At 35.3% G+C, this 53039-nt stretch overlaps 5 protein-coding genes across 8 annotated transcripts; 2 read left to right on the forward strand and 3 right to left on the reverse strand.

Moving 5' to 3' along the window:
* The first annotated feature begins 6613 nt into the window (after window positions 1-6613).
* Window positions 6614-8194, forward strand: LOC141585804 (uncharacterized). The gene is made up of 3 exons (XM_074406847.1): window positions 6614-6811; window positions 7531-7663; window positions 7788-8194. The coding sequence occupies exons 1-3, from the start codon at window positions 6648-6650 to the stop codon at window positions 7842-7844; spliced, it is 354 nt and encodes a 117-aa protein (XP_074262948.1). The 5' UTR covers window positions 6614-6647; the 3' UTR covers window positions 7845-8194.
* A 525-nt stretch (window positions 8195-8719) lies between these two features.
* On the reverse strand, window positions 8720-13600 carry LOC141587375 (BTB/POZ domain-containing protein POB1-like). The gene is made up of 6 exons (XM_074408848.1): window positions 13143-13600; window positions 12176-12304; window positions 11391-11512; window positions 11058-11121; window positions 10472-10751; window positions 8720-9829 (listed from the first exon to the last, which is right to left on the reverse strand). The coding sequence occupies exons 1-6, from the start codon at window positions 13393-13395 to the stop codon at window positions 9004-9006; spliced, it is 1674 nt and encodes a 557-aa protein (XP_074264949.1). The 5' UTR covers window positions 13396-13600; the 3' UTR covers window positions 8720-9003.
* Window positions 13601-15143: 1543 nt separating this feature from the next.
* LOC141587376 (6-phosphogluconate dehydrogenase, decarboxylating 2, chloroplastic) lies at window positions 15144-19555 on the reverse strand. Its single transcript, XM_074408849.1, has 3 exons — window positions 18952-19555; window positions 16516-16948; window positions 15144-15948 (listed from the first exon to the last, which is right to left on the reverse strand). The coding sequence occupies exons 1-3, from the start codon at window positions 19391-19393 to the stop codon at window positions 15357-15359; spliced, it is 1467 nt and encodes a 488-aa protein (XP_074264950.1). The 5' UTR covers window positions 19394-19555; the 3' UTR covers window positions 15144-15356.
* Window positions 19556-23555: 4000 nt separating this feature from the next.
* Window positions 23556-32962, reverse strand: LOC141587377 (V-type proton ATPase subunit E). Its single transcript, XM_074408850.1, has 6 exons — window positions 32703-32962; window positions 32480-32580; window positions 25598-25754; window positions 25121-25314; window positions 24917-25016; window positions 23556-23925 (listed from the first exon to the last, which is right to left on the reverse strand). Exons 1-6 carry the CDS (start codon window positions 32802-32804, stop codon window positions 23890-23892), a joined length of 690 nt encoding a protein of 229 aa, XP_074264951.1. The 5' UTR covers window positions 32805-32962; the 3' UTR covers window positions 23556-23889.
* Window positions 32963-35177: 2215 nt separating this feature from the next.
* On the forward strand, window positions 35178-45527 carry LOC141587378 (putative glucose-6-phosphate 1-epimerase). Of its 4 annotated transcripts, none has more exons than XM_074408852.1 (9): window positions 35178-35213; window positions 42840-42973; window positions 43140-43214; window positions 43590-43646; window positions 43809-43972; window positions 44064-44198; window positions 44343-44445; window positions 44558-44654; window positions 44997-45527. In XM_074408852.1, exons 2-9 carry the CDS (start codon window positions 42854-42856, stop codon window positions 45164-45166), a joined length of 921 nt encoding a protein of 306 aa, XP_074264953.1. In that variant the 5' UTR covers window positions 35178-35213; window positions 42840-42853; the 3' UTR covers window positions 45167-45527. The 4 variants fall into 4 exon arrangements, with proteins under 4 accessions (XP_074264953.1, XP_074264955.1, XP_074264954.1 ...); XM_074408854.1 differs by lacking the exon at window positions 35178-35213 and adding an exon at window positions 38652-38711; XM_074408853.1 differs by lacking the exon at window positions 35178-35213 and adding an exon at window positions 42302-42457.
* The last annotated feature ends 7512 nt before the right edge of the window (window positions 45528-53039 follow it).

A 53039-nucleotide genomic window follows, 5' to 3' on the forward strand; every position in this document is an offset into this window, starting at 1 on the left:
ATTCCGTTTATGCAATTTCTTTTACTTCTGCCGATTATCTATTTATTTCATTAACTATGTAATTCAGTCCGATTATATGTAATTACTTTCATTTATTCCGATTTGTGATTCATTCCGTTTATATGCAATTTCTTTTACTTCTACCGATTATTTATTTATTTCATTAACTATGTAATTCAGTCCGATTATATGTAATTATTTTCATTTATTTCGATTTTTAATTCATTAGTTTATATGCAATTACTTTTACTTCTGCCAATTATCTATTTATTTCATAAAATATTTTCTATGACATAATTTGTCGAATGTTTGTCAGAGACGATTTAAAGAAATAAACTCTTTCCACGTAAACGGGACCTACCATTACCTGAATTTCCCCAAAAAAAAAAAAAATTGGGTGAATGACGTGGCGCATCCTGTGTTGAGCATTGTCTTTTACATTAATATAGATAAAATTACATTAAAAATGCTGAACCAATTTAAAAAAAGAATCATCTTCACAGTAAAGTAATTTTCTCCTCCTCTCGTCATTGCTACTCTTTCAATTTGCTACCAAAAAAACACATACCCCAAATTCTCCATTTGTGTTATTGACACTATTCATTCAAGAATGAATAGAATCTTCAGAATTCTTTATTATATAAAAAATTAATTATAATTATTTGGAATTTTGTTTGATACATCTTTATAAGTGCAGTAAAAAATTTAAATGGTTACAATTTATTTTAATCCCCCTACTACTAAGAGAATAAAAATTCTCTTAGTTTTCCCTCCAAAATGCATTTATCTAACTAAGGAAACAAGTAAAACTTTTTTCATTAAACTATTATCTTTTCATTAAAATATAATCTTATAATTAACTATAATATTTTGCTTAAATGCAAAATTATAATTTTGTTCAATAAAATAAAATAAAATTGGTGTTAAACAATAAAATATAATTTGGTAATTTTCGTTAATGCAATAATTATAACTTTAGAGAATTTAACGCATTCTTACTATTAGTTTCGTGAAGAAAAAAATTATTAAAATAGTTGGAGAAAATTTATAAAATGATTCTTAGTTTTATGGTAAAATAAAAATATTTTCATAAAAATACACATTTCATAGTTTTACAATTCTCTTTGATTAATTTTCCATTGCAATTTTTTTTGTTTCATATCAAACTACAATGGAGTGAAAAAATAAATATTAATAAGGTACCTATATATTTAAAATGTATAAATAATACCCCTGGAAATACAAACTCTATTTATACTGCGCATGCATTGCGCGGGATCTATACTAGTGTGTGATTAAACATATTAACATTGAAATATATACATGGGCCTATGTAAAAAAAATGGGAAATTTGTACTTAAATGGAGAAAGTATTGCCTATGTGCACAAATACTACTTTACAACTTGTTGTATAAGAGCATTGTACAATCATAATAAATCTAACCGAGCTTATGTGTATTTTTCGAGCTTTTATAATTTTTGATTTATATTTAATTTTTTGATGTCAAAATTAAAATCTAACTGAACTTATATATATTATTCTTGAGTTTCATTATAATCTTTTAAAACCAATCTTTTTATAATAATGGAACTTATACTCTTTCAAATAATGCTTGTAATGTATAAGTCTAAGTTCAAATAATTCATTATAAAGCTCAAATTATTTTCTATACAACTTGTTGTAAGTTGTATAGTCTACTTACTCGCCTATCCGCCTATGTGGCTATGCTCAAATTGCAAGCTCGCCAAGTCACCATTACCCTTAAAATTCACACATGGCTATTACTGTTTGTGAGCTATTGACATGAAGCATTATTTATTTTCGAAATAAAAAATCGAAAATGATTTAGCCTAATGATTAAAACTAAAGTAAATTCCCCCTCAAAAAAAAAAACTAAAGTAAATTAACTATAAATCACGAATTCGAATTCCCTCCCCTTTAAACTGTGTTGGCCTAATGCCTCGTTTAACCAAAATATGCACGGAGATAAAATGCTATTACGTTGACTTCAAAAATTTGTCAAAAGTAAATGTTTTTATCCCATATCGCTACTACGGAGTACAGTACATAACAACTTGTATTTCGATATATTTTCCAAATTGTCAAAACTTATTGATCCGATCAACAAAGAAGTCACCAAAGACATGATCATAATTCATAACCAAGATCATTTCAGCAATTAAAGAGAAGTGGCCAATGGTTGCATTAAGGGACATTATCCTACACCAAGACAATGCTAAACCCCAATATTAATGAAACCGAAACTTCACAAAGCACAATTTTACCACCGATGAAATGCCAATATTTCCGGTGCTAACTTCCCATTGAGCAATTATCGTCTCAATTGTTTGTTTATAGTCGATTAAAATATTAATCACAAAAAATAAAAATAAAAAGGTATATATATGATTGAAATAGAGGGACTACTATTAAAAAATAATTTTCATTTAAGAAAACTTTAGTGCTTGTTAGTGTTGTCACCAAAAAAAAGAAAAAAAAAAACTTTAGTGCTTGTATAGATTCGCCTATTTGTGTCCAACAATAGTGGGGTATAACCTATAATTATAAGGCATAGGAATTAGGAGTTCTTGAAATTGAAAGCAAAGCACACTACAATTGAGTATTTGGGCGGAAAGACTAATTTGAGTATTATTGTTGTTGAGGCTTCGTTATTGGTCATTTGTCATTAGCAATAGTGGTTAGAGAAAAGTAAATATAACGTTGTATGGATATACTAATATGAACTCACTAGTATTGGTGCCCGGCTTCGCCCGGGCTACCTCTACTTACCATTAATTTTTTTTTCAATAAATAAAATTACTTAAAGTTGCATAATCCATAAATTTATGATTAATATATTTTTATAACACATCCTAAAATTATGATGAAATAAATTTTGAGACAAATTCACTACTCACGCTATTAATATTTTACTCTTATTAATGAAACAATAGTAATAACATTTCAAAACTAATCATTGTTACTTTCACTACTCCCGCCGTAATTATTGTTACTGTCACTATTGCCGCATTAATATTGATAATTTCACTACTCCCGTCGTAATTATTGTTACTTTCACTATTGTCGTATTAATATTGATTATTTCACTACTTGCGTGGTTGTTTCTACCACTCTCACTAATCTCGTTGATAATGTTGTTATTTTTACTATTCAAATGAGTGATTACTATCATATAACTATATCCAATGTTACTACAATTCTTTTCTTTACTGACGAAATTACTTTTACTACTTAGTCATGTCATTTTAAGAGGATTATATATTTATATAAATATATTACATATATGCATTAAATCAAATCGAAAGAATTATGCAATATTATATACTATGGAATTTAACTTGAATTATTTATAACCTACTTATTATATTTTTGTATGTTAAATAATTAACATCTCTATACATCTAATAAATTATAAAGTTCAATAAAATTGAATATTAAATTTAATATATAAATTTTATGATGATAATAATTAATACCATAAGTGTGCATGTTTATATTAATTAATTATTTTATTTTAAGGAAATTGACCATCTTAATTAATTATTTTATTTTAAGGAAATTGTCCATGTTTAGGAAAATTACCAAGTTTCTATATAATTTAATTTTAACCCAAACTATATAATATTTGCATTGAGATCCCTTAATCGGGTCCATCACATGGTGCTATTGATTTAAAACTATATAATATAATTAATTTGTATAACTTTCTTTAATTACATTGAAGTCCCTTGGTTTCTGGATTTAATATATAGTACTAGTATTGGTGCCCGGCTTCGCCCGGGCTACCTCTACTTACTATTAATTTTTTTTTCATTAAATAAAATTTCTTAAAGTTGCATAACGACGCATAAATTTACGATGAAATAAATTTTAAGACAAATTCAATACTCCCGCTATTAATATTTTACTCTTATTAATGAAACAATAGTAATAACATTTCACTACTTGCCCGTAATCATTGCTACTTTCACTATTCCCGCCGTAATTATTGTTACTGTCACTACTGCCGCATTAATATTGATAATTTCACTACTCCCGCCGTAATTATTGTTACTTTCCCTATTATCGCATTAATACTGATTATTTCATTACTCCCGTTGTTGTTTCTACCACTTTCACTAATCTCGCTGATAATATTGTTACTTTTACTATTCAAATGAGTGATTACTATCATATATATATATCCAATGTTACTACAATTCTTTTCTTTACTCAGTAAATTTACTACTTAGGCATGCAATTTTAAGAGGATTATATATTTATATAAATATATTACATATATGCATTAAATCAAATCGAAAGAATTATGCAATATTATATACGAAGTATTATGGAATCTAACTTGAATTATTTATAACCTACTTATTATATTTTTGTATGTTAAATAATTAACATCTCTATACATCTAATAAACAATAAAGTTTAATAAAATTGCATAGTTTTTAAATTTAATATATAATTTTATGATGATAATAATTAATACCATAAGTGTGCATGTTTATACTAATTAATAATTTAATTTTAAGAAAATTGACCATCTTCTAATCTTCTATAAATATTTAGGAAAATTACCAAGCATCTTCTTTCTTTTAATCTTCTTAAAATTGACCATCTTAATTAATTATTTTATTTTAAGGAAATTGACCATCTTAATTAATTATTTTATTTTAAGGAAAATGGCCATGTTTTAGTTTCTTACAAATGTTTAGGAAAATTACTAAGCTTCTATATATTTTAATTTTAACCCAAATTATATAATATTTACATTGAGATCCCTTAATCGGGTCCATCACACGGTGCTATTGATTTAAAACTATATAGTATAATTAATTTGTATAACTTTCTTTAATTACATTGAAGTCCCTTGGTTTCTGGAATTAATATATAGTATTGATTGATTACCTCTTATTAAGTTAATTATGTTACTTCCTCCGTCTCAATCATTTATCTACGATTAATTAAAACATTTTTATATTCCTTAACAATAAATATGGAGTAAAAGATAAACAAATAAATAAGACGGAAAGCACGTATTAGCCGCGTAAGTATTGTAATTGTGTTAGGTTATTAATTCATTAATTGATCCGAGCTCACTAGCGTCTAGCGATCATTAGACTGACTATAGGTTTCCTAATGCACACCATTGAGGCATTGATCATATTTACCTATTCTATTCTACACCAATTTTTATTTAAGACGGGTCAAATACGTATCAAATAATATAGCAAATTGTCTAGTAATGTCAAAATTTTTATCTTTATTTAACCCGTTTTAAGATATAAGACGAATACTACATCTTAAGCAAGACTTACTGTTTAATCTAAGGCTAAATCTTTTATGAAGCACAATTCAATATTAGTGGAGCAGTTGATAATGTGTTTACTTGTTATATTCTGCAATTAATTGTTATATTGTGAAACATATACTTTCTCCATCTCGGTCATTTGTTTACCTTTTATTCGGCAAAAAAAAATCAAGAAGAAGAGAGGGAAGAACCATGTATGGTTGTTGTAAGTGGATGTCAAGTGGATCATAATGAATATATATGATCAAATTAACCATAGAAAACCTTCCAAATATAGAAAGACAAACAAAGGAATAAGCGAGCTTAGCCTTGCTCGGGTTGTGCTCCTAAAGCAAAACTCGAGCTCGAGCTTAGCCGAGCTTCAAAAAATTGTGTTTGTTATCAAGCTTGCAAGTTTTAACGCGAGCTCGAGCTCAAATCGAGCCTATATATAATTGTTAAATTTTTTTTTCTTCTTTTGATATTTTTAATAACAAAGCTTGAAGGTTATATATACAAATATTTGAAAAATAAATGAGACATTTGGTAAATGTGATATAAATATATAATCATGACCAAATATTTTTATAAAATATGAGCAATATATTACCTAATTACACAAGTTCAAGCTCCTCGCGAGCTTTCCGAGCTGAGCCAGCGTTAGCTCGGCTTAACTCGTTAAGCTCTCGAGCCGAGCTCACACTAGCCGAGCCAGCGTTAGCTCGGCTTCACTCGTTAAGCTCTCGAGTCGAGCCCGAGTCGAGCTTTGATCGATCTGAGCTCGAGCTGCTCTCAATCTGTCTCATCTCATTATCACCCCTAAGGTAAACAAATGACTGAGACGGAGGAAGCATCTATTATTGCTAAACTTGAACAATGTGCGTACAAATGATAATTCATCTTTTCCAAGATTTCCCAATTCCGCATTTGGCTTATGTATTCTCCTAATTTAGCAGATAAATTATTCTCTTATAAGACTGTTTTATGCTATTGTTAATATATTGTTTTAACATAAAATGACAAATTACCTATTCAAAATTGTCCCCTTATGAAATGATGATAATTTAACTCGAACCGAACCTAACCTGATTTGTCCCCTTATGATGACCCGTCATGAATTGTAGCCACCCCAAACCCGACATTGACCTTAAACAACTCGAACTCGATACAACCGACCCGCTTTGACGAGACTCATAATCGACCCCAATAACCCGATTGCCACCTCTGCCCCAAAGGCACACCCTGGGCCACTAGTAAAACAAAGCCCAATAAACCACCAAAAATTAAGAAGAAAGAAAAACAAACATTGTTGGAGGAGAATACAAGGGAGGAGAGAGAGAGATGGCGGGCGCAAGGTTGAATTGGATAGTGCAACTTCACAAAGACGTTCCAAAAGCTGTGGAATTCTATAGAAATGGTTTAGATTTCACTCTTCATCTTTCCTCTCTTCGTTGGGCCCACCTTCAATCCGGTCCTCTTCATCTCGCCCTTCTCCAACCCTCCTGGTATTCTACTCTATTACATTCTGATTTGCTGATAGATTCAAAAATATAATACGTCCTCCATCCTCGTCATTTGTTTACCTTTTATATTAAAAAAGGTGAACAATTGACTTCGACGGAAGGGGTGAATAGTAAGAAAATCAAATTTAGTTGTGGAAATTGAATCTCAATTGGGTTACTCTTGATTGTAAATTGGAAATTTGGATTTGAAGCATAGAACTGAAACCAATGACTATGAAAATAATGTTATGAGTGGTATAGTTTGAAACTGATGTCGATTGTGTTAGAATATGCCTTGAATCTGTTAAGTTACCGATCGAATGATCCTACATGGTGGACGTAGCTAACACATAGTTAATGAACAACCTTTAAATGTTCTACTATAAAGTTTAGCTAGGACAGGAGTAGTAGAACCATTGAGTGGTAGACCAGTAGCGAATTAGCAATCAAGTATCTGCTACTCCCCTGTCCCGATCAATTGTTGTCCTTTGGTTTTGGCACAAAGACTAAGGAAACAGCAGGGGGGCAATTACTAAATGACAAGTAGAATAAATTGAGTATGGATAATCAAATTGCTCATTAAGTTCATTCTTAAAATAGAAAGGACAACGATTGACTAGTCACCCAAAAATGGAAAAGACGACAAATAACCGGGACAAAGGGAGTATTTCTTTAGCTTGGAAGTGTCAAAAAGAAAGCTGAGTTCATGTTTTGATTTCCAGTGATGCAGCTATGCAGAAAGGATACTCTTCACTCTTGTCATTTACGGTCCCTGACCTTCATGGCACAGTTAGAAAATTAATGACCTTAGGAGCGGAGCTGGATGGGCCAATCAAGAACGAAGTCCATGGAAAGGTTAGCTACATTGCCCCGTCCCTGAAAAGCGACTAAAATTCTAAAAGTTGTGAATTAATCCAATCATTCATTAATATAGCTAAAAAAAAAAGAAGTAATGTTGTGCTCTTTTCCCTGCTATCAGGTTGCAGCAATGAGATGCTTGGATGGTCACCTTATCGGCCTTTATGAACCTTTTTGAGGCATCATGCCTCGATTTTCTTAGCAGCTTGTGTTGATTGCCAAAGACACTTTCCCAGTTCGCCATATGGAATATGAACCTTCTATGATATGTGGAATACCGTAGTGCACAATGTGTACTATGCCTGCCCTGAAAATGAGATCATAAGAACCGAAAGTTGTAGACTGTTGAGTAAGAAAAAGGCGGTGTACTCAGACGACTTAGTACCTGTCATGTAGGCTGCGAATATTTTTGTTGTCTGTGATCTTCTGCAGTGATAAGAGAGAGGTCTTGTGATTCCTTTGGCAATTCCCATCGTGTACCTATGAAATGATCAGTTTGACTGAATGAAGGGTTATTTTGGTTTTAAATGTTCATTCCATTGTTTTTTTACCTATTGAACCTGATTATGATGATATGTTTGCAAAAAGAAAATGTTTTTTGAATCAGTTTCATGATTTCGCAGTTTTGTTCATTTTGTAGAGGAAAGAAAACATATTTCATCGAAACGATGAAATATGAGTGAAAATCTATGTCTATGTCTATCAACCCAGCTCAATAAATCGGCAACATCACAGGCCGAAAACAATTTATAGCTAATCTCTTCTTTCATGTCATAGCACGAAAAAGTGACAATCGTGTATTCGTGTGTCTAGTACATCTTGTTTTTGTGCCACAATGGCGCTTTCTCTAAAGCAAGAGAAATAGCCAAAAGACTACCAACTCGGCAGCACGCTTTAGTTTCGGGAAATGACAGTTTAGGAAGATCTACTTGCTACGGTTCTCACTAATCAAGACACCATTTCCTGACGGACATCTCTTGAAAAGTCTGAAAAAATTCTGAAGTTATACGTCCGCGTTACTTTTATAAATTTTGACAGAATTTTGACAGAACATTTGAGAAATTGAATGACATAAATTTAACCCGAAGAGCAGGAGTAACCAAAGAGGTGAATTTTTCCGATACAAAACCTGGACAGTTGACAAGCAAAGAACTCGTTTTTAATATTTACCAAATTCTCAGCTTGCATCATCCTATCCCCAGATTCGCTAAACGGCTAAAAGACTACACTCATTGAAATCTTACTGATCAAATCAGGCTAATAACTTTAAGCAGCTACAATTAGTCGACTACTCGTAGTAACTAATCAACTAGAGCCTGCAATGAAAGAGGGCATAACTACTGCTTAATAGTGAGTTCGGCCCTAAGATGCAATACATCATTGACGAAAAAGGGGCTATCATCTGCCATGAACGAGGTCCATGGAACTCCAAACAAGTTTCGGTACCCGACTGCCTTTCCGCCCATGAAAGTATAGTTTCCTCGATATCGGCTCATATAATCGTCTGATGTCTTCTGCCGCGCCCCAAATTCATATTCCACAGTAAACGTAACGGAACCCTTTTCTTGCATCCCCAAGAAAAGCCCAAAGCAATGGAAAGAGCTTTGTTGGTCCATATTGCAGTGGGCTGAGAGGAAGAAGCCCTGACCGCCAAGGTGGAAAGCCTGCGAGTATACGCGGCCTGATGGGTGCAGATTCTGACATTCTTCTTTCTTTAGATCCAAGTACACGACGCACTGCTGACGTGGTGTTTCAAACTCTACCACCTTCACGGGACGGTACTTGTACGCCCGCTCGATATAACGGCAGAAGTTGACATTGGTGCTTGTGTTGGCGACGTCAGCAAGCAAGGCCCGTTGACGGTAAGGTGGCTCCGCCTTGAAGAAAAGTGCTTCCATTACTAACCTGGAGGCAAGGTCGGTTTCTATATCATTGCAAGTTAGGACTTTCTTTAATTTCCTACATGTCATGTAAGGGAAACGGATAAGTTTGCATAGGCGAGTGCCGAGAACTTCTCGGCGCTGCTCCAAGTCGGGGTAATGGGTCCTAGCCCACTTGACAGCAAAATCATATACTGCATCTTCTGAAGCAACCTGGAGCTGATCACTGCATAATACTGCCTCAATTCCCGCAAGAGGAAGATTCATCACCTCTTCATGATATCTGGTAATGAAGCATTATCGCAAAATCAGCTATTATTCTGACACATACAAACGGGGAGGAAAAAATAAAAACAGCCCCAGAGATAATCTGGGATGGACTCATAATAAGATCATCATGAAACCTCCCTATATTATAGCATAGTTTTTTTTGTTGATTTCATTTTTTAGGTGGTTAATGGGGTTTATGTGTGAGTGAGGACTCTGTAAAATTGAGTTGGTCTCACATTATATTGATATGAGACCGTCTTACAAGAAATGTACTGAATAAATAAACAAATATCGCCGACGCATGCATTTGGAATGCACTTAGAACAGAAACAGGTAACAGAGCTACAAGTCTACAACATTTGCTGAAGATCACAGCAGCCAACTTCTCGGTCACAGTGAGTCTTGTATGGGTTCATGAGTTATTCTCACAAGTAAGATCGTCTCATATAAGCTTCTGTTTTTCAGTCAGTAGAATCTTACTAAGGAACACCAATAGGATATATTCCCATTATTAGTCTTGCCTTTTAACGATTTTAACTAATTCAGGGACAACAGACGAAGCTAATTCTAAGAAAGAAGAGCTACAACTCTCGTTCTACATCTATAATTTATACTTTATGCATATAAGAGAGATTGGAGTTTTTAGTAAGCTTACTTAGCCATGTCCTTGAACCTTAGAGCAAGAAACTTCTTGGCTTCATCTGTTAATGGCTTTACTGCTTCAGCCATCAGGACACTTGAAGGAAGATCCAAGTACAACAAAGCAGACTCGGAAGTCATGGTGAATTTCCGTAACATATGGCTGCAATATCTCATGCACGAGGCAACCTCGAATTTGTCAGCAGCCATGAGCACATCTAAAACACCAGTTGGTGTGTTTGTTTGCAAAGTTCCACTGTATATAAAATTAAGAAGATCCATGAGGGCAGCTTCCTCTGTTCCAATGCAAATTGACATAACATGAGTTAGAAGTGCAATGAAATCAAAACAGAAAAGCTATAAAGTTGATAGATGTTCAAGTAGTGAAAGAATTAACTTAATATGTGACATATGGACTAGAATGGAACAAGATAATTATACTCTGTAAATACTCTAGGCGAGAGATTACGACAGATTTACAGGGAAAAAGACAAAGTTGTCATTAGAAAATCCCAACTAAACCAGTTGCTTTTCTGACCGTATTCCAAACCTCACAGATGTCAAAAGGATAAAAAATCCAAGCGAAATCTAAGTGTACTAACCTGAGGCATGGATACGCAAAGTGACTTGCCGCTGATCAGACTCTCGCATCCCATTTGAAAATAGCTAAACCAGGAGGAAAAGACAAGTCAAATGAATGTTCCAAGTAAAGAGTACTGCATTTAAACCTTTTTAGACAAGTAGACAAAGATGAGTGCAATGATATAGAAGTTACAACAACAACAACATCAGAGCCTCAATCCCAAAATGATTTGGGGTCGACTGACATGAATCATCCTTTAGAACCGTTCACGGGTGAACGCACACCTCAAAAATGCAAAAAAATAGAAAAGAAAAAGTGAAAAAAAGGGGAGTGAAAAAAAAAAAGAAGTTACCTTGTAAAAAAAAGGGCTCTTAGCAGCTAATATTGGAGAGCTTATGTGGACAGTCCTGACTCTTAGGACAGCAGGAGAATCAATTTTCAATGGAGATTCATTGTCTTGTACAGCCTCGTTGCCTACAAGACCCAACAGATGTCATTATCACAATGCAGAGATTGAAGCTTAAACAATTTCGCGTATAACAAAATTGTGATAGAACGACAAACTCGGGTCACAAATTAGGTAAGATACATGTAACTGGAATCAATTTTCTACCTCACAGGGCTCACACTACAAACCAAATAAGACTTGGGACTCACTTAGATTGGAATTAATAATTACAGTATGTGGGCAATGGAAGTCAAAGCATAGAAGAAATTATGGAAATAATGGCAGTGAAGTGGAGATAAAGAGTGCTGAGTGGATGATGAAGGAAGGGTGGTGGGAAAAATGTAAAATAGTACTCACATGTAATGAGTAATATATTACCTAAAGAGGAGTTGGGTAACTAACTAACTATTACCCCCTTCTTGAGGTCGTTATTAAGTATTCTCCATCTCCATTTTCATCTATCGACTAGACCACAACCACTACCTCCTAATTTCCTGTGTACTTCTTCCACTACCCCTAACAATTACCGTAATTTCCTGTGTACAATTCTTCCACTACCCCTAACAATTACCGCCTTTAATAGAGTGAAAATCAAATGCAAGGTAGATAAGTGGACCAAATAAAAAAAAAGATAGCAAGGAAGTTCATCAATTATACGACATAAGCAACAAACATAGTCAAGTTCTTACCGTCCATCAGCGGTGACTCTTCAATCATGGCAACTGCATCCCCGTCTAGAGTCTCATACGCAACGTCATCAGAGTCTGCCAAGCTATAGTTTGAGAGTTGGTCACTGGATTGTACAAAGATATAGCCACCTACACAACGATGCCACCCATACTATTAGCGATACACAGACACCAACAAGAAGAACAATGTGAATGCTAAGAGAACAGGAACACCAAAAGTTGACACAAGATCGAAAGATTGTGTGGGACCAATGTGTATACATACAATTAAGCAAAAATTTATACTGAGTATCAAGCTAAGAATATAGCATGACTGTCATATGTATAAAGCCTCCGAAATACTCCTGTAGACGGGTTAATTGTATGTGTACACATTGGTAATCTAGTGCGTAAAACCCAGGTAATCTACAAGCTTCTAGCAACATCATGATCGACTTATTGTAATCCAACTCAATAACACAAATCCACATACAACCCATCAACAACAACAAACAGAGAATCATTCATTTCAATTTCTACCGGTATAACTCAGTTAAAAAGATGTGCCGGTTATAGTTTATAGATTTAATATCGAATGGTTTAATTCTATCCGACAGGTGACAGTTTAATTTATCGATTTTCATAAAATTAACTTGCTGCAAGCCTTTACCATGAAGAGAAAGCTACACAACATACAAATTATTCGCTTCAAACCCAAAAATGATTTCTACTCAAACACAGATAACTCCACCTCACAGAAACCTAAACAATTACATCAAAAATTCACACACAATCACTACAGTAAAATAATTCTACTGCACTATCAAATCAACTCATTAAACCTAAACAATTAATTAAACATAATCACTAACAAGTAAAATCAACTGAAAATGAAATAAAATAATCATACTACACTATCAATCAATTAATTAAACATAATCAAATAATAAAAAATAAGTACAATTAAGTGATAATTAAATTCACAAACCATTCTCTTTTCTGAAATCTTCTCGCCTACGCTTTCGATTTCTAGCCCAATCAGCAATCGTACTACAGTCTTCACCGTTCGATTTACTATCCGTTAAATCAGGAATAATCTCAACCCTCAAAATTCGATCGGAGAAATTACTGTCATCAAAAGCGAAAGCAAAATCCGGCTCAGAGATCGACGATTGATCATAGTCACTTTTTGCGACGCTATTTTCTGTCGATTTAACTAATTCCATGCCTAATTGTTTCATCGGATTATGTTCAATTTTGTTTTTCCGACAAACCCTAATTTGTAATTTGATTTTCTCTCTCCTCAAAAGCGGTGAGCGTGTGTGTGAGTGTGTTGGCGAATGCACGGAAATTTGATTTTATACGGTGCACGAGACAGCACGACGGTGGGTGGATATTTTGTTTTTCAGGGAAGATTATGAATTTATTGATTTACTACACACTCTTATTTAAACACAAAATCTTACATAACGCGATGAAATTTAAATTTATTACCGACTATCAAGTTCGAGTTTCCGTAATGCTAATATTATACACACGCGTTTACAAAGTATGATTTTGATTATTAATGATGATATCTAAAATATCGCTTTTTATATTCACTTTTATGGTAAATAGTTCTGTTTAATGTGTTATACCGTGAGAGAGGTCAAGATTCTGATCATTGACTTCAAATAAGTTTAAACAGTACTTGGAATTAAATTCCACCATTAACTTGTAAGGCTCTAGTCGGAGCATGAATTGAATTGTCCAACAATGAAATATGTATAATTGTATAAAGAGAGTATAAAAACCGACGAGCTCTATAAGAGTATAAGTTTTCGCAATTATATGAAAAAGAGTTTTTTTTAAGAGCAGGGTATTATAATTTGTCACCGGAGCATGACAAACTGCAACCTACTCCGTAATAGCTACAAGTGGGAGTATTTTAAAAGACCGCGTAAGCTGTGTGTCTATATAAAACGAAATTTACGATAAACTTTATCGTTATTATTTTCATAGGCACATAAACTCTATTACTTTCACTTATGAACTGATTTCATGCTCAACTATATTCTTTTTTTTTTTTCAAATCATTACCACAAATGTATTTTATTTTTTCATAAAAACATCAACTTATATCCTTCTTTTAGGGAAACACGAACACTAAAAGTGGACAAATTGTTGTAGGATGGTACACGATCGTGTAGATAGTACATGATCGTGTAGATACTTTGTAGATACAATATCCATGGTACGATCCTTTGGCTAGTTACTTGGACCGTTCATATGGTATAGTTATAGAAGGATCGTACAGGATCGTAAGAAGTCATTTCTTTTCTAACTTGGGTAAATATATTCGCTCTTTTGTTCGTGTAATTCAACACAAAAGCTATTTGCGATAATTTTTTAACTAATTATACATATTTCATTCACTTATAATAGACTTTAGCATAATAATACTACAACTAGTTTACCAAATTCATGTCACCAACCTGTTTATTCAGTGTATCTGTAGGATCTTATGAATATTGATTCAAAGCTAGGCCAGACCAAATACTCATATCCAAAGTGTAATCCAGATCATTACCTCCTTTGGTGAAACAAAACTGTAGACATAAATGTTAAGCAATTGATTTATTCGATTCGATGCATCTTTTTTATTCAATACATCTGCTAACACATTTTTTATACACAAATTTTTGTAAGATGAGAATATACGTTTTAAACTTAAAACGGGTCAAATGACATAAATAAGACAAAAATAGAATGTCTAGATATTAAAAAAAAAAAAAAAAATAGTCCTATCTATGCGAGTGAAATAATAATTGTTTTTGTGAATCTTTCAATATCTACGGATATACGTCCGTACTAAATAAGACAGTATTATCTTCAATAATAATGTACAAGATTTTAATTGCAATGACAAGGAGGAACTCATCCATTGAAACACCGCGAGATTTGAGAGCAACGTACATTGAAATCGACTTGAAAAGAGAAAAAAACCAAATTCCGAAAATGTTGATTGTATTGGTTTCATACTTCCATCAGAAATTACCTTATTCTCATCAACTTCATCTACCTTTCCTAATGGACCTAAAAGACAATTGTGTGACTTTCTATGCTTAATAACTCATCGTCACCATCGGAGGCCAAAGCTCCGGATCACAAATGAAACAACAAATACAAGACGGTAAATCATGAGACAAGGGTAAACCGTATCTCAGTGTTGGGCACCCTTACGAGCGAGCTTGGACCACTCAGTGTGGTAAGAACCAGAGCGGTCAACCCTCTCATAGGTATGAGCCCCAAAGTAGTCTCTCTGAGCTTGAACAAGGTTAGCTGGTAGCCGGGCCCGCCTATAGGTATCAAAATATGACAGGCTGGCGCACATGCCAGGTGTACTAATCCCGGCAGAAATGGCTAAACCGACAACCCGCCTCCAGGCTGCTTGCCTTTGAACCATCTCCTTGGCAAATTCAGGGTCGACAACCAAGCTAGCTAAGTTAGAGTTCCTTTGGTATGCCTGTTTTATCCTGTCCAAGAAAACGGCCCTAATAATGCAACCGCCTTTCCAGATCCTTGCCAATTCTCCGAAATTCAAATTCCAGTTCTTTTCAGTACTCTTTGCCCTCAACAAGTTCATCCCTTGAGCATAGCTACAGATTTTCGAAGCGTACAAAGCTTGTCTGACATCGTCAATCAATTGCTTCTTGTCAATCCCACTTCGAACTGCGTTCACTTCTTCCTTCATGCCTGCCTCGAGCAATGCCTTGGCTGCACTTTCTCTCTCCTCTTTTAATCCACTTAGGTACCTTCAAGCAATAAGACACTGGGTCAGTGATAAAGAATTAAAAGGGAACTACAATAATATAAAGCACGACCAAGATAGCATCCAAGTGTGACTGTACAATAAGGCACTGGGTCAGTAAGAAAAATTAACATCAAACTGATCGAAGTGTGCAACAAACCGAAATTAACACTCTTATTCAAATTCAATCAGCAAGACTGCAAGATAGCATTTGCATGATTACATTAACTTCCCATACAAATCATATCCAAATAACTAAAGATATATCCCTGTAACAATTATTGCTCCTTTAATTTTCAAAGAGCCAGATTTACAATGATCAATTTTCAACCAGCCGACCAGTTATATTTCTACTGGATGAATACACTTGCACAATATTATTCCCTTTACGCGGCATGTGAGCTACATGTTTAAAATTGAATGATAATAGAACATGTCACATGACCTAGGTTCGAAACTCTTCAGCATAAAAAAAACTGCTCGTATGGCTCCCTTTACAACAATGGAACGGGGAAAAAACCAAGCCACAAAGGACAAAAATTAGAAACTCAAAAATCAAAAACAAGTTTACCTGCAGTCCAAAGAGGCTGCAATGGTGGGAGCAGCAACGGAGAGCTCAGCAGCCTGCTGAACAGTCCACTTCCCAGTACCCTTCATTCCAGTCTTATCCAAAATCTTATCAACCAACTCACCGTCTGCTAACTCGTCTTTAACCTTAAAAATGTCAGCTGTAATCTCAACTAAGAAGCTCTCTAGCTCACCTCGATTCCACTCGTCAAAAATACTCCCCAACTCCTCGTTACTCAGCCCACCCACATGCCTTAACACATCGTAAGCCTCGGAAATCAACTGCATATCTCCGTATTCAATTCCATTGTGCACCATCTTCACAAAATTTCCGGCGCCACCCTCCCCAATGTAAGTCACACACGGACCATCATCAACTTGGGCAGCAATTTTCTTTAAAACATTTTCCACGTTTGAGTAAGCCTCAAAGTCTCCACCTGTGTTATGACAAGGCACCGTTACCATACTAGCAAACAAATAGAATATCATCATTTCAAAACATCCAGAAATATGATTTAGAGTATGGCATTATAAATAATTATGATCATAGGTGAAAATCTCAATGTATTTACAAATTACCGATGTATAGAGATTAATAGCAATAATAACAAATAGGTAAATCCCTAGAAATCAACTCCTTCATATAATCATGTATCGCTACCCTCTCTAGATTATCTTTTTCGCAATCAAGGCCAAACTTTGCAGTACTTGATTCATTAATAACAGCTCTAAATGGATAAGTTTAGGCACAATCCCCAATCAATTTAAACCTCGTCTAATCAAAATTGTATTCGCCCTCCATTTAGTTCCTTGACATCCAAAATCACCTTCTCAATCAAAAAGGAAGAACGAACCGTAATACAAGTAAAACAAGCTTGAAAAAAAATACAACTGTGGCAACGATGGATGTTAAAACAAAAGGAACAAACTCTTAACATAAGTGATAAGACAATCCTTTGCCAACATTTAGGTATGATGGTCATACAAGCACTTAAAAGTAAGATGATACTACAAGAGTAGCTAGTTAGGTAGAAGCTAGATACATCAACCAAACAAGTATCTTCCTACCAAAAATACCATTATCCCAGTGTCAGGTAAAAAGAAAGCAAAAATAACATTACACCATAAACTCAACATCACATTTAGTTAAAATAAATCAGATGCTATTTGCTGGATAAAATTATCCGAAGGCTAAATAAGCATCACAATTCACAGATACTCCTATATCATAAGAGATGATCTCACAAAAAGATTTAACGGGAAACAAACTCATATTAATATGGTGTTCGTGACTTTATTTCAGTTTTTGGTCGGTTATACCTATAAATGGGTTCGTCAAGCTCCTACACAGCATGATACCGTCTTTTATCCCGCTAGGGATCGTACCAATGGTTATATATTACATACAACCGCATTCAACTGTGTTTTTCTTAAGCTAATACTATAACATTCCAGAGCAAGTAGTAGTCTCCGTCCTTCCCAATCATTTGTTTACTTTTTTTCTTAGTTGTGAAAGGTATTTTAATCCATAAGTAAACAAACTGCTCTATGTTATCCATTTCACTACATTTCTCAAAGTATAAGATACACATTTTTGAATCGTGCAGTGAAATGGCTTGAACAGACGGTGTAGTAAATTTGAGCTAGGAGTATAATTTTGTGAGCTATTATACTGGTACGATCTACAACAAATTAGTGTCAAACCATTCCACGAAAGTCTTATTCATCAACAAAACCAGAAACAACCCCGGCATAAGAGAGGGACCATTTCAGAGCTAGCAGTATAACTTTATTGACTAAGTAGTACTCGCTCCGTTTGATCCATTTCACCACATTTCTCAAAATACGAGATACACATTTTTGAATTATGTAGTAAACTGGCTTGAACGGAAGGAACATAATTGAGCTACTGTACCGGTACGATCTACAGTAATTTAATGTAAAACCGCTTTACGGAAGAGAAACCAGGCATAAAAGAGGTATCATTTCAAAGCTAGAAGTATAACTTTATTGACCAAGTAGTATAGTACTCGCTCCGTTTGATCCATTTCACTACATTTTTCCGAAAATACTCCCTTTGTCTCCATCATTTGTCACAAATTCTCATTGAAACATGACATATCCGTCACAAGCTGAAGACGGATACCATTTTACCTCACAATGTACCCACTTTTTCTCTCTCTGCAACACTATTCATGTGGTCCCCTTTCTTCACTAACCCATTTTGTTACCATTTTATCTCACAAAATATCCGTCACAAATGGTAACCCGTCACAAGGGAGACCAATTGATCATTTGTTTACCTTTGATTAAAATATCGCTCACAAAGAATAAAAAAGCAAACAAAAGATTGGGAATTTGGGATGGAATATATCGAACAGAGGTAATATACGATCAACAATAATAATTTTAATATAAAACCGTTTTACAAAAGACTAACCAGGCATAAGAGACGGTCCAAAGCGAGCGCCATCTTCGCCACCAGAAACACCCATACCAAGATAAAGCAAACCACGAGCATGAGCATCAACAATCCTCCTCTCGGTATTCTCATACCACTCATTTCCGCCATCAATAATGGTATCGCCAGGCTCCATAAACTCGGCTAAACCAGCAATAGTCTGGTCAACGGGGGCACCAGCTTTGACCAAAATGATAATAGATCTCGGCCGTTGGATTGAAAGGACAAAGTCACGTGGGGAATATTGACCGTACATAGGTAGATTACCTTCGGTTTGGGCACGGTGTATGGTTTCATCGACTTTGGTTGTGGTTCGGTTGTAGACGGAGATTGGGAAACCTTTTTCGGCTATGTTTAAGGCTAGGTTTTGACCCATTACGGCTAGTCCGGCTAACCCGATTGTGGCTGGGGTTGCTGCCATGGTGACTGGTTCGGTTCGGTTCGGTTTGGTTAGGTGGGGAAGGTTGGTGAGGAGAGTAGGAGAGAGGAGGATGGGAGGGAGGGAAGGGAAGGATGATATAAGGAAGGTGTGGACGGACTCGTCGAGGGAGTGAAAGGGTAATGGCTCTTTGTCTATGTATTTGACTCAACTACTTGACTAGCTGGTGGTTTAGCATTAGGATTTAGGATGGATCTAATCATGAGTTTGTTGCTTTGGACTAATTTAATCCGATAAGTCTCTATTAAGACGGATATATGTCACTTGCATAGATAAATACAAGTCTTTTATTTCTCCTAAAGCGATATATGTCACTTGCATCTTTTGCTAATATCTAGCTATTTTATTTTTGTCTTATCTATAAAAGTGGTAGTTATTTGACCCGTCTTAAGCTCCCGTTTTAGATGAGAATTTGTAAATTAAATCATTGTATCAACATGTGATTATGGGAGGAAAAAAAAATTATACGACCATATACCAGAAGTTGTAATATACATTCCGATCATTTGTTACCTTTGATTTTGGTAGAAAGATTAAGGGAAAGAAGAGAACTAATTATTAGATTACGAGTGTACCAAATTAATTGTGAATAATCAAGTTAGACATTCTTAAAATAAAGAGGTAAATAATTGACTGAGATACTTGAAAATGAAATAGGTAAACAATTGACCGGGAAAGATGAAGTAATTAGTAGAAGATGATGATAAGTGGATTAAAATATCTTTTGGTTTTTTATTTATACTCAGAATACTCGCTTTATGCTAATTGTCAGGTTATTTAGTTTCCACACAAAGATTGAAAAAAGAGAAGAAAAACGTACAAAAATCTTAGTTTAGCTGTTTGTGTCAAGGTGTTGAATCATTTGCTACAAGCGGTAGGTGGCAATCGCGTCAGTCGGGTCGGGTTTGGGTCGGGTCACGTCGGGTCATATCGGGTCAGCATACCCTTTCGGGTCGAGTTGGGTCGGGTTCGGGTCGTTATCGGGTCGGGTCATTCGGGTCGAATGATGTAACGGGTCGGGTTTGGGTCGGGTCATATCGGGTCAGCATGCCCTTTCGGGTCGAGTTGGGTCGGGTTCGGATCGTTATCGGGTCGAATGATGTAACGGGTCGGGTCGAGTTTGGGTCGGGTCATTATCGGGTCCGGTAACTTAATCGAATTACTATAATTTTTTATCATTAAATTTAGTTTTTAACCTATTAGTTGGTTTAATTAATTCATTACTAAGTCAAACATATCAATCTAAACACAAAATCAATTTCATTTTGATCAAAATTAAGCTTAATAATTATCGGGTCATCAATTTAATCGGGTCAATATCGGGTCGGGTCTGGGTCGGGTTCGGGTCACTGATAATCAGGTCGTGTCGGGTTACGGGTCATCGTCGGGTCGGGTCGGATCGGTTTCGGGTCACAATATTTTCGGGTTCGGGTCGGGTCACTCGGGTCGGGCCAGGCTTGCCAGCTCTATAAGGAGGTAGAGGTATAAAAATAGGTGTAAAAAAGGGGCTACAAGATACCTTTGCATAATAAATTTCTGTCAAGAGAGGTATTAAGTCTTGTACAATGGGTTCTTAACTTTTTATCTACCGATAATGTATTGGGTTTGAAACTTGTTAACTTGAGATCTGACAGGAATTTACTTCCACAAGTATTTGATTTCTTATAACTTTAGGGAACATTTCTTACCTTAAAAGCTTGCTTGGGATGAGTGTAATTATTACTTATCTTACCTCCCTCAAACCAGTGGCAGAACCAGGATTTCAACTTTGGAGGGGGGGGGGGAGGAAGGGGTAATTATTTAAGGTATATTCGGAAAAATTCCGAAAAAATTAGCTAAAATTCACTAAATTCTCATCCGTAGTGGGAGGGGAGTAATGTGGAGGTAATAATTCCTCCCTCACCTCCTCTTTTCACCCTCCACGACCACTATTAGCCACCAATCTTCCCTCATTTCTTCTTGTCTTAGCTCCCAATATTTCCTTAATATTTACTCCCATCCTAAGCAAGAAACGTAATCACTATGCCAGTTTTCTTAAGAAGATAAGTGTAAGTTCAAAATTAGTTTTGTTGTAGAGTGTTGAATTAGTAGTTTGATCCTAGGAGTGTAGGTATAGACACCCCTAGAATTAAACTTAATCACGTACCTATAGATCATCAAAACCCAAATATTATAATAACAAGGAGTCGGGGACACATATAACTGTACCACAATTCTTGACAATATTTTACAGTCACCATTGTCCGTTGTGGAGCCGGAGTAGTTTGTTCGGATTACTTTTGGTTTTTTATTTATACTCAAATTACTCGCTTTGTGCTAATTGCCAGGTCATTTAGTTTCCACACAAAGACTAAAAAAATAGAAGAAAAACGTACAAAGATCTTAGATGTTTGTGTTAAGGTGTTGAATCATTTGCTACAAGCGGTATAAGGAGGTAGAGTTATAAAAATAGGTGTAAAAAAGGGGCTAAAAGATACCTTTGCTACTTTGCATAATAAAATTTCTGTCAAGAGAGAGGTGTAAAGTCTTATACAATGGGTTCTTATTTACCGATAAATGTATTGTGTTTGAAACTTGTTAAGTTGAGATCTGGCAGAAATTTACTTCCATAATTATTCGATTTCTTAGAACTTTAGGGAACATTTCTTACCTTAAAAGTTTGTTTGGGATGAGAGTAATTGTTACTTACCTTATTTTCCCCCTCAAGCCAGTGGCGGAGCCAAGATTTCAACTTAGGTGGACGAATGGGTAATTATATAAGGTACATTCGGAAAAATTCCGAAAAAATTAGCTAAAATTCACTAAATTCTCATCCGCAGTAATAATTCCTCTATCACCTCCTCTTTCCACCCTCCACAACCACCACTAGCCAGCCACTAATCTTCTCTCATTTCTTTTTATCATAGCTCTCAATATTCCCCTAATAATTACTCTCATCCTAAGCAAAAAATGTAATCACTATGCCAGTTTTCTTAAGAAGATAAGTGTAAGTTCAAAATTAGTTTTGTTGTAGAGTGTTGAATTAGTAGTTTGATCCTAGGAGTGTAGGTATAGACAACCCTAGAATTAAAACTTAATCACGCACCTCTAAACCATCAAAACCCAATATTATACAGTATAATAATAACAAGGAGTCGGGGACACAAATAATTGCCCCACAATTCCAAATTCTTGACAATATTTTACAGTCACCAATCACCATTGTCCGTTGTGGAGCCGGAGTAGTTGTTCGGACGCAATTGGTAGGCCGTAGCCCAACTGACCAACCAAAAGGTAAAACACATACGGAGTAGGATTGGGCCATATGGCTGGATGTATATTCACGAATCACTAATTCATGTGTGAGACGGTCTCATAGTATGATTATCGTGAGACCTTTTACGTAATGGGTATTTTTTTAGTTTTTTTTCCTCTATTGTTAGTTTCTAGTGCACAATAGGTTACCTCTCACAATCTCACATTATCTTGATATGAGACGGTCTCTTTGAAAACTTACTCCGTATCGAATCATGGAAAAAATCAAAATGTTAAACTTACTGTCCCTTCAAATTGTGTTTAGCCTCGGAAGGTTCAAGCTTGTGACGAAAAATGTCCGACACAAATGAGAATTTGTGTTTAGCATATTGTTATTTCCAATAGACAATTAAAAAGTTAGATTATAAAATGACAAATCTTTTTATAAATTAGCATATTTCAACAGGCACAACTTCTTGAAGATGTTTAGGCCGAGTTTTCCGAAGGGAATTGGGCGATTTTTTACATCTCAAAAACAATTATTTCAAGCTTAATATTGTCATTTACCATAAACAAGGAATAGTCAATTTATAAATTGGATATGCAAAATGCCTTCAAGTATGAAAAACGAAACGTTCAATCTACCATTTACCAGACCGTCCTACAAAACTGAGACCCTTTTTCCTATGCGACTGGACCAAGAAATTCATACAGTAGTCCAGTCGAATTCTCCAATAATGATAGATTTCAAAAATCACAAATTTTAGTAAAAATCTTACCTTGAAAACTTCTCCTAGCTATTCTTTTATTCCACTCGATATTTTGAGCCCATCGTGGTAACTAAAATTCAGAACTTCATATGCACAATTTTGGAATGCAACAAATTCCAAATTCATATTGTGGAACAACATTTTGTTTCGGGAAGAAATACGAAGTCAATTTACATAAAAAGAGCATTCATTGTCCGAGCCATAAAAGAACATACAGAAGCTAACATCGGAAAGCAGCTTTTCATCGAAAGCTGACTTTATTTGATTTGCTGATCACAACCAGAGAAAAAAATCAAGTACTTGCATGTCTCACTGCAATGTATAACCAAGAATACAGGGGAAAAAACTTCACATACGAAGTACCGAGTACTTGCTAATAATGAACATAATGGAACTCGAATGGATAAATAGAATGTGTACTACACTCACAGAGTGCTGGACAAACGCATACGATCTCTCCAACTCCATATCTCATCAAGCAGCAACAGATCCGAACAGCTGCTTGCGTATCTACAAAAGGAGAGTATATTGATTGTTACTTGAAGACACCATGAAATGTTGTTAGCCAATCCCAAATCATTTCAAAATGTAATCCAAATAGCTACTTAACTTTGCTTCAGTTGAGTTTACTTTAGCTACATCTGAAGTCAGGGGTAACCAGGTGCTCCTTGTGAGTTGTGACCATTTATCGTATTTTGAATAATAAAAACCTCATACTCTTCTAAAAACAATTGTTTCAGGTAAAAAAGGTTTTGTTGTTAAAAAAGCTGGAAAAAAAAGGATCGTCTCCAACTGGTTTTTGTAATTTTTGAAGGGTAATTTGTCTAGTTCCATCATTAACAAGTTTTACAAGAGGAATCACCGAAACAGCACGTAAAACATTGTTCATGCAAGCTCCTTTATAAGTTTGTAACTCTGTTTTATAATTCTATTCCATACAATGCCATGAAAGACCAATCTCAGGACGCCATACTAAAGTAAATAATTAAAGCTCAAAAACCCATATAATTACATCTTCATGAAGACAGAATACCATGATTACAACTTTAGGAACGTGACTTCACAATACAAAGCAATACTACAACGACTACGCCTTCGTCCCAAAATAATTTAGGATTGGCTAACCTAAATCATCATTCAAAACCGTTCGGAAATGAGCCAAACAGTGTATTAAAACAATGAGGATCTTTTAAAGGTGTGGTAAAAACAAAAGGTAAAATAAAATAAGATGAAGGTAAATGCAAGTATTACATTTCGCTTTCCCTTTTATTTTTTATTTTTCCCTTTTCTATTCGCATTTTGAGGTGTACGTTCACCCATTGACGGTTCTAAAGGATGATTCATGTCAGCCGACCCCAAATCATTTTGGGATTAAGGCTCTGATGTTGTTGTTGCAAGGTAAATGCAAGTATGAAACTAGTAAATACTGGGTAAAATAAAATGCAAAGTCAAAGAACATGTGAAGAATCAAATTGAAGAGGCGATAAGTAAAGTAAAATACCTGAGGAAGTTTCTTCCTGAATGCAACCTCTAGCCTAGCATCAAGACTGTTCTCGAACACAATTTTGCCATCTCGAGAAGCCAAAACAACACCTCCGGAGCTGGAAACAAAACAAAGCAGTCATTCAACAATACCGAAAAACTGTGCTTTTCCAGGGCAAAGCTTCAAGCATAGACCTAAAAGTTAGCATGTAAAGGAATTTACCAAGAAAGACCATGGGCATCATGATGACTAGGAGCAGCTGGAAGATGAATATCGTCAACAATGACGTCAGGTTCATGAACTTCAGCCTTTTTTGCATATTCTTCCTTGGCTGAGTTAAGAACATGATGCACATGATGCACATCGTCTTTGCGGCAACGCATCAAAAGTGCAGGTTCTTTCAGTCTCAGCAAACTCTGGAAAATAAAGCGGAGGTTATCATGGGAATATAAACAAACAAAAGACGTCAATACAAAACATTTGTGGTTACAACCAATAATCATTCATCCATTGAAAAAGTTGATCGTGTAGCACAACAAGGATCACATACTTAGATATGAGAAAATGGCATAAGCTAAGTTCTATGCACGAGATGTCTTTTAATGCAAGTCAATGGAACTTACTCCCACCCGTTCACTGGAATCATACCACTAATTGAATGGTATGATTCCGGTGAGTGAGAGGAAGTATTGAACTAACCTGAACAATAAGCTGTTTCAGAAGCTCGCGGTAGTGGTGATGGTGACCACTAACACGCAATAGCTCTTTTGATGCTGCATCTTTCATGGAGTTGACTAAGTCATCCTGAGCTTGAAGAACCTTAATCCGAGAAGCGTTGAGCTGCATAGAGTACTCTCTGCCATAGTGAAAAACAAATCACATTAAATCAATAGCGATAACCCACTACTCCAAGCAATTTGCTATTAAATCTGCTTTGGAAGAGCAAAATAAATCAAATAGTGTGCCATGAAGCACAACCTTCTCTTTCAATGTTCAGTGTCCATAATGGAGAAGTTACATAAAACTGATTGAGGTTATAGCTTGAGAGCTAGTTAGCAACAACAACAACAACAACAACAACAACATCAGAGCCTTAATCCCAAAATGATTTGGGGTCGGTTGACATGAATCATCCTTTAGAATCGTCCATGGGTGATCGCACACCTCAAAAAGCGAATAGAAAAGGGAAAATTGAAAAACAAAAGGGAGAGCGAAATGTAATACAAAGTCAAGGTAAACTAGCTTGAGAGCTAGTTAGCGAACCACAAAAAAGAACCACATGATTCGACTAGAATGACAACATAGAAACAGACACCACACGTCCAATATCTCTTTCTAAAGTACAACAACGATTCGACTAGAATGAAAACATGAATGAATCAAGTTTCAAATACATTGTGTTACTGAACAAGGCACAAACACGTGATACCAAATGTCTTGGTTCACAAAATAACTATTAGCGTAAACAGGCATCCGTCGATTAATCCAAATTCATGATACAAGAAGATACATAATGAAGATGCTAGGCACAACATCATCCAACAATGTCCAACAGAAGATCACGAGCTTACAGATAAGCACCACACGTCCGTTGATTAATCCACAATTCATAATCCATGAAGTTACACACAGAAGGTGCTAAACAGAACATCAGACAACAATGTCAAAGAGAAGACCGTAAGGCATGAGCTTACACATAAGCACCAAGCCTCCATCGTAGATATATCAGTATATCACAAAGATAAAAATATAAAATTAAGATTTTAGCAGGAATATACTCCTATTGACCGATCTGTGATTTTCTAACAAGTTATGTCAGGCTATATATTCCCTCCGTCCCGATTAAAAGTTCATTGTTTGAAATTTCTAAGGGGCATGTCGTAGTTCCTTTGATACCCTCGACGGGACGGAGGGAGTACCTCCTTTTATAAGCGAGTTAATAACTTGTACGCATACAGCGATCCTACACAAGAATAATCGCATGTTTTGAAGATAAAGCTAAGCAATGAGTGTAATTTAGCTACATTCCAAATGCAATTACGTGGTAAATCTAAACGTTCTTAAATTAATTCAAAAATTCACTCAATTACGGTCAACATCTAAGGCACAACAACAATCTACAATTTTTACGAGACTAATTTGTTCAATTTCTGATTCCGTAAACTTGTACTACTCCCGCCTCGATCGTGTGTTTTTGAAAATAACAAATGATTGAAAGAGGGGAAAGTTTTATCCCCAAGCAAACCCTAAAAACTTTCGAAAACTCACATTTCATCTCATTTTTTTACTCGATTGCTGCTTGATTTCATGGCCAGACCTAGGGGAAGACCTCGTGGAAGAGTAATCTCCCCTCAATTGGAGGATCAAAGGGTTTCTATGAGTGCTGCTCCAGACTCGGGTAATTCCCCTAATTCACCTCTCTTACTTAACGATGTTATTAATTCTGCAATCCGTAGTGCTAGATCACGTAAAACGTTTAAAAGTAGTGGCATCTATGGTTGAGGCAGGTGATAATCTAATTGAGGAAATTTCACCGGTCTCTATTGAGGGAACTATTGAAGAGGGGGCTCCAATGGTGGGGATCAGTACTAGTTCTGATAGCTTGAGTAAGGTATCTGGACCTAATAATGTCCATACCACTGTGTCTTTGGATGGTAAAAAAAGTGGAGAAAAACGCTGGAATGAGGTGGTTAGACCAAAGGCGGGTATGTCTTTACATTACTGCAAGGAAAGTGCAAAGTCTACTGAAATAGATATTACTGAAGGGGATGTCGAAGAGGAATTAAAGTTCTGGCAATACACACTTATGGGTAATGTCATTGGGGCAAAACCAACGATCCCAACCGACTAGTGGAATTTGCTTCAAAAAATTGGAACCATGTGGCTATGCCTGTCATTCAATACTACAAGAAAGGATGGTTTAGTTTCAGGTTCTCTACACTAACTGATATGAATGAGGTGCTCAAGAAAGGACCTTGGAGTATGGGCTCGCATAATATTATGTTGAAGAAGTGGAGTCCAAAATTCAACCTTGAAATGGACAATGTCTCCGTAGTGCCTATTTGGATAATTTTTCCTGATTTGGAGCCCTTTCTTTGGTCTAGCAGTGTACTTAGTAAGCTTGCAAGTAAAGTGGGAGAACCCTTGTTTGCAGACCTTCCCACTACCACAAAGGCCAAGCTCTCATTTGCAAGGGTTTTAGTCGAAGCGGATATCTCATCTGAACTCCCAGAGGAAATTATTCTAAACACCCCTTTTCATGGTCAAACTGCATTCGAAGAAAATTGATTACGAGTGGAAGCCATATTATGTCAATGTTGTAAAAAAATTGGACACACGCAAGACTCTTTTGTAAGGTAAATAAACAGAGGAAGCAAACTATTACTAAGGAGGTATGGGTGACTAAGACTAGACTTAGTGCCTCTTCTTCTTCTTCTCTCCCCACTGAACCTATTGTACAGGAATTGGGCTGCTCCGAGCTAGGCTCAAATTCCTCTGGCCGGTGATGATACGGTACAAAGGACTTAAGGAAAGACAATGCCAGTCTGAGCTTGAATCAAGCTCTTTGTACCTAAAGTGGTGGAATTTAGTAAGGTTATAGGTAGATCAAGGACTAAGAGTGCACAGAAAAGTGATCCATGGAGTGTCGCTACACACAATCGATATGATGATTTGCCATATTAAGGGATTGATATAGAGGATCCGTTGGAGACTACTACAGTAGTGGCTATTGGAGAGAACACAATACCCCCGATAAATGAAGATAGCTTGTTGGAATATTAGGGGCTTCAATGACAAGCTGAAGCAAGAGGAGGTGAAATCTTTACTTACTCTAAATAATGTGGATATCTTTGGTCTGTTAGAAACTCGAGTTAAGGCTATTAAAGCTAGTAGGATCTGCAGGAAATTCTCCACTTATAGTATTTTAAATAACTACCAGGAACATTATAATGGAAGGATTTGGGTGTTTTATAAGCATACTAATATTACTCTTAGAGGTGTGCAACGACATTCACAATTCATACTTTGTGATGTTACTCATAATGCTACTAAAGTAGATTTTGGAATCACTTTTGTCTATGGAAGTAATGATGGAAAAGAGAGATTGGCTCTGCGGGAAGGACTTGGAGATATCGCTACTAAAGTCCATGCTTGGTCTGTCTTGGGAGATTTTAACATAGTGCGCTCATTCCACGAAAGAGAGGGGCCTAATCCTCCTTCCCTAAAAGAAGTACAGGAGTTTAATGGTTGTTTGAATAGTTGTGGCCTTGATGATATCCACTTGCCTTGGTTACGAGTATACTTGGTCTAATAAGCAAGATGCAACTACAAGAACTTGGTCTAGGTTGGATAGAACGCTCATTAATCCTAGTTGGTTGAATGTTTTCTCTACTTCCTATGCTCAAAATCGCCTCCGGGATCTCGACCACTCTCATGAGTTGATCACCATTCTAAATGGGAGTCAAACTAGGAGAGGGTTCGATTTCCTTAATGTTTGGACTACCCACCCAGATTACAAACACTTAGTGAAATATGCTTGGATCAAACCTTGTTATGGCAAACCTATCTTTCGGCTATTCTCTAAATTAAAAAGGGTCAAGTGTGAATTAGTTTCCCTTCATAAAAGCGAGTACTACGGTATTAGTAGTAAAATTAAGAACCTAAAGCGGGAGTTGGAAAGCTGCCCGTGAGATCTTCAACAAAATCCTTTTTCTCAAAATCTTATTGATAGAGAGAGACACCTTCAACATACTTATTGCAAAGCTAAGAATGAAGAGTTAGATATACTTGCTCAGAGAGCTAAAGCCCATGATATTAAGGATGGAGACTGTTCTAGCAAATATTTTTTTTCAAGAATTGCAGCTCGGAAGCATTGTAATACAATAGGCACCATTCAAGACTCGGAGGGTCACAGTCGCACAGGGTATGAGGAGGTCAATTCAGCTTTTGTTGAGTACTACCAGTCTTCGGGGAACAAAGCGATATCCTCCCTCTAGATGAGTCTTTGTATGGAAGGGCCAACACTCTCTCAATTTTCTCGCCATTGCTCTATGCCTACCCTTCACGAGAGACGAAATCAAATCCGCATTGTTTAGCATTGGATCTACAAAGAGTCCAGGCCAGGACGTTTTTTCATCTGAGTTTTTCAAGAGTTCGTGGGATATAATCGAAGACGATTTTTGTACTGCAGTGCTGGATTTTTACAGAAGGAAGAAAATGATGACGCAAGCAAATATGACTCTTTTAGCCCTCATTCCAAAAAAAGAGATTGTTAGGTCTGTGAAGGATTTTCGTCCAATAGCGTGCTGTACAGTTTTCTACAAGACCATTAGCAAGCTTTTGGCTAGGAGGATGCAAAATATTATGCCCGAATTGGTTGGTCAGGAGCAGGCTGCGTTTGTCCATGGTAGGTCTATTTTTGAGAATATAATGATGTCCCAAACTTTAGTTAAGGGGTACAACCAGAAGAATATCTCCCCTAGATGTCTAATTAAGGTAGACATTCGCAAAGCTTTCGACTCCATCCAATGGGAGTTCCTGGAAAATATGCTCAAAGCACTACAATTTCCCGTGCAATTTATTCAATGGATAATGGGATGTGTCTCTAGCGCATGGTATTCAGTGAAGATTAATGGTAGTATAAGCGGTTTCTTTCCTGGGAAGAGTGGCATTAGACAAGGGGATCCCTTGTCCCCATATTTATTCGTCTTAAGCATGGAAATGTTGTCCCGACACTTCAGGAAAATGCAAAAGGAAGGGCTTGTTTCTTATCACCCAAAATGTGCAAAAATAACCTTGAACCATGGTTACCGGATTCGCTATGAATACGTGCTTACCGATTCGCGATTCGCTCTTATAGAGTGCGTGTTATATGTATTTTCAGTAAGCAGCATGATAGAATTCGCTTTTAACGATTCGCGATTCGGAGGGTACCGAGCGAATCCGGTAACCATGCCTTGAACCACCTTATATTTGCGGATGACCTTATGATCTTCACCAGAGGGGACGTACCCTCTGTCTATGCTGTATCTCGAGTTTTGGATAAATTTGCTAGAAGCTCTGGTTTGTGTGCCAACCCGGATAAGACGAATATTTATTTTGGTGGGGTGGCTTCTCATGTGAAGCAGGCTATAATTGAAGCTACTGGTTATACTGAGGATAGTTTTCCATTTCGCTACCTGGGAATTCCCTTAAATGCTGGGAGAATCACTTCAAGCATGTTCCATACTCTAATCGACAAAATTCAATTCTCTTTGAAACACTGGGCTACAAAATTGCTATCCTATGCAGGTAGGCTACAATTGATTAACTCAGTGATTTTTGGTGTGGAAAACTTTTGGTGCTCATCTCTGCTCATCCCTAAAGGGATCATTAAGAAAATCAATAAATTATGCAAAGATTTCCTATGGAGCATTGACAATGGCAAGACGAAGATGGTTTTCAAGAGCTGGTCTGCTATTTGTGCCCCTTGGTACGAGGAGGGATTTAATGTCAAGGAGGTGCTGGGATGGAATAAAGCGCTCTTGAGTAAATGGATATGGGTTCTGATGTCTGACAATAGAGGTGTGTGGAAAAATTGGAATGAAAAGTATAACTTGAAAAATGGCTCTATCTGGGACGCTGCCATAAAACCATTTCACTGTGAAAGTTGGCGCAATATTCTACAGGTTCGAGACATGTGGATTGAGATAGCAGGAGATAGGGATGAGGCTGCCAGGTTGTTTGAAACATGTGTTAAACGTAACAAATTCCAAGTGCAGGCTGCCTACAACCTTTTTAGGAAGCATGGACAAAGGGTGAGATGGGCTGTGGCCATGCAACCCTCCACTGTGGTGCCAAAGCACAAGGTCATAACATCGCTGGCTGTACAATGGAGACTGGCTACTATTGATTGCATTAGTAAAAGAGGTATGTCGTGGGTTAATAGATGTGTCCTTTGTAAACAGGATATGGAAACTCATGACCATTTGTTCTTCAAATGTCAATTTTCTGCTTCTACTTGGAGGGGTGTCTTGGATTGGATGGGGATTAGTGGAAGAGGGTTGACCCTTAAAAAGGAATTGCTATGGATTTCTCAGCAGGGCGCGAAGAGACATTGGAAGAGTAAATGGTTTAGTTGTTCCATCTGTGCAGTTACATATGCTATATGGAAAGAAAGAAACAGGAGAATTTTCGAAGGGTTCGAAAGGGAATATGAGAAAGTCATTCAAGACGTCAAGGAGGTAGTTAGCACTCGGCTCTTGGGAAGGATACACAAGAAGTTTTACGCAGATGCCATAGTGGCCTTACGTAGGGCTTAATATTGCGGGTTTCTTTTGATTCCGAATCTAGTGTGTTTCTCTTGTAAGTTTTTCCTTACTTATTCCCTATATGGATGAATAAGATGGTACCTTCTTACAAAAAAAAAAAAAAAAAAAATGATTGAAACGGAGAGTTTACATAACTAAAGCATCGATGATCAAATCAAGGTCTTCGATCAAATTACTGTCACAACTAGCAACAAAAAAAGTCAAAGCACATCAATAACATCATACACACAGAATAAAACCTTAAAAACAAGAGTAAAATCGAGAAAATTACATCTTCTTACGGATTTGAACTTGCTTCTCCTTGCGCTCATACTCTTGTCTGATCTTCTTCTTCTCCGCTTCCACTAACTGCAACTTCTCAATGTTGAACTCCTACAATTTAATCAAACAACAAAATCACGATCGTTAATCAATTAATCAATTAAATTACGATCATGAAGAGAAATTGCAATTAAAACTGAAAAAAAAACAAATCTAGATGAATTGAGATATACTTCTTCAGCGGAGACGGAGATTTCGTTAGCTTTTTCTTCGGCTTCTTGACGGATGAATTGGACCATCTGGTGGATCTGCTTCTGTACATCGTTGTCGTTCATCTTCTCCGATCTGATTGTTTTGTTTTTTGGTGTTTGATTTTTGTGGATAGATGAATTTGATGATTGATGAATGAATGATGGACAGAGAGACGAGAGGGTGGAATAAGCACGAGCACAACTCTTGTCTCTCTAAAATACTAGTATCACTACAATTAGTCGGTTCAGGTCGGGTTCGGGTTGGAGAATATAAGGCTATTATCGGTTATCAGTTCGGGTCGGGTCGGTTCGGTTTCGGTTCACCCAATTTTCGGGTTGTATAGGGTCGGGTTTCTCGGGTCGGGTCGGGTATGGTGGGCCGACACAAGGCACAACATTTCAAGACCCCCTTCTATCCGCAATTTAGCACTCTCCTTCCCCATGTCTGCTTCACAGGCGCTTCGGTAATCTACGAACTCAGCAATGGCGATCGAGTTACCGGCTTAAACACTCGTCAACAAGGTCTCCAACTTTTACTTTCATGTTCGCCATTTGTTCTCCATTTTACGTTGTCGTCTGCTAATTTAATGCGCTAATTAATCATCAATTTTCTCCTTTTTTTTTTAAAAAAATTTTACAATGTGAAATTTGCAATTGAGCTTAATCGTGTATTCACCAATTGTTTGTTTTCCTTTGATTAAAATACGTCTCACAAGAGAATAAAAAAGTTAAAACAATTGATCGGAACGAAGAGAGTAATTTTCCGTTGTTAATTTTCTGAAGGTGTTAGGTTATGGCGGGAGAAAGCTTGACGAGAGGAACAGTAAGGTAAAACCGAGTTCAATTTTCGTATGCGGATTTGTAAATTGTCTCATGTCGATACTTTGTAATGTAATGGTTGATTTTTCATCCTTCTGTGTTCAGAGAAGTTGAATTTCGCTGTTAATATTGTTAAATTTGCTTTTGCATTGGATTTTTGAGGACATTGTGTTGTTGATTTCAACGCATACTACTATTTTAGTTCGAGTCATTTCCATACGTTTATTCAAAATTACTCTCGCATATCTTGAACAAACCTATGAAAGTGTCTTGAAACGAGGGAGTACAAAGAGCCGAAAGTGGATTGTCTAGTAGAAGTACTGATTTGATGAACTAGAGAAAGAGAATATTAGAAACTGAATATGCACTGTGATTTTTATCCCTTGAATCGTCATCAGAATTTTGAGATTTATTTCCTGTAATGGAGTATAAATCCTTATATCCTACATTTCCTAATGAATAGTCCACACATCTAATTTACGACCTGTTAGAACTGATTCTAGAACAGAATAAGGGGCCTAGGGCACTAAGGGTGTGTTTGGATAGCAAAAGTGTAGGGAAAGGGAGCGAAGGGGGATGGAGGGAAGGGAAAGAGAGGGGAGGGAAGGGAAGGGGAGGGGGAATGGGAAGTGGTTGTTTGGATACAATTTCCCTCCAAATCTTGCCTATTGTTAAGAGATTTTGATTTGCCTTGGAGGAGGGAAAATGGATCCCTCCAAATCCCTTCCCCTCCATTTCCCTCCACCCTTATGCATAAAGTATATGCATAGCATATCTGCAAACTATGCTGGCTTGTCTTTACAAAAAAAGTTGTGGATTGTGGTGAATTTTCGAGGATGCACAGTGCAACAGAATAATATGTAACATGTGTTATGATGGATATAAGGTGGTGGAAGGGTACTCGGTTTTACCGCTAAGGATTGTTTAAAGAGTAGGCATACAGATATACTTCAGTGCAGTGTCAGTCATACTCATACTGCCTGGTGAAGTACTTTGAATCAGTCGATCTAATTTGGGTACATGGTGCTCGAAGATGGTATATTGTTATGATGCTTTACTAAGGCTAGTAGATGGTAATGAAATAAGGAGGTATAGTGGAACATAATTTCTGTGCAATATGATCGTAGGTAGAATTGGTGCTTCATGAGGCGTGTATGCCAATTGGTTTTTGCTTTTATGTCTTATTCTTTAAAATAGGTTTTGTTCTTGATTATCGTGCAAGTTTTTGGACAGTTTTAGGTGCGAATTGTAGTTAAAAGATTTCAAGATCATATGACCTATGTTTCTGCTTGTGTAGGATTTGAGCAGCTTACTGAGTTGCTTTAAGCACTGTTCTGTCTCTGACTCTATAGTGTTGTCAAGGGTTTAATTTGCCTAAAAAACTACTCATGTGTAACAGGTACCTCGGACATGCTTCTGGTGAGATAATTCCCACATCACAGGCCTTTGCTCGGTCTGTACCTATAAGCAGGTTACTGATCTTCTGGCCCCTGCTTTCCACTCCTTTCAACGATCACATCCAAATTCTTATTTATGATGCTTAATTTTCTTTATATGCCAGATATATCTTTCATACATACAACCACGATGATACGTGTGCTGGGTCCTAGTTTATTGGGCTTGACGTAAAGCATGTTGATGAAATTAAGCTTTGCTGTACTTCCTGGTCATCAGGTATGACTTGTTACCCACTAACCTGACTACAAAAATAAGTGAGAGAGACTATAGAGGGAAATAGACATTAGTCTCATTATCTACTCCAATGACCCTAATAACGAACAAGATCATTTATAAAAAAGAACTCGACGCGATCACAACCTACCAACTACTACCCTCTTGGAGAGCATGAAGTTCTAAATGCGATTACCTGGTGTATGTATGATACCTTATTGATTAAATCGTTTCAAAATGATGTAAAAGTTGCCTTTTGCCTAAAATGTTCCCATTCTTTTGTCTGTAAAAGTTGCCTTTTGCCTAAATTATTCGGATGCTTTACGATATGCCTGTCCATCACTTGAACTTACATCTCTACTGTCTGATAAGTGGAGTATCAGTCCTTGACATATTTTTTTTAATAATGAATTTTTTAAGCTAAGAAAGTATCCGTTTTAGGTGGTCACATATTACTACCCGGATACCTTGTGATATCTCTGTCCACCACTCGAGCTTACATATCTTTTGTCTGATAAGTGGAGTATCAGTTACATTTAAGTATTTCAATTTTGACAAATATTTCAGGCGATTTTCTTCAGATGTTAGTGGAGTTTTTCTTTCTCCTTCTTCTTTAGGAGCACAATTGAAAAGATCAGACAATCTCTTATGGCTCTTCTACTCTTCTTCATGAAGAGTATAGTGAGAATTGAAATTGTGTTACAATCCCTTCCTTCCTTCCCGCAAAGCAGTCGTTCAACTATGCGTGATTCTGGTTGTTATAGGATATAAGACCAGTGTGTGTTGAACTTGATAGCTGTCATGTTAGTGAGTTTGTTCATCCTTACTGTCTTGGTGGTTGTTTCTCCATGATGTGCTATTCTGAAGTGAACTTTCAGTTGAAATTATCTAGCTTAGATGAGACTTCTTTTTGACAAGCAAAAATTCTAGAACTTGCCTTTTGCAAATCCCCATGGAATAGCTTGCCTGCCATGCTACTACAACACTTCACTAGATCACTTGGTTACAATAGTATTTCTATATAAGAAATTTAAGGACGTATATATAAATACGGAGTAAAATACTTTGGAAAATTTTACTCCCTCATTCCCGGTCATTTGTTTACCTTCTTTTTACGGGTGTCTCATTCATTTGTTTACCTTTTTATATTGGGAAATTTTTTAAGGGTAATTTGATCATCCACATAACCTATTGTCCACTTGTCACTCAATGACACCACCCACAAATGGTCCCCTTCCTTCTCCTTGGTCTTTGTGCCAAAACCAAAAGTAAACAAATGACCAGGACAGAGGGAGTAAAAGTTTACAAAACGAGCTGTGTGGTACAGAATCGGCCAGTCGGCCACGACACTTGTGTTTGACCCCTACTTGTCACTTTACTTTTTAAAATGAGAGTGTTAGGCACTTGACATTGTGTCAGATTCAACACCGTGTTAGCGAGTCTGAGGAACATAGGCTGCCAAACCTTGAAATGAAGCTTACTTCTTTAAAAAGCTGGTTTAGTATCAAAATTTTAACCAGGGAAAGATGTTACTTATGGAATAAAGAAGATATTATCTACTATACAAATTACTGTGCAATATGGTTGTAGGTAGAACGGGTGCTTCATGAGGCATGTATGCCAATTGGTAAAGGATTTGCTTTTATGCCTTATTCTCTAAAATAGGTTTAGTTCTTGATTTATCATGCAGTTTTTTGATAGTTTAGGTGCAAATTGTAGTTGAAAATTTCAACATATGACTTAAAATAGGCATCAATTTTTCTGCTTGTGTAGTTGTGTAAGATTTGAACAGCTTATTGAGTTGCTTTAAGCACTGTTCTGTCTCTGATTCTTTAGTGTTATCATGGCTTAGTTTGCCTAAAAGAGCTACTCATGTATAACAGGTACTTCGGACATGTTTCTGGTGAGATAATTCCCACATCACAGGCCTTTGCTCGGTTTGTACCTATAAACAGGTTACTGATCTTCTTCCCCCTGCTTTCCACTCCTTTCAACGATCACACCCAAATTCTTATTTACGGTGCTTAATTATCTTTATATGCCAGATATATTCTTCAGACATACGACCACGATGATACGAGCGCTGGGTCCTAGTTTATTGGGCTTGACGTAAAGCATGTTGATGAAATTAAGCTTTGCTGTACTTCCTGCTCATCAGGTATGACTTGTTAGTTGTTACCCACTAACCTGACTGCAAAAAGAAGTGAGAGAGACTATAGAGGGAAATAGACATTAGTTTCATTATCTATTCCAATGACCCTAATAACGAACAAGATCATTTATAAAAAAGAACCCAACGCGATCACAACCTACCAAATACTACCCTCTTGGAGAGCATGAAGTTCTAAATGCGATTACCTGGTGTATTGTATGATACCTTATTGATTAAATCGTTTCAATTTGATGTAAAAGTTGGCTTTTGCCTATTATGTTATTCTGTCTAAAACGGCAAAGGAATATGTAGTTTTATACTCTTGAGAGTTGACATAAAATTTTGAAAACAGCATCAATCTGTATATTCAGGGATTACAGAAAAACTTACTCTGTTAGTCACTTAGTCTGATAAAATACTTGCATTTTTCTGTTGGCGAGGATTTACACTTTAGGCTGCAGGGTGTCTTAGTGACGTATAAGAGAAAGTAATTTGTTCACGCGAAGACTGAAAATTTCAATTGAAATTTGTTTTGTTTCACAGGATGTATCATGTATGTGCCATAGTTGAACTTAATTAGTTAAAATCTGAGTAATTTTGAGAGAATCTGTTATACACTCTCAAGTCTCAAGGAGATCTATGTCCTTGGCGAAATTGGCTTTTGTTGATTTTGTCCATCTCTGGACGATATGGTATCTCCAGCAAATCCGTCTCATCTTCTATAATTAAAGTAGGTCACCAGGAGACTCTGTCAGGACCCATGACATTAATCACAACTTTAGGTACAGCTCATTGATTGTTGGCATATGAACTTCCACACATGAAGGGACTCTTACCTCTTGCTTTATATAATTGTCTGGTTCAACTAGTTATACGTATTTTACACATGAATTTGGCCTTAAATAGTCATTAAAAGGTACAGTTTGAAGGACAACGGCTCCGCCTGGACCTAATTGGAAGGAAACCTATAGTTTGTTTCCTGTTGTTTTTTATGATTAGATCAGGAACGAACTTGTTCAATGGTTACCAGAAACTCTTAGCTTACCATAAGTTTGGCCTTTACCTAACTTTTATGTTGCTTTAAGTCAACCCTTTTTTCAGCTTTAGGAACCAGAAATCCAGTCTCTTTAGTGTTGGTTGTAAAGCCGTTTTCGAGATTTAAAATTAGGTGCTTTGGAGTATTTTAGATGATCTGTGGTTGTCATTGTCCTGGATGTGAAGTTAAATGTCGTTACGAATCAGGCACGACCTACTTGTTTGGCTTAATCAATGCTGATTCAGTTTGTTGCATGTCGTTGTTTGCATAAGCTTTGAATCCTCGTCGATCTCAGATCCTTCAAGCAGCAATGGTGTGTAATGTGTTCTGGTTTTCTGATTTATGAGATTATGAATTGATGTTTTTGTCTTACGGCAGCAGTGAGCTAAGGTAGAGCAGCCACAAAGTAATCTTATCTGAGTAAAGTATTTGTGTTTGATGTTTGATGTTTGATAAAGCATGAACTTGATCACAAATTTGACTACCCTATGCGACTTTTTGTGACTTGTGAGCATGAGGTTCTTTCACCCATACAGTTGATAGCTCCTTGTACCTAATTTGTTTAAGCCTCCATTAGGTATTGAAACATCTTTTCAGGTATAGATAGACACTCAAGCCTGGTATTATAATTTTGGGTTTTTTTGATAACTACTACCTTTGTATTACCATGTTTTAAGAACTACTATCAAAATAATTTTCGCTTAAAAACTATTACCAATAAGTTTGAATTTTTTTAAAAACACTACCAAATCTCATCCAAACTCAATAAAACACAATCTCAGCCATTTATTTTTGAATTTTCATCCTAAGTTGTTAATTTTATCCCTTGAACTAGTTAATTTGATGAAGTTTAAGCCACTTTTTTACATTAATTTAAAGTGATTTTGCCCAAAATGATTGGCAAACAGTAGTATTGGTAATGCTAAAGGGATAAAGTTTACACCTTAAGATGGAAATTCAAAAATAAATGGTTAAAATTGTGTTTTATTGGGTTTGAATGAGATTTGGTAGTGTTTTTTAAAAAAAATCAAACTTACAGGTAGTAGTTTTTAAGCGAAAATTATTTTGGTAGTAGTTCTTAAAACCGTGTAGTATAAAGGCAGTAGCTATCAAAAATTTTTTGGGTGGAGTTTTACTATCGACCTTCTTTTTCCAATGTTCTGATCTCACCGAAGCATAAACAATTATTATTCCGGTCACTTTGACTAGTTATCCATGTGGCTACAACCTAAAGAGACTAGATTTCTGGTGGAAAGGTAGCATTACTCTTTTTAGGAGCAATGTTAGAGCGCGATCGTGATCGGGCGGTACCGAGTCTTGGTATCGCTCTTACACATGCCTTCAAGGCCTTATGCCCTTGTGTATTTATCTCATCTATTTGGTTAGATGAGACAAATCTCTTGATAGTCTCTAGACGTTATGTATTTATCTCATCTATTTTATTTGACTCGTTTTATATCATCTTAAATAAAAATCTATGTAATTGTGTTTACCTTGCTATAGGCAGAATTGGGCTAGACTTGGATCGAGTTTATAAGACAATGGAGTAATGTTGATGTATTTGGGTAGTAAATTATGATAAGTTTTAAAAACATTTTTTTAATTTCTTTTGCAATTAATGTAGCGGTTGTTTAGACTCCAATGTTTGACCTTACCCTAGAAAACTAAATTATATGTGAAATAATTAATCAAGGAAATTTCGTTGCAAAAGAGATGGTGTAGCAATCAGTAGCATTGTCTGTTCTAGTACTTGAACATGCAAACATGTTACTCTCTACGGCCATAACTGTTGATGGTGACTATTGTTTTTTATTCCTCATATTATGTACGGAATATTTTATATCTAACCTTTCAAGTTTCTCTTATAAAATATGTCTACGAAAAATGACTAAAAATAATTTATAGCTTGGAGATGCTGCAATGGTAAGGTTTGGAAACCACTTTAAAAAACCTAATGTTGTAATTTTAACTAAACACAATTACAGAGTAGCTACTCTAGTATTTATTCAAAGTTGTGGTAGTTGTCGCCTCTCGTTCCGCCACTGATTATATAGCTTAATAAATATTGGTCCATGCTAACGATCATTGAAATTTGCTCATATATGAAATAACAAGTCTGTCAACGATGTTTTAAATTTCATGTATGCGATAACTATTCTTTTTAGTGTAAAAAGCATACTCGAGTGTGTAAATGTCAGCTACTTTAATTAGTAAAGTTGTAAGGGTTGGTATAATGGTCCTCATGATTTAAATTTAAATACCGTCGACATTGTGTTTGTCCTTTTAACTCCTTTTACACACACAAAGAAAATCATACTCTTGTGTGCTTTTGATATTTTAAGCATTATTTTTGGAGGGTATAAGACTTAAGAGGTAGGGATCATTATTTTGTTCTCTCATGTCACAGACTGAGAAAACCTCATCTAAGCGCAAATAAGGACGAATGATATTCATCGTATTATCAATAGGTAAAATGTCAATTTTGCCCTCGTTAGAAACCTATTAATTCTACCGTAATTATTATGGGAGACGGTCCATTTCTAATATTATAGGATTAAATGAATAATTATTTTATGAAAATGGTCCGTGTCACTTAATTTAACATAATCTTTTTATGAAAATAGACTCTTTTACGGTGTAAAACCGTCTTATTCTGTTGATTCTAATCAATACATATATAGATATGATTATTACAAAGAAAGTAAAGAAACATGCCTCTAAAGGTGAGAATAGTAAGATCCCTCTGGATTCTGATAGGCCATTTTAGAGGATGCATGTATTATGTAAGATTACATAGATTGGCATTGGAAGGTCAGAAATGAACTAATTCTTTTGTCATTATCTTTGGCAATTACTTGACCAGTCATTATTTTATCGAATAATAATCTACTTCATGGTCGCATGTATATATCTGATGCAGTGTGCTTACATGCATGCAACAACAATTTCAAAATAAATATCCAAACTATATAATTTAAAATTTATGCAACTTGTTTTATTTTAATTCTTAACTTTTGTTTTTGTCTCTATAGATTGGTACAAAATCATTTATTTTGGTAGTTATAAATTATTGTATTTATTATTTGCGTGATAGCTAATACAGGGTGGTACAGCTAATTTCAGATTCTTGCACAATGAACTAGTGATATTTTTTTATTTCTTTTATTTTGGGTAAAGGGAGTCATAACGGCGATTTGATGTTAATGGGATTTAAACCCATATCATAAATAGTTAAATACTACCGTTCGTGTTTTACCAACTAAGCTAGTTGATATCTACTTGCCGAATGAACTATAAAGTGTTGTTTTGCTAGAATAAAATTTATTGGATTGGAATTTTCTCGGATATGTGAATGTTTTCGTATTTCATAAATTGTTTTTGATGGGTTGTTTAGAGATCATACCGTGGATAAACTTCTCACTTTGTTATGCTACCCGACTTGAACTCATATACTCTCGTATAATTCGGACTATTAACAATAATTCCATCGGCGGTTTTAGACAATTTATTGTAAAATTGGATCTTAAGCAACCACTTTTACCCCCTGATAGGATTGTGTCTGAATCCATTTTACAACTATATTATTGTAAAACCGTCATACACATGATTAACTACTTTATTTAGAAATACTCCCAAGGCAGCAAGGTGCGTGAGCTTAACTTAGTTGACCCTTCAAATAATTACATTCTAATTTACTCACTAAACAAGAAAGATTCATTTAAACATAAATTCAAAAAAAAAAAAAAAAAAAGTTAAATAAAAAAAGAGTGAAAACGTGCCAAGTCATATAGGCAATGATATGAAATGAATAATTGACCCTTTTTCTATAAATCCCAATAATATCCACCAAACTTTTTTCTTCCTCTTTGTATTACCAATCTTATTGTGTGGACAATACTTCACGAGTTTACGTAAGAGTTTTGCTTATACGAATCTCTTGCATATTTTGCACAACAAATTAGTGATCCAAGGAGCTCTAATTTCTCTTTCAGATAATTTTTTGGAAATATTATTTCATTTTTTTGCCATCTGGGCATCAATCATTTCATACATTGCTTGGTGAGATTTAATTCATTTGATAATTATTAGTCTCGAGTTTTCGACCTAGTATTTAAGGCGTTTAACTCGCAACGTTTTGTGGAAAATTAGTGTACTTTTTTCCTTACACTTTTTTTCTCTCTTGAATAATCTTGTAGTTGTAGGTGGTTAGTAAAAGTTAGTTAAAGGGTAGTTGGAAGTCTAAATTCTCAACTATATAACTTGTAAGAAAATTTGCGCGTTTATTTTACGCCTTTTTCCAACCATTTTCTTCGGTCCTTCTTCTTATTCCTGTATTCATATATTCAAAGTCTTCGTTCTTGAAAAAAAAAAGGGATTGATTTGAGAAGTTATAAAGCAAAGTAGAAGTTGTCATAGTACTACATGGTTTTATCTCTTTTAGATATTGAGAAAAAAATGACTCCTTGTGAAGAAGTTGTTACCTTGGATGCGAATGTTGGATCCGTCGAAAAAATCAAAGACAAGCATGGGATTGAGCAAGTCATTCTTAAGAACTCCCGGGGCGCTAAAGTTCGGGTAATTTAACAAGAATATATATTCTTTGAATAAGTAACCCGTAATTTGGTTTGTGTTATTTTTCAATCTGTCCTATGTTAATAGTGTTACTCGATTTCAAATCATTTTGGCTACCAAGTTGTTCCGAGTTAAATGTGTAATAAGATAAAAGTCTTTGCTTGTGTAGATAAGCTTGTATGGAGGTCAAGTTTTATCATGGACAAATGAGCAAGGAGAAGAATTATTGTTCATGAGCAGCAAGGTATGCGATTTGATTTTATTCAATTAATTTTTTTCTATTTTGAACGTTGAGTACATCCGATCCCTCCTTACCCCGCAATTTGCGGGAGTGGTGGTTGTTGCATCTCTATTTGTCCCATAAAACAATTTCCTTTTTTTCTTAGTTTTTAATATTGGTAATCTTTTTCATGATATTTTAAACTACAAATATCTTGAAGAGTAGATATTTGAAAGATACCTGTAACTTCTAGTTGCTGTATTAGACCAAGAATTAATTTCAATTAACAGGTTTTATTGTTGGGATGTTGCTTTCAATTAGTTTCAAATATGGTGATCTTGAAATGGTCACATATTAATATGTCATAAGAAATTAATTTCTTAACTTTGACTTGTTCAGGCAATCTTTAAGCCCCCTTCGGCTATCCGAGGAGGAATTCCTATTTGCTTCCCTCAGGTAAACATCTGTTTTTTTTACCGTAGTTAATAAAGCCTGAGCAAGTTTCTGGTAAAATCGTCTTATAAATTGTACATAGGACGGTTTTACCTGAAACTTTGCCATGAAGGTGAAATGGTAGTTTATATAATGAGCTAATGATGGGAATGTTTTTTTGTGAAGTTTGGAAGCCGTGGCATGTTAGAACAACATGGATTTGCAAGGAATAGAATGTGGGTGATCGACGACAACCCAACTTCACCACGTGCTAACAAATCCAACGGTCAAGCCTCGACAGACTTGGTGCTGAAACCAACCGCTGAAGACATCACATCATGGCCTAGCAAGTAATCATCACCTGAATACTTTACGACGTTAAATTTGGTGATTGAAATCTTGGCATAAGATTGCTTACCCTTTTTAATCCTTTTGTTTCAGGTTTGAGATTCGCCTCAGAGTAACCTTGACGGAGGAAGGGAATCTCATTTTGAGATCACGAGTCAAAAATACCAATGGCAAACCCTTGAGCTTCTCCATTGCCTTTCGTACATATTTTGCTATTTCTGATATCAGGTAATTACTCATACGGTATTAGAGGAGCCTGTTTAGTTTTTAGTCACTGATAATGATCTAGGTTCTTCTGGGAAGCATATGTGTAGTATTGGCCTCTATGTCCATGAAGTAATCATTGACGAAATGTCTGGTGTAATCATGCAGTGAAGTTCGTGTAGAAGGGCTGGAAACTCTGGACTACCTTGATAGCTTAAAGGAAAGAGAACGTTTCACAGAACAAGGAGATGCCTTAACATTTGAGTCTGAGGTACATTAGATCGTGATTTTTCTCGTATGTTGCAGTCTGCAAGCTTGGGGGTAATCTTAGATAGTAATTTTATAATGAATTAAAGATTTATTTGCTATATTAATATTTTCAGATTGACAGAGTATACCTTAGCTCATCAGATGTAGCGCTCTTCGATCATGGAAGCAAAAAAACGTTTCAGATAAGAAAGCAAGGACTTCCTGACGTAGGTAATGATTTTCTTCTGAAGTTCCAAAATCCTACAACTTTAGAGAATGACTCATAATAAAAATTGCATCGTAATAAATAGTCTGTTTCAGAATGACTCATAAGAAAGCAAGGACTTCCTCATCAGATGTAGCGCTTTTCGATCAGATATGTTAACTTAATAAATAATCTGTTTCAGAATGACTCATAGTAAAAATTGCATCGTAATTACAAGTTTACAACAACCAGTTTTTAGTCTTCGGACCTTCATAGTAAACCTTTAAGTGATGATCATACTAAAAATTTGCATGAGACCGTCTCCCCTGAAAATTTGTGTTTAGCTGATGGCTTGTACTATCATGCAGCGGTTTGGAATCCATGGGACAAGAAAGCCAAGGCGATATCTGATCTAGGCGACGATGAATACAAAGAAATGCTCTGTGTTGATGGTGCAGTGATTGAGAAGCCAATCACCCTTAAGCCCGGTGAGGAATGGGTGGGGCAATTGGACCTCTCAGTCCTGTCTTCCTGCTAGTAAAATTCCAAGTTTTGATCCGACCCGGAAATACCAAAGACTGTTGCTCATATTTTAGCAGCAACATTATATGTTACTCCCTACTGACTGCAGTTTTTACAAGTTCAGGTAATACTGAGTGGAAATTCTAAAGAGTAAGTCGACAAGGGAATCAAGTATTAGTTCTACTAACTATTACTAATTCCTTAATTGTGTGTTTGATTTAGAGGAATTGTATTATATTTTGCTGAGATTGTTGTGTTTATATTTTCGACATTATTGTACATGAAATTATTGTATTGGCCGCCAAAAGTTGTTTTATGGGTCAATCATATGATGTAACTTATTGCTAGTAAATATTTTGTAGTGATTAAATTTTAAATCTTATTTCCCAATCATGTACATGTGAATGAATTACCATAATTGCTTCCGTAAAAGATCCTCTTCATTTCCTCAAACCTTTTAAGGGTCGGGATCTAATTTTGGATAAATCGGATGGTTGTAAATACACTTAAGTAGGTAAAGGTAAATGAATAAAAATGAAATATAATATAATATGTGTATTAGAAAGTAAATGGAGAGGATCCAAATTACTTCCAGGGTGACTAGACACAAGAGCCATTGATACATGTAACTCCGTATTTTTGTCGGAAGAAAATCGATTTATTTTACATCGATTAGTTTATCATTGTTTCAATTAGTAATTCATTGTTTAGAATTTAGAAGAACCGCTTAGTTTAACCTTTTTCGATTTGTAATTACACATTGAAGGTTCGTCAATTGTTACTCGTTATTAGTAATTCGTCGACGATTTAGAGTAGCACCCCAATGAAACTAAACAACTACGAGTAGATTTTAGGCCCATTGGGCCTTGGCTCGATATATTGAGCTTTGACTCTCAGATTGAAAAGTTGGGCTATAAAGGCTAAAGCTAACTCATAAGCAAAAAAAAAAATTAAAATAAAATATAAATGGTTGAAATTCCTTTTATTCCCTCCGTCCCGGTTATTTTTAACATTTGATTTTGGATCTTTCTGTACAAAGACAAATTAAGAGGGAGGCGGGTCAATTATAGATGACAAGTAGAACAAATTGAGAGTGGATTATCAAATTGTTCATTAAAAATATTCTTAAAATAGAAAGGCAAACAATTGACTAAGACATTCCGAAATGTAATATGTAAACAAATAACCGAGACTCAGGTAATAATTGGTTAGTAAGTGAACTAAATTTTCGAGTAGCCCCGTGAACCATTTTATATGAGGACATGATAAAGACTTTTGTGACTTTCACATACGTACTCAATAATTTCGTAAAAGCATTGGCTTGCCTATTAGCTAGCCGGTTTGATATAAGGCATGGAGTACGGAGTAGAGCATTTCCAATGATTGAGCAAAAGGACTTACTTGCAAAATATAAAAATTTCAAGCTAGTTGCTTAATCATTGAAAAGCTTTACATGGACTAGCTTAGTTTGAACAACTAACCCCATGAAGCTAGTAGTTCAAATGCACCCACAAAGAAATATGTGTCAATTAAATAAAGGAAAAATTGCAAATTACTACCTAGTATAATCAGTATTTTTCAAAATACTACATATTATAACTTTTTATTCAAAGTACTACCTTCAAAGTTACAACTTTTCCTGAATTGCTACCTAATAAGCTTAATTAGCTCTTAATTGAGGTAAATTAATCAAAACTCATAAATTAATATTGGACACCCATTTTACCCTCTTTAAACACTCATTCCTCGTCATATTCTTGCCTTTTTTTTACCACCACCAGAATTCAGCCCCCACATCACCAAAAGCACTGCAACCACTGTCAATAGTGTCACGTCAGTCCAGTCCCACCATCTTCAATATTCGCCACACCTAACATCATCTCCCACCTAACCACACATTAATAATCCACCACCATAGCGCCACCCAAGTCCCACCTTTACCTTACAACTACCACGTTTAAACCACCACCACCACCACACCTAAAGCCCTAACTAGAGAAAATCTTAGATCTAAGGAGTAAGATTCCTGAAGGTGCAATTACATCCTAAGGTAGTGTTGTAGTGATGTGGACGACAAGTGGGAATCACAGTCGTGGTGGGTTTATGGTGATTTCTGAAAGTGGTGACAGTTGATAGTGGTGTTCTGTGGAGGAAGAGAATGCTGCAAAAGAAAGGATTGATTAGTGAGGGGTAGTATTAGTAAGGGTATAATGGGTAGTTCATTTAGGATTAAATTAAAAAAAGGGGAAAAATCCATGAAAGTCACCTTATAATGTCAATTAAGTGCTAAATCAAATTATTAGGTAGCAACTTAAGAAGAGTTGTAGTTTTATAGGTAGTAATGTGAATAAACAGATATAAATATGTAGTATTTTGCAAAATTTCAACTATAATAGGTAGTATTTTGCAATTGGGCCAATAATAAATGTATATAAGAGCATCTTCAATGGTAAGCTAGTTGCTACTAGCTTACCTTTGCCACCTCATTTTTTTAAGCAACAACAATTTCAAGTTACAATATACTCCAATGGTTTAGGCAACTTAATTACTAGTAGCTTGATTAGATCCACTTAACACATTTCTCTAATTATTTATCAAATTTCCAATTAGAATAAAATATTTATTAATGGAATCATTATTTTCTTATTGGTCATATTTCTCTTGTGGGTCCATTTAAGCAAGTATGTAGATCCTTGAAACTACTAACTCAAAATTATTTGAGCAAAATTAATCTACATGGACAACTCTTTGTTGAGCTACTAGTTTGTAATTTCTTAAAATTGCAAGCAACTCCCCAAGCTAAACCATTGGAGATGCTCTAACCATTTAAGCAACTCTTAGAGCAACTCCAATAGACAACTACAATACGATGTAGCTTGATTTGCCACATCGATTTCGCAAGCTACACTGCTTTTCGGCTACGTATCGCTCCAATGGTGGACTACAACCTCTTGTAGCTTGTATGGGTCCACATTCTTATTTTCATACAATAAGATAATTTAGCTTTTATTTTTATTAAAGCAAGTCATGTAGCTTGACAAAGCTACCATGCTTTTAAGCTACACCAATTTTTTCCATCTCCAATGGCAGAGGAGATTCTAGAGGAGGTGCAAGGGGTTCATCTGCACCCCCAAAGATAAGTAAAAGTTCTGTAGTACGAAAACAATATAGCTTCAGTGGTGTAGTGGTTTGAGCGTCAACTGTTAATCTATGGGGTAGCAGGTTCGAGTCCCACTGTCTGCTGCTTTTTTTATTAATTTTTTTAAGCGTGTTGGAAAGATCTGGCCGTAACACCCCTTTGTACACGAGATATAAGCATGTGAATTGAGATTTAACTTATTGCGGATTTTTCTTTTTATTTTTAAACAGTTTTTTGATATAATGAATTTATCTATTATTAATTGTACAACAGGTCTCGTGTAAGATTGTTGTACAAATATTTATTGTACAATCATCCTTTATTTATCAAAACACGTACATCCAAAATTTGGTAACTATTTTTGTGTAACATTGAAGGCATTTTTTCAATAAAGTATATACAGAACCGCCTTATTTAAGTTTTTGTGATTTTTGTAAAATAATACCTTAGCAGAATTACAAGCACCATTTAAATTTTGAATAAATTTTAAGAGTATATTTGTGAATTACTTTACATTTGTTTTGGACTCGTCTAATAGTTTCATAATATAGAGTCTCTCACAAAAAAGCATATGAGAAAAATATAAATTTTGTTATATATTTATACTAAACTAGGTTTGGTGCCCGGTTTTGCCCGGACTACCTCTATTTACCGTTAAATTTTATTTTCAGTGAAATAAACTATGTTGGAGTTGTCTAACTCACACGTTTACTACTAGTAATATATTTTTCTATGACATATCTTGTAATTATAATGAAATGTAAAATTTATTTTCAAATTATGAGACACGTTCACTACCCCGCTATTAATATTATTACTTTCACGACATTTTTTGTTAATATCATTACGTTCACTACTCCCGTGGTTACTATTGTTTCTTTTACTAATTCCTCTATATTTTTTTGTTAAATTCATTATTCCCGTTAATTTTATCCGGCCTATATTTAAATAAATAAAATATTTCCTTGAGTCGATTGGTTATTTAATTGTTCATACTTTTTCTCATTGTTACCCTTGTTACTTTCACTACATTCGTTGTGTTGTTACATTCACTACTCCCACTGTCATTATTATAACTGTCACTACTCTCACATTAATACCGTTAATTTTATTAATCTCGTTGCTGCTACTATTACTTTTACTACATTTAACTTAATTTATAATTCTATAATGATACTAATTAATTCCATAAGTGGGGCATGTTAATTTTAAGGAAAATCACTATATTATTGTGTTTTCTAAATTTAATTACTTTAATTTAATGTAGTTTCCATAAATATTCTTCATCAAGGCATGTTTATCAGGTCCATCACACGGTGCTATCGATTTGTATAAATTTCTTTAATTACATTGAAATCCCTTGGTTTCTGGAATTAATATATAGTATTGGTTATGCTTTTAGTCTCAATTTTTTTTGGTTTACAAGCTCTATATTTTTCAAATATTGCAAGCAGGTCCTTTTGATGAACCATTGGAGATGTTCTTAGAGCAAGTCCAATGGTGTAGCTTAGGGACTTGCTTGCAATTTCTTAAAATTGCAAGCTAGTTGTTACACCATCGAAGAAGGCCATTTATAATGGCTTGCCTTAAGCAACTAGTTTCATTAAGCTAGTTGCTTAAATTGCCCCACTATACAAAACAACCAATAGGAAAATTAGTTCCAAATTTTAGGTTTGATTTATTTTTAATTTTTGATTTATTGGAATTTGTGATTCATGTCAAGCTAGTGTAAAAGGTAGCTAAACCATTGAAAGAGTTTAGTAGTTTAAAATGGTTGTAGCTTAGGATATGACGTGGATTTGTCAAGCTAAAAGATATACGTTTATCATTGGACATGCTCTTAAAAGTGCTCAAAAATGTAATGTGGAAAGTAAAGCTACTAGGGTTGTTGCTTATCATTGGAGATGCTCTAAGGAGTAAGTATGTTATAAAATGGTTTTACAATAAATATTGTAAATGAAAACACGATTTAACTCAAGTGGTAAGAGCTCTCTTATCCCAACTATAAGTAATAATAGAAGAGGTCTTAATAAAGAAAATAGAGGATTGGAGGGAGTATAAGATTATGAGACTAATAATATCATTGGAGTAATTGAATAGGTTGATCGATCTCATACCAAGACGATTCAGAAAGACAAAAGAAGTCAAGTCTTAACTCGTATTTTTTTAATCTTATCCGATCATAACTCATAGACAATCATATAAATCCACGAAAGTAGTATGATAATTTAGAATCATAGGATAGACATTGACACTTTTCTAATCAAGTTTGTATGAATGTATATGTAATATGTGTGCATTTTTATATTTGTCGAATCTCTATTGTTTCTATATAAATGCACACGTGCATTGTTGTAATGCATGGCTTCTAAGACCAAAATTAAACCAAGCTGAAAAAAGCATTGTATTATTTTCGTCCTAGAGAATAAATAAAGTAGATTGGAGACAATAATTGAACATTATTTTCACAGTTGGCTTTGAATTATTGAAATGTTGACGGATTGATCATGCATGTTTGGCTTTATTGACACACGAATGGATATAGCAATTACATCTGGCTTCGAAAATAATGTTAAATGTTAAATAGTACGGAGTATCATAATCTTAAAATAGAGAACAAAAATTCGTCAAAAAAATTAAAAATATGTCGAGTAAATAAAATTAATCAGCATTTTTATATTTACTATTACGAGATTGCATGACATACTAATTTTATTACCTTTTGTAACATTTATTCATCAATTTGTAATTGATTTTCCAATAAGTTTGTGTAAGATCTTTAATCTAAAATTAACATGTTCTAGTCTCATAATGAACATGTAAATTTAATTTATTTTATGGAATATCTTACAGTTTATTGACAGACCGTCTCTCAGGAGATCACCTACTCGATTGATAATTAGTTAAGCCAAAAAGACACGGTGATAAGGTAACTTTTTGCTCTATGAGAAAAAAAATTGGTATACTTTGGCTATCAATCTATCATGTCATTATTTATCTTTACACTCCTACTAATGATAAGAAAATTAGAATTAAAAGATCAAAGTAAAAAAGTTATAAGTTTTCATTGGTTAGGAATATGATTATGAGATGGGCAGATGGTACTATTTGCCAACAATCCAACATGCATGCTTGTTTTTTTTTTTTTTTTTTTTTTTTTTTTTTTTTTGAACTGGGATTTTCACCGTCGACAACAGTGTATAATTTCCCGCCGCGGATGCTCTCACGAAGAGGTAAATGACTTGCCAAAGGGTTTGCTCCATTCCCATTGGGAAAAATCAAACTCCTGATCTCAGGATTATGCTCTCACGAAGAAGTAAGCGGCTGATCAGAGTTTGCTCTATTATCGTTGACAAGAATCAAACCCCTAACCTCATTATTAAAAGATGAGGTCATCAACAATCATATATGCCAAACCTATTTGGTCATACTGTGTTGTGTAGAAGGATTTTGTTTAGAAATATATCTTTCCATCGTTAATCATTTCCTCAAGATAAACCTATTCATGTGATGATGCGTGTCTTGTGTATAGGTCGGTCTTAGGGATCACTTTGGGGTTATTTTCACGTACAAATACATCAATTTTTTCTACAGTTATATTCATCAACTTAATAATGTTTATTTCAAGAGAAAAAAAATGGAATCTTCTTTTCCATGAAAGCTGACTTGACTCGAGTAATCTGTATTAATAAAACCCGACAAATTTTTATTGGCGCAATTTATTAATTTATGGTGTAGCAGGTGACCAATTGCCCTAGAACTATAGTAATCAATTAATCATAACAATCTTGAATTTGCATTGCATGGACCGGAATCCCATTAGAGACAACTCGTGACCTAACAAATGATCCGATAATAAATTAGCACAAATAATATTTCATAAATATTGTTGCGACTTATAACTAAATAAATGCAGATGAAGTTTTAACATGAGAACCAATGTAAAATCAACTTGAAAATTTTGTTAATAATCTAGTTATTGATCCCAAAATGACCGAATCGAAACCGACTTAACCTGCTATCTATTCGACATAAGCCTATACTGGAGTACTGGAAAAGTAAATTGGATAGGCATAGGCCCAATTGAAGATAGAGCAAACGTACATCCCAGTTAGTTAGGGTTGTTATCAAGTTAGTTACGGAGAATATAAGAAGCTGTTATAAGGCGGTTTACAAGTTAACTTTTCATGTAATATCAATTACAGCAAACATAGATTCCATCAATATTAAGCATCAAGCATATACAATCTTTCATACTCTTCAAGATTTAATACTATCCGATGATGGCTCGACTCAATAATGATGGTTTCATCCAAGCTATTAGTATATTGGTTAAATCATTGGAGAAATTTATATCTTAAAACTATTATAGCTTAAAATCTAATGTGGCAAAGTAAAGCTAATAGAAAATTGCTCAACGTTGAACTTGCTCTTAGTAACAAGGGTGAAAGAACATTCTCCATGGTGTATGTCTTGTGGTGAAGTAGACCTGGTAAACAGGTCAGTTGGGCTGGGTTCGGTTTGGATTAGTTCATGTCGGGTCAATTTTGAGTTTGCAAGAGTTTGGATCATATCGGGTAGGATCGGTTATTTTCGGGTCATCTATTATCAAGTTAGTTATGGATAATAATAAATGTGCAACAATAAATACTTTGGTCGGATTAATTTTGGTTCTTGGTAGTAAAGTTAAATAGTACAAACAGTGGCGGTTCAGAATTTGAACTTAGGAGAGACGAACGACTAATTTCTT

This window comes from Silene latifolia, chromosome 6, assembly GCF_048544455.1.
Source record: "Silene latifolia isolate original U9 population chromosome 6, ASM4854445v1, whole genome shotgun sequence".
NCBI classification, from domain to species: domain Eukaryota; kingdom Viridiplantae; phylum Streptophyta; class Magnoliopsida; order Caryophyllales; family Caryophyllaceae; genus Silene; species Silene latifolia.

Bases quoted from the DNA above. Each gene is read 5' to 3' on its own strand.
- LOC141587378 (XM_074408851.1), top strand. From the start codon at position 42,821: ATGGTTTTATCTCTTTTAGATATTGAGAAAAAAATGACTCCTTGTGAA. The intron at 43,973-44,063 runs GTAATCATCACC...CTTTTGTTTCAG, and splicing joins ATCACATCATGGCCTAGCAA to GTTTGAGATTCGCCTCAGAG. The intron at 44,655-44,996 runs GTAATGATTTTC...ACTATCATGCAG, and splicing joins GCAAGGACTTCCTGACGTAG to CGGTTTGGAATCCATGGGAC.
- LOC141585804 (XM_074406847.1), top strand. From the start codon at position 6,648: ATGGCGGGCGCAAGGTTGAATTGGATAGTGCAACTTCACAAAGACGTT. The intron at 6,812-7,530 runs GTATTCTACTCT...TTTGATTTCCAG, and splicing joins GCCCTTCTCCAACCCTCCTG to TGATGCAGCTATGCAGAAAG. The intron at 7,664-7,787 runs GTTAGCTACATT...CCCTGCTATCAG, and splicing joins AGAACGAAGTCCATGGAAAG to GTTGCAGCAATGAGATGCTT.
- LOC141587376 (XM_074408849.1), bottom strand. From the start codon at position 19,393: ATGGCAGCAACCCCAGCCACAATCGGGTTAGCCGGACTAGCCGTAATG. The intron at 16,949-18,951 runs GTTAGTCTTTTG...GTCATAACACAG, and splicing joins TGGACCGTCTCTTATGCCTG to GTGGAGACTTTGAGGCTTAC. The intron at 15,949-16,515 runs GTAAACTTGTTT...TATTGCTTGAAG, and splicing joins GCAGCCTCTTTGGACTGCAG to GTACCTAAGTGGATTAAAAG.
- LOC141587377 (XM_074408850.1), bottom strand. From the start codon at position 32,804: ATGAACGACAACGATGTACAGAAGCAGATCCACCAGATGGTCCAATTC. The intron at 25,755-32,479 runs GTAATTTTCTCG...TCACTATGGCAG, and splicing joins GTTCAAATCCGTAAGAAGAT to AGAGTACTCTATGCAGCTCA. The intron at 25,017-25,120 runs GTAAATTCCTTT...TTTTGTTTCCAG, and splicing joins GATGCCCATGGTCTTTCTTG to CTCCGGAGGTGTTGTTTTGG.
- LOC141587375 (XM_074408848.1), bottom strand. From the start codon at position 13,395: ATGAAACAATTAGGCATGGAATTAGTTAAATCGACAGAAAATAGCGTC. The intron at 12,305-13,142 runs GTTTGTGAATTT...ATCGTTGTGTAG, and splicing joins AGATTTCAGAAAAGAGAATG to GTGGCTATATCTTTGTACAA. The intron at 11,513-12,175 runs GTAAGAACTTGA...TGGGTCTTGTAG, and splicing joins AGAGTCACCGCTGATGGACG to GCAACGAGGCTGTACAAGAC.